Source organism: Manis javanica, chromosome 14 (genome assembly GCF_040802235.1).
Source record: "Manis javanica isolate MJ-LG chromosome 14, MJ_LKY, whole genome shotgun sequence".
In the NCBI taxonomy this organism is placed as follows: Eukaryota; Metazoa; Chordata; class Mammalia; order Pholidota; family Manidae; genus Manis; species Manis javanica.
Window position 1 is genome coordinate 31501316 of NC_133169.1, and position 70818 is coordinate 31572133.

Sequence of the window (70818 nt, forward strand, 5' to 3'; positions counted from 1 at the left end):
CATATCGAAAATTACTGAGTATCATAATTCTTCCAAGTGGTAAAGATACCTCAAGACAAATGCTGGGCATAGAATCCACAGGGCATAAATCTGCAAAGAAGTAAAAAGCTAACCTTTTCAAAGAATATTGCTTCTCTCTCACTTACCAACTTTACATTTCCCTGTATGGCCCCGGAAGACGGCTGGTTAGCCAGAGACGGGTAAGGTTCCTCAAGGGAGGAACAACCTAAGACAGGCACAGTCGCAGGGGGGCCATCAGGTGAGAAATTGGGGATCAACAGAGGTGAGGCTTAGAACCTCATCCCCCCTGTTTTGAGAGAAATCTTCTGCATCTGTGGATGTTTTGTTGCCCTCGTCTAGCTTGGATTAATACTTAGTCTATAGGCACAGACATGCTCATCTAACACTTGCCTTCTTACAGAACTAGATTATGCTTTCTATCTTTATCTTCCATCTACCTACCACTTCAGCATTTTATTTAAAAAAATAAGGGAGAAATGTGTGATTCACATATAAATCAAGTATAAATATCAAACAAATAATCATATCTGACTTGATTGTTTATAGTTCGTGATGCGTGACCAAAACTGAAAGTTTCTGTGTTATGACTGCCCTTGCACTGTTCACCGTGTAAGAACTTATTCACTATGTAAGAACTTGTTCGTTATGCTTCAGAAGATTGGAGACTGTTGAGAATTAGCCTTGGGGTTAATGATTGTGCATTGAGTCCCCTATACAGAATTTTATTGTTGTTAACAACCATTTGATCAATAAATCTCAGAGATGCCCTCTCAAAAACAAAATGCAAAAAAAAAAGTAGTGGCCCAGATTTAAGGAAGAGCTTGTAACGCCTTTGCAGAGGGGCGTTCAGTGCCCGGGGCTGGGCGTGCAACCGTCCTCAGAACCAGATCTTCCCAAAACCCTCTGTAGGAAAGACGCGCAAAAGGCCCGGGGATGACCGACGTTTCTGGAGAAGCACAGGGGCATGAAGGCTACATGGCCCCAAATTCACAGAACCCGGGGGGTCAGGGGGGTAGGAGCTGCAGCTTAAGGGGGAACGGAAGCTCAGGCCTGGAGGCGACTCGCCCTGGCCGTACTTCTCAGCGCGCGGGACCGGCTTTGCTGCGCCCGCCGAGCAATGCCAGTCGCCCCCAGCTGGCGCAGCTCCTCCCTGCGCTCCTGCGCATTAATTTCCGTCCAGGATGTACTGGGCGCTCCAGAGGCACAGCACGCTGGCCTCCTTTCTCAGGATCCCCTCGGGAAATGGTTGACTTTATAATTCCTGCACTGCCTTGCGCCCTAGAACTGGGCGGGCTGAGATTCGGGTTGATTCGGATCTCATATATCTGCGTAGCAATTTGTAAATGAACCTTCATCCCTGAGGCCTCTCCCATTCACCGGGACCCTGCGGCGCGCTTACCGCCCAGAGCCGAAGCCCAAGTTCGGGCCGGAGTGAGCCACAGGGGCCCGCGGCTGCGGAGTTACGCGTCTGCGCAGCGGGGCGGCGGCGGGCCGCTCGGAGACCCCGCGCGCACCCGCTACGAGCCTGCGCAGCGCTCCCGGACCCGAGCCGCGTGGCCCCATCCCTACTCCGCCTGCACCCCCGCGCCCCCGGCCCCAGCAGGGGGAAGGCTTTGAATTGTAACGAAGCCAGGCGGTGCCTCCTGTATGCACGTGCTGTGTACCCAGAAATTCTTGGGAGTAGTCGGTGGGTCCTTAACTTTCCCGGCCTTGGTTTCAGCTCAGTTAAGGAGCTGGATACTGGCTAATTCCTGCGGGCCCTTCAGGACATTAGCGTTGTTGGTAGAAGCAGCAATTTAAAAAAAATTAAACTACTGAGCAGCTGTGATGGTAGGTAATTGGTGGTGGAACAGATGGACTTTCTAGAAGTGATGCTAAGGATACAAGGATATTCTAACCCTCCACCAGAGAACAAGTAACATGAGAAAAGGAAATGGGACAACGCAGTGACATTCTCCGGGAAACCACCAGAGCCACCCAGGAGAGCTGCTGGGTTCCCATTGAGTTAATTCGCCATGCATCTGACCCACTGGTCAAATCCTGTTGGCCAGATCCAGGGCCCACCCTACAGGTGTAAATTCTAATTCTTGCCATTCAGGGTAAGGTTTAGAAGTCAGAACATTCTAATTTCCAAGGCCCACAATGCAGGTTTTAATCTTTCTTGGTAACCTATTCCAAACCAAGAGTTTTGGGTACTTCAACATTCTGTAGACCTGGGAGAGAATTTTTACCTGACGATGCCTTTCCACAACCTGATGGTGACTAAGACTTACAAGGGCCCCCTTCAGTGACTGCTGGATTCACTGAAGTCATGGGCAGCTATCTATCCAGCCTTCAACTCCTATATGAGCAATTGTTTATTTCCTTGTCATGCCTGCGAACCAGTGGCCCACACTTCCTCTCCTGGGCTTCCCCAAAATGCTTGCTAACTAGACTTAGACCTGTCAAGATCCCCTTAACCTGGTGAGAACCCTGCATCAACACTCCATTATATTAAAAGGCTCATTTACAGCTGGTGACAGTGTTAAAGAAGAAATTATTCAGGACACTAAAAGCTCATGGGGCAGTCTTTACTCAGAGGACTATAAGGACAGTGTGGGGATCACTGCTATGGGGTCTTGCCATGGTGGGAAGACTGGGCTCAACTCTTACTACAACAAGGAAGAATGGAGGTTTGTAGCCAAGGAATAGGGTGGGGGCCAGTGGATAGAAAATTACTAAGAGGAAATTTCAGGGGTTGGGGGCACTCTGGCTAAACCAACCTGACGTAAGAGGATTCTCAGTGAAGACAGGCCAGGGGGATGGGGGATGGCAGGGGTTGAGGAACCTCATCAGACATCTCACGGGTGATCAGGAAGGGTGGAAGCTTCTGGTTAAACTGACATACAGAAGCCCAAACTAAGGCCTAGTTGGGAGGCCTGAGACCAGTTTTGTTGAGGAGAAAATCGTTTAACAACAGCCTGGCCTTTTTCTGGCAGAATAAAATACAGCAAAAATTATCAGAGTGAGTCATGATGTGTGACCTTTCTCGGGGCCACAAACAAAAAACAGAGAGACATGGGCCTGCAGTTGGAAATCAGATTTTGTAGGCTGGCATATGAACCTCATCCCCAGGTCTGTTACATGGTTACCCTTCAAATAGCATATGTTTTTCAAGAGACCTCACCTTTGTTTTAAGCCTCCTGGATGCTCTTCCCTCCCACTCTGAATCTAATGAAACCCCCACTCCACCGCCAACCCCCAATAACCTTAAACCACATTGGAGCTGTTCACACAGACTGCAGGCCTACTTTGTTGGAGAGTCTAAAGCTCCTGGGGATCCTGCCTGCCTGCGATCTGACTTGTTAGCTCCCTTCAATATGCGCTGAGACTCTCCTTGCCCTGTGGGCCTGCCTCCTGGCTGTGAATACTTCTGTGGGGGATGAGGCTTCTGCCTACCTGTCCTCCATCAGGGCCTCACCAGGGAGGCATTTTCTCTCCCAAAAAAGTCAGTACCTTCCTCTTTGAATAATGGTCACTTGTTCACTTATGACATCATCAGTATTGTGCCTCTGTTTGCAGGTCTTCCAGAAGAAGCTCCACTTGCTAACTCTTGAGGCAAGCTGCTCTGTGCTGATACCTGTAAATGTAAATGTCAAAGAGGGAGAAACTAGGACAGCAAATTTGTTGGCATTTATCTCAATCTTCCAGGGAGATGACTCTCAACAAGAGGAAGTTGGATGGGGATACTGTCAGTTTTAACTAGTTAGATGTGCAGTTAGAAGGCAGCAAAAAGCCAAAGGAGACAAGCTTCAGGTCCCCTGAAGGGTCTCAAATCTATTTACAGGAGACTGTGAACAAGAGACTAGAAATAAGCACCAAAGAACAAGCAGCCGCATAGGGTTGCAACGTTTCCTGACACTGCAGGCTAAGTGTGTGTGGCGGGGAGCTGTTTCCAACTCTGGCAGTTTCCTGGGGCTGCTGCAGACAGGATGACTGACACAGCAGGAATTTACTCTCACAACTCTGGAGGCCAGAGTCTAAAATCAAGGCATGGGTAGGCCACACTCTCCATGAAGCCTCCAGGGAAGGCTCCCTCCTGCCTTGTCCTAGCCTCTGGGGATTGCCAGCAAACTGTGGGGTTCCTGGTCTTGTAAAAACATCATTCTAACCTCTGCCTTGGTTGTCACATGACCCTCTCCCTGTTTGCCATCACATGGCCTATTGATAAGGACACCATCATTACATTTAGGGCTCCCTGTCATTCAGTGTGACCTTGCCTTAACTTGGCTCCATCTGCACAGACCCTGTAAAGTCACATTTGCAGGAATCAAGGGTTAGGACTTAAAACATATCTGGCTGGTGGACACATTCCTACCCTTACTGCCACCCCATTGACACATAAACCAAGCTGAAGGATTGCTGGTGAAGAGAGGCTTCAAAATTGGAAGGACCAGTAGCTACAGAGTATCAGGGAATTCCTGCAATAGGTCACGGTACATTTCAAAGATTTAGGGAAAGTACCTGAGTATTTGAGGAACAAAGACCAATTCAGAAGTTTTAATTTTGGAGCAAAAATATGTAGCAGGATCCAGGTGTGTAAAAAGAGAAAGGCAAACTGAGTTACACTAAAAGAGAAGTGTCAAATGCTTAAAAGCTTAGAAGTTTCCGTGCATCAAATGGAGGAAGAAAACAAATCATGATGAAAAAGAGATGGGTTAATCAACCCTGGCTCTCTGCCGGGGCACTCACGATCCGGGAGCTGGGACTGGGATCCTAGGTCATGCATTCAGAAATGGTCCACTGCCTCCCCGCTTGTAAGTTACTTTCACAGAAAGGGGGCAGAAATAGGGTTTCCCTGTTCCTGGAACTGACTGAGAGAAAACCGTGCATATGTGACTTAAACCACACCTCTGGGACAGGGGTGGAGAAAGAGGATGCAGGCTGTGCTCTGACAGTGTTGGACCCGCATGGAGTGAGCCGCTTTCCTGCAGGACAGACTCCGTCTCTCTGTGTGGTACTCAGGGACTGCAGTGAGCAGAGTGATAAAATTTAGGGGGTGAGCCTGGCATATCTGAATGTATTCTGTGCAATGTCTGCATTCCCCATTTCCCCCAACACACGCCTGTAACTCTCTCCTTGACCACTTTCCTCTCCCTGAACCTCAGTTACCAACCTGGGACTCAACTCATTCAAGGAGCTGACAGAAAGGAAGGTCAGAAAGGATGAAACCTACGTAAATGGAAACAACCAAGGAACAGCATGACCAGGGTGTTGCCCGCCTAAAAGCCAAAACCTGTCCAGGAGCAAGTATGGAAATGGGCGAGGACTGAGAAGAGGCAGGGGGCATATGCGCAGAGCAGCCATGCTGGAGGAGCATGGCTTCCCCAGGGCCTTGCAGCAGCTGTGAGATGCCACCGTGTCCCCACCTGGGAGTGACTCTTACTTCCTTACCCTGGACACCCTGATCCACTTGTTACAGTCACTTATAACCACAGATAAGCCCCCTCACCTCCTGGCAGACCAGGGCGCTCAGTTGACCCACCTCTGCAGAGCCCAACCCCTAATGGCATCCAGCACATAAGGAACCCCCACCTTCTGATACCGGCCTGTTCCTCCACACTTCACCCAGAGCCAAGCCTAACAAAGGACTCCAGGCCTCACCCACTCTCCCCCAGGCTTCCTGCCTCAAGGAACAAACAGCTGGTTGTTCCCGATCCTCTTACAGGCTGGTACCTGGGGGTCTGGCTGAGGTGGTGTTAACACCCCAGTGCTCACAAACAGCTCTCCGAACTGACATCTGGTGTCTTGGTTTTGTTATTTTGACCACAGCACCCAATGTGTGGCTTCTAGGAAAGGGGCAGCACCTTCCAAGTGACAATGGGGCCAGTTTAGAGGTACTTTCACTGGCGCTCTGGAGCGGTGGGTCTTGCTGGCCCCAGTGTAGTGCTTAAAACCTTTTTGTGGGAAATTTACAAGCCAGGTTCTTTCACTCAACGGAGCCCCTTTCACAGGCCATGACCTCTGCCAGGTGTCAGGCGATGAGGTGGGGGCCCCGCTGGCCCTGCGTCCTGGCAGCCAGTAAGCAGCAGTAAAATTAGACACTCTGGTTCCTAGGGCTGTCTGCAAAGCTGCAGTTTCCTGAGCATCTGCCCCACCCAGAACCATATTGACCCGCTCCTAACAGCCTTTCAAACCTCACTGAGCCTGAGAGTCCCAGAGGCTGGTGAACTGGGCTGGCTGTGCTTGGGGCCCAACGGTCCTATTTCTCAGGAGCTCCAGAGGAATGCTGCTGGTCTTGGGACCAGATGGCAAGGCAGCACATCTTTATGCACTTGTATTGTCATAGGTCCCCAGCATATTTTGTGGAATGATTATCTCACCCAGGGTTGATATAATTGTCGCCCTTCTGTATGTAAACACTGGGTTTTAGGACCACTGAACATCACATCGTATTCCACTGCCCGTGCAGTGGAATTCTGCCAGGTGTGACAGGATTTACCATTTGCCTCACTCCAGCTCACTCACCTTCCCACTCTGTAAGGTGTGTCATGCCCTGTCCCCCCTGCTTCACACCTCGACCCCCACCTTCCCAGCCCTGTCAGCAGAGGACCCTGTGTGTCAGTCTGGGCTCTCCAGAGGAGGATCCACAGTGTGTGTGTGTGTGTGTGTGTGTGTGTGTGTGTGTGTGTGCGCGCACACATACACGTGCACACATGTGTGTGCACATGTGCGCAGGGACAGATTTAGAGAGATAGGGCTGGCTCAGGAGATTGGGAGGCTGGCAAATCCAACATCTGCAGTGCAGGCCAGCAAGGTGGAACACCAGGGAAGAGTTGTTGTTTGGGGTCTGAAGGCAGCTGGTCTCTGAAGGCAGCTGGCAGGCAGACTCCCTTCCTGGGGAAGCTCCATCTTTACTCTAGAGACCTTCAGCTGCTTAGATGAGGCCCACCCACACCCTGGAAGTGCATCCACCTTCCTCAAAGGCCACTGATTTAAATGCCGATCTCATCTGAAAAATAGCTTCATGGCAAATCACACTCATGTTTGATCAGATACTTGGGCACCATGGCCTAGCCAGGTTGGTACATAACATGAGCCAGTGCACCCTGCTTCCTATTTTCCTGCAGTATCTGAGCATTCAAAGGTCAGACACAGGGGAGAGAGCAGGTGCTGGAGGTGGAAGTCTGGAGTCACAGCACAGAGCAGAAGTGGAGTCCAGAAACCTGCAGTCCCGCTCCAAGGCCCAGAGGTCACCTTCCCACTCCTATCCCTTCCCCATTCCTCTCAGCCCTGGACCTGAGACCCACCCCAGACCTCTCCCTGCCCTCTACCTTGGCGGTCGCCCAGCCTCTCTCTCCTCTAAAACCAGCCTTGCAATTCCTCCTTCTAAGATGGACCCACTGTCCTCAGCCACTGCCACATTTCTCTCCAGTGTCCACAGTCTCACCTCCCTCCACTCTGCAAACTGCTCCCTCCCTGCAGCTCCAGGCCTCTGTCCTGCTCAGGGGGCTCCCACCAAATGCTACAGTCAGTGCTCTTTCCTCATCGAATTTGACTGTGCACAGCTCTTGGCTCCTTCTCCCCATTATTTCTCTTCCTTGAAGCGCATTTTTCTGCCTGGGATTCCAAGACTCAGAGCAGCCCAGACAGCCCTCCACCTCGGGGTTGCTGCTTCCCCTCCCTCATCTTACCCATGTCCTCCTTTCCCACTACCTCTTTTCCCATGCTCCCAAACTGGCCCATCTGCCCTCTTCAAGCCAGCCTCTCCATCCCAGGGTCCCAACCTCTGCTCAGTGCTGTGACTCCAGATTTCTACCGCTAACCTTGGCTCTATCCCCCAAGGGTCATCATTGGTCTTTTGAGCATTTCATACCCAGCAAGTCCCAAACCCACCTTTGTCTCCCAGCCCTTTCCCAGAAACTCTGCCATCTCCTAGATGGTCCCTCCAGTCACCTGGTTCAGCCCAGACCTCCACTATTCCCCTCTCCTTGTGACACTCCCTCCCCAGTCTCTACACTACTCAACTCCAGCTCCCCCAGCCAGAACACAACAACTCCTGCCTGCATTTCTCTGCCTCTGGTGGCCTGCTTCCTCAATCCTACTCCAAGCTGCTTTGCACAGGGTCATGGCAAAGCAGGACATGTCCCCACGCGAAACCCTCTAACTGTACAATCCAGTCTCTCTGCCTGGCCTCCCCATACTCTCGTTGTTCTTACGCTGAGGGGAGCAAGCTCCTGCTTCATGTCCTTTGCAGGGGCTGTTGCCTCTGCTGGAATGCTCTTCCCACCCACCTCTGCCCTGCTTACCCTCAACCTGGTCTCTGCTTAAATGCCACCTCCTCCAGGTGGTCCTACCTGACTGCCCCTGCAGGCTACTTACCCTGTTTTGCATCTTTCTCATGGCATCTCTCACCAGTGGCATTTTACTGCAGTCATTTATTGCCTGGTTCCCCTTCCAGCTTCCAGAAGCCAGAACCTTCTGTCCAACATGGTCACCCCAAGGATGGAAGAATCAGTGGCTCTCAGCATTTCATAAAAAATACAATCAGCATCTGTAATATAAAGAACAATTTCTCTCCACAGTGAGATCTGACAGGCCTGATGGTCCTTGAGCAAGGTCTACATGCAGGAGGCTCTTCCTGGAGCTGTAAACATCCTCAGTCAGTCCCGTTTGGTGAAAAGTGCCATCCTTGAAAGGAAAGGAGCGACACACAGCAGAAATTCACCAGAGAAATCCGCTTTATTAGGGAAAGGTGCTGGGTTATATAGGAAGGGGCATGGGGTGATTGTGGTGTTACTTCTACGGGGCTGGTGGCTATTGGCTAGGTGCTGGGATTGGGAGGGGGGCGAGAGGTGATTGGGCTTCAGGTGGTGCCAGCGGGAACCGAGGACCCAGAAGAGAAGCCGGAAGTTCGCCATCTTACTGATGGGGGCCCTTCATTCCCCCCTTTCTCCTCTATGGGGTTGTGGATGTTGCTTTCTCTCTAACTGCTTCCTGCTGAATGAGGGCGGAGAAGGGAGTGAGGGCTTGAGGATTGGGAGGAAAGGGTTGATAGGACTCCCCACCGTAAGGACGAGTAGATGTGGACTTCTTCAGGTTGGAAATCAGTGAAGGTTCCCTGTAACCATAGGTCGAGGACCTGTTGATTCCAATGGTGCCAAGAGGATATGGGTGTCAGGAGCCAGGCGTCTGTGGCCATTGTTTCCAGGAACAGTTTCCAGCGGAGAGAGGGGTCCATCTCAGCGTGTGGTGAGGAGGTTACGTGAGGGTGAGGGATCTTCTGTGGCCAGAAGCTGGTAGTTACTGAGTAAAAGCTGGTTGAAAGTTTGATTAGAGATTTTTCCGACTTGGAATTTGATGAACTTTATTATACAGGGTAAGAAGAGACAGGCAAGAAGAATAATTATTATGGGCCTGCAATGGGCCAGACCCAGGTAAGGAGGGGATTTGTTAGTATTGAAGAGAATGGGTTGGAATTGGAAGCAGAGTGGAGGCTGGAGGCAAGGTCGGTGAATTTGGTAATGTCAGTTTCTACAATGCCGGATTTGTTGATGTAATAGCAGCACTCTTCCCGGAGGAATACGCAGGTGCCGCCCTTCTTGGCTGCAGGCAGATCTAAGACCCGCCGGTTTTGAAGGGTGACCTTAGCTAGCGAAGTGACCTGTCTTTGGAGAGAGGCTAGGGAATCAGCAGTGGATGTCAGGGCTCCCTCAAGTTTGGCGTTGAGATCTCTAACTACCCATAGAGAGTGACCCATGGCTCCTCCCGAAAACACTGTCCCAATGGCTGAGGTGGTCAAAGAGATACCGACCATGATGGGAAGGAAAGCAGCCCTTTTTGTGCGCGAGGGCAAGGGAGGTTGGAGCTCAAGAAATTCTGCCATGCTGTAAAGTGTAAACCCTGGGATTAGGGTGACAAGAATGCAGGGTCTATCGGCGTTGGGAGGCAGTGAGTTGAAAAGACTGCCATTACACCAAAAGAAGTGTCCCGGTTGCGTAAAAGTCTTAGGGCCGGAGGTAGGGGTGTAGATAGAGAGGCAGTGAAGTGCGCTGGAGGGGGGTGGAGTTGGGCCTACACAGTGGTGCATGGTGAGATTATCTGCGTATTCTGGTTCCCAAAGGGGTGTGTCTGCCAGGGGGTGGAGGGGTTGTCCTTTTGCATGGACGGAGTGGTTGGAAATATTAAGGGGCACGGTGGCCAGCAGTGGGCACTGTAGTGATGCACACAAGAAACAATTGGCGGTGTTGAGGGTGTCGTTGAGAAAGATGGTGGTGTCTTGAATGAGCTGTAACCAAGAGTAGGAGGAATAAGAAGATGAAGAGGCGCCGTCAAGAGTTTGGATAATGACTTTTTTGGAATGTCTGATATCTGATGCAACTTGAGAGATCTGGGAATGAGAAGGAACATACTCTCGAGAGATATGAAGGACACCATGGGGGGGTCAAGGACCCCCCATAGTAAACTGAGGCTGTGACTCTGGCGGCCCATCAAGAGTCCCAGGGATCTGGGATTGATAAGGAGAATGAGCTGTTGGGATATTTCATGAAACGGTTGGAGGAGTAATACTGTGGGTACTGGAAGTTACCCATGTAGTGAATGGTGCAAGACCAGTAGGGACATCCCCCGTAGGTGTCTTGCCATCACCTGCAGTAGGCTTGTCTTTTGGTCATAGAGGAAGCAGAGGTAGGGAGAATAAGGGTAGCTGCTAGTGAACACTTTGGTGGAGGGAGGAAAGTGGAGGTATAAAGGCTCAGAGCAGCCTTTCAGAGGGCAGTCTGATGTGGCAATGAGGACAGTAACTTTTGTTTGATGCTGTGTGTAAGTCTGTCTGACTTTGAATCGCCATACAGAGGAGGCTGGGGTGGCGGGGAAGACAATAGGAATGAGGGAAAAAAGCGAGAGAGCGGTAAAGGAGGAAAAAGTCATGATTCGGGTATGGATGGCAAAGGGGGTGAACGGGAGATGTGGAGTTTCAAGGGATCAGAGGGATGAGGCGTGGTAGAGTAGACAGCGTCTTGGGCTGTATCCAAAGGACTCTGGATTGTGACTGATGGGTCTTGGGTGTCCAGAGAAGGTGGGTCCTGGGTATTTAGTTTCAACCTGGAGATATGAATCCAAGGGGTGACAGAGTTATCAGGCAGTGTGAGCTTGGCAGCCAAGGGGGTGCAGAGAATAACTGGGTGTGGACCTTCCCATTTCAGGGTGAGAGAGGGCCGATCCTCTGGCGGCTTATAAAACACTAGTTGTCCGGGCTGTAAGACAGAAGGATTTTGGGAGACGGATGGATCAGGAAGGAGCCAATCCTGATATTTCCACAATTCAGTGCAGAGGAGAGAGAGTAGTGGAAGGGCCATATTGGGAGGAATTTGTCCTTTGTGGGAAGGGAGCCCCGGGGGTAGAATCGGGTGGCCATACATGATCTCAAAGGGCGACAAGAAGGAAGGTTTCTTTGGGAGGGCCTGAATGCGGAGTAGAGCTAAGAGAAGTAAGCGAACCCAGTCAAGGTGTAGTTCTAGAGATAGTTTGGTCAGGATGTCCTTTAGAGTCCTATTGGCTCGTTCTACTTTTCCCAAAGCTTGTGGTCGATAAGGACAATGTAAATGCCAGGGGAGCGAGAGCGACTTGGAGAGGTTCTGGATAATTTGGGCAGTGAACTCAGGGCCGTTATCTGATTGGAGGGAAGTGGGCATCCCGAACCTAGGAAAGATCTGGGTGAGGAGGATAGAGGCAACTGCGGACGCTCATTTGTTAGTGGTGAGGAAAGCTTCGACCCATCCTGAAAATGTATATGCTAACACGAGTAGGTATCTGGTACACCGTACAGGGGGCATGTTAGTGAAGTCTATTTGCCAATCTGTGGCGGGGACATTACCCCTTGCTTGATGAGCTGGGAAGGGTCAGGCCTTGAGGGGGGTATTAGGGTTAGTGCGTTGGCAGATGGTGCACCTGCAGGTGATTTGGTTAAGTAGGGTTTTGTCTTCAGGAGAGAGAGAAAAAAAAGATTGTAAAAAATGGATCAAGGATTGGGGGCTGGGATGGAACAGATCATGTAAGAGGCAGAAGAGAGACTCTTTGTCCTGGGAACAGAGGGTGTCTTGTGATAAGGCTAAAACCACAAGGGCAGATGGATTGTTGTCTGGTATGTCTTCTTATAGGGGAACTGACCGAGATACTCTGTCGGCTTTGTTGTTACCTCTTGCAATGGGGGAGTCATCCTTTTGATGTGATTTGCAGTGGACTATGCCTAGTCGGTGTGGGAGTTGTGAAGCCTCTAGAAATTTAGTAATGAAGGCTGAATTATGGAATTTCCTTTTGTGGTGAGGAGGCCTCGTTCTTTCCATACCACTGCGTGAGACAAGAGAATGTGGAATACGTACTTGGAGTCAGTGTACAATGTGAGAGACGTGTCCCGGGCCAGAGTGCAAGCTCTGGTGGCTGCAATGAGTTCAGCCTGTTGATTGGTTGTACCAGGGGGTAGGGCTCATGCCTCAATGACATCTTCGAGGGAGACTACTGCGTATCCTGTGTAGTGGGTGCCCTCATGTTTAAAGGAGGACCCATCAGTAAACCAGATGAGGTCGGAGTGTGAGAGGGCTCCTTTGGAGATCGTGGAGTGGCATGGAAGGAAGTCGTGAAGGGCTTCTAGGCAATCATGCAAGGGAGTATGAGGAGAGTAGGGTAGAGGAAGAAGAGTGGCCGGATTCAGGGGCTGGCAGGGAGGAAAGACATGTCTGGATTTTGGAGGAAAGAGGACAGTAAGGTCAGGAGTCTGGAGGGAGGGAGAGTCTGTAAACTTTTGTAGGTTAAGAGATCTTTTAGGTGATGTGGGGGCAGAATGGTAAGGGCCGCCCCGAATGTTAGTTTATGAGCTTCTTTCTGCAAGAGCTGCCCAGCGGCTAATGCCCATAGGCAGGGGGCCCATCCCCGAACTGTGGGGTCTAATTGCTTGGAGAGATAAGCTACTGGGGCAAAGGATGGGCCATAATATTGGCCTAGGACTCCTAGAGGTTGACTGGACCTCTCATGAATGTATAATGAGAAGGGTTTCGACAAATCAGGGAGATGGAGAGCTGGAGTTTCCACAAGGGCTTGACGGAGCTTAATGAAGGAGTGTCGGGGTGAGGATGATAATGGTTCTTCAGGGGGGCTCTCGCTGAGGTCGTATAGGGGTCTTGCCAACAGGGGGAAGTTAGGGATCCATGCTCTAAAATACCCAGCCAGGCCTATAAGGAAAGGATTTCTGTCTTGGTTTTGGGAATGGGCAGGTCAGAGAGGAGTCATTTTCTGTCTAAGGTAATGGACTTTCTTTGTTGAGACAGAAGGAATCCAAGGTAAGTGACAGAAGGGGAAGAGATTTGAGCTTTGACGGGGAATACCCGGTAACCTCTGGAAGCTAGAAGGTTAAGTAGAGAGGCAGTGTCAAGTTGAGACTGTTCCCACGAGGGACTGCAGAGTAGAAGATTTTCTACATATTGTAATAAAGTGGACTCGGAGTGATCATGATGAAACTGTTTGAGGTCCTGAGCTAGGACTTGTCCAAAAATATGGGGACTATCTCGGAAGCTTTGTGGCAAAACTGTCCAAGTAAGTTGTTCAGAATGTCTCGTGCATGGGTCCGTCCAGGTGAAGGTGAAAAAATCTTGGGAGGAGGGGTCCAGAGGGATAGAAAAAAATGCGTCCGTGAGATCTAGGACTGAGAAGTGGGATGCCGAGGCAGGGATCTGCCATAAAATGGTGTATGAATTTGGAACTAAGGGATGGATAGGGACAACGGCCATCTTGATGAGGCGAAGGTCTTGGACAAGGCGGAAAGATCTGTTGGGTTTTTTTTAACAGCTAATATGGGGGTATTAAATGGGGAGTGAGTGGGTCTGAGGTAATTTTGTTTAAGAGATCTTGAATGATGGGTTGGAGGCCTATGAGGGCTGAAGTGGTTAGAGGGGTATTGGGCCTGACAGATATACTGAGAGGGGTCACGTAATTTGATAGAGGCAGGGAGACATAGGGCCACGGAGGGGCTTGTAATGTGCCAAACTTTGGGATTTACAGGGTGTATGAGGGCGGAACCGGAGTTTTCATTGGGTAGAGGGGGGTCATTGGCTATGAGGGCCATCAGAAAGGGAGTACTGGGGGCTGTGGGAGTGGATATAGTTATGGAAACATGGAGGAGAGAAAGGATGTCCTGTCCTAGTAAAGGGATGGGACACTGGGGCATAACCAGGAAGGAGTGGGAGAAAGGTATGGGATTGTCTTGGATTTTATATAAAATGGGGGGGGGGAGTTTAATGGGAAAATCTGTTTACCTCCTACCCCGACTATAGGAGTAATGGCAGGCGTGGTAGGGCCCCGGTATTCACTCAAGACTGAGAAGGTGGCTCTTGTATCTAGGAGGAAGGAGATGGGGCGACCGTCTACTGTTAAAGTAACCCTGGGCTCCTGTTTGGTGATGGAAATGGTCAGGCAAGAAGCCCCCGGGCTCCATCAGTCTTCTTCTGCCAGCCCCACTATGGCAGGCTTAGGATGGGGGTTGTTCGTCCAGCCTCCCCTTCGGGTGGCTGGGCAATCAGACCCCCAGTGGCCCATTTTGTGGCATCTGGGGCATGGGGTGGTAGGAGATCTGGGGAGGGGCATGCCCTTGACCAATGTCCCTGTTTTCCACACTTGAAACAAGCTCCTGGGGGGGGGGGCTTGTTTGTAGAGGGGCGCCCAGGTTGTGGTTTTATCAGCTGGGCCAACATTTGGAAATTGGCCTGATTAGCCTTTTGTTTACGGCATTCTTTCTCCTCCTCCCGGTTATGGAAGACTTTAAAGGCCACTGTTAGGATCTCCGTCTGTGGGGTAGTGGGGCCCTGTTCTAACTTTTTGAGTTTAGCTTTAATGTTGGGGTAGCCTTGAGCTAGGAAGTATGTCATAAGGACATGTCTTCCATCAGGCGTTTCTGGATCCAGGCTGGTATACTGTAATAGGGCTTGAGTGAGTCTGTCTAAGAACTCGGAGGGGGTTTCGTCTCTCTTTTGAATTATGTCTTGGAGCTTTTGAAAATTGACTACTTTATGAGCTGCCTTTTTCAGACCTGCTATTAAGCAGGAGGCAAAAATATCTCGAGAGTGGAGCCCCACAGTGGTGTTATAATCCCAGTGTGGGTCTTGTTCGGGGACAGCAGTGGGGCCAGGGGGATAGGTGGGGTCAGTCCCGTGGGTTTCGGTAGTGTGCATTTGGGCGAAGTCCCAAACTCGTCTACGCTCTTCAAGGGAGGAGAGTATTGGCCAGGAACATGAAAATGTCATGATGTGTGAGGCTGTAAGACTGGAGGGTCCATTGAAACTCCCTGATATATGTCATGGCATCAGTGGAAAAGGAACCTAGGCGTTTCTCTAGTTGGGCTAAATCTCCTAAGGAGAAAGGGACGTGAACGCGCACGATGCCTTTGGATCCTGCTACTTCCGGGAGAGGGGGCGATAATTTTGGGAGGTAATTGAAGAGGGACTGGGAGTGTGGGGAGGGGAGGGAGACGGCTTGCAGATGGTGCAGAGGCTGGGATTTTGAGCTAGGAGGCGAAAAGCTTTGATATAGGGAATCTCCTTCCATTTTTTCAGGCTCTGGCAGTAGTTAAAAAGATCGCGAGTGATATTAGGATAAAGAGTTCCCCTGCGGGCCATTGGTTGTTATTGTCTAGGGGGTATGTCGGCCAATCTTGGGAGCAGTATTTACGGAGAAGTTTTGCTTTTATATCAGGCGTCAGGGAGAGGGTAGCCAGATGCTTAAGCAGGCATTCAAGAGGTGAACTTTCAAGGAGGGATGAGGAGGCTCCCATGGCTAAAGGACAGAGAAGGAGATGAACAGGGGAAGATGAAAGGGAATCCTCAGACTGGGAGCAGGCCGCTCGTATATGAGTTGGAATTTCTTAGGAAGTGTGGGTCGTCATCACCCAGACTTCCCTAAGAAGGCAGAGTGCTGGAGTCACGAGGTACCTAGTACTAGGAATTTTTGGCAGACAGAATGGATTTTGGCAGAGGGAACAGAAGGAGGAGGGGGGAAAAAGGGAGCGTTCTCATCCGCAAAGGAGTCACCTCGTTTATGGCTGTTGGAGGAGGGGCCTAAGGGTCCGCCACAGCCATGAAGGCCTGCGGCGGGGAGAGTTCCCTCCTCGTCCCCGAGTGTCAGGGCCTTGCCGGATGATCACGGTCAATGGCACTGCGATAGCTCGGGGAAGAGCGGCCCACTCCAGGGGGGAAACTTACCTAAAGGCCAGAGAGGAGTAGTGAGTGTGATGAGCCAGCGCCGGAAAAAGAGGACAAGGGCAAGCTGCTGCTGGTGTTGGGGGGAAGACAGGGCCCAGTTGGGGTGTCCCGTCTCCCGGGTTTCGGCACCAATGAAAGGAAAGGAGCGACACACAGCAGCAATTCACTGGAGAAATCCGCTTTATTAGGGAAAGGTGCTGGGTTATATAGGAAGGGGCATGGGGTGATTGTGGTGTTACTTCTACGGGGCTGGTGGCTATTGGCTAGGTTCTGGGATTGAGAGGGGGGCGAGAGGTGATTGGGCTTCAGGTGGTGCCGGTGGGAACCTAGGACCCCCCCCCCCCCGAAAAGAAGCCGGAAGTTCACCATCTTACTGGTGGGGGCCCTTCAATCCTACAGCCTCCAGTGCCCTGCCAACTCTCTGACACCCATTCCCCTTGATCACTGCCCCCTTACTGTGTGCCCCCCACCCTTAGGGACTTTGCTGTCATGCTGGGCTCCACCTGGGCTGCTGATCTCACCAGGCTCGAGCTTGATCAACTTCCTCATCTGAGATGTCAACATCACAATGGAGCCCAGTACCCTGACCTCTTTTATATCCTTGACCATCTTCCCTGATGCTGCTCCACTTTTAAAGAAAATCAAATGTGTACCAGTGGTTCAACAGCCCTTCCCCTCGCCCCACTCCCATCCGCTCCCCTCCCCCTTGGTAACCACTAGTTACTTCTCAGTGTCTGTGAGTCTGCTGCTGTTTTGTTCCTTCTGTTTTGCTTTGTTTTTTTATACTCCACAAAAAGTGAAGTCATATGGTATTTGTCTTTCTCTGCCTGGCTTGTTTCACTGAGCATTAATACCCCCTAGATTCATTCATGTTGTTACAAATGGCAGGATTTCTTTTTTTATGGCTGAATATTCTATTGTATGTGTCACATGTTCTTTATCCATTTATCTACTGATGAACACTTAGGTTGCTTCCCTTTCTTGGCTCCCACTTTTCTTCTGCAGCACTGACCACACATAGCAGCTGATTTTGCTGGCTGCCCCCTGCTCCCCGGCTAGCTGTGTTCATGGGATGGTACCTAGGCTATGGGTGCCTAATAAGTGTTCGGTATGTGTTTGTTGAATGACTGAATGATCCCACATATGCACCCACTGAGACAGACACCATCAACTGTTTTCTGGGTGAGGAAACTGAGGGATGGAAAGGTTAAGTAGGCCTGAGATCACCTGGTTATGAATTGATAAGGAAGGGTTTAACTCTAGTGCTCTGACTCTTAACCCCTGTGCTGAGCAAAATGCAGAAGAGACACAGGTTAAGGGCAAATTCTGAGCTGCTAAGTTTAATGGTGTGCAGAAAGTATTGTTCAGGGTAAGGAACTGGCCAGGCAGCAGGGATTGACCTGAGGCTGTATGCTAGCATTTTATTTGCCTCAGGGCCTCACTGGGCAGGGCAGAAATCTGAGCTCAGATGCCCAACACTCAACAGCCGGCTCCCCTGCCAGTCACAGCGCTGGGAGCTAGGCAGAGGGTGTGGGACCCCCACAGCAGTGCCACCAGCTGTCTGTTTGTCTGGCTGATTCTTCGTTCTCCCTCCCCGAGCCTCTCCTTCAGGCCACAGTGCCTGGCTGCTGCCCCTGAGACTGGGATGCCCAGGTATTCAGCTGAAGCAGAGGCCAGGTAATTCCGAAGGGTGTGGCTGGTAGCCACAGGCTCCAGAAAAGATCTCTGGATGGCCCTGCCTGCATCTGCCACTTGGGGGAAGGATCACTCTTCACGAAAAGAGCTCCCCTCCTCTGCTTTGATCCATCTCCTGCTGTAGTCACAGGGTGCAGGCATTAGGAACAGGGGCGGCTCCCAGGAACTCCGCTGGTTCTGGAGTGATTATTCGCAGTTTAGAGTCTGGAACCGGAGGGGAGCCACACTCTAAGGGGTCTGGTGTCTCAGCCCATCCACTTCTCCCCACCTGCTCAGCCCCGCCACTTTGGGGACTGGTTCATTCTGCTTGCTGGTCAAACAGCAAATAGGGGAAATCTACCTGTTGCCCGGTTCCCTGTGGGATGGGAGACTTTTCCTTGCCTTCTCTTCCTGTCGCATTCCAGCTTTAGGGAGAAGCAAGACAAGGCAGAAGGCTGGTGAGAATCAGGCCTGTTCAGGAACGGACACTTGTCTCTTCCCAAACACCGCAACCTGCAATACCAGCCACAACCCCGGGAAGACCCTTCCAGGCCTTGGAGCAAATTGTCAGTCAGCATAGGGCAGTGGTACGCAGCCCGTCTAGGGATCCAGAGGCTCCAGTTCCTGCGGGCCCTTCACTGCCACTGGACTTCCTGTCAAGGTCCCGTTTTCCGCCTCTGTAGTCACATGTGGTCCCCCCTTGCACTTAAGTGAGCAGTGAGCCCCCTGACCACCCACTCTGCCGGATACACGGAGCCCGTTTTGCACTCCCCAGGGTTACCCTGATGTTCTGAAGGGCCATTAAACGGACAGCCCTTCTTGAACTGCGAAACTTCGCAAATGGGCTTCACCCCAAAAAGCGCGGGCTGACACCTTGGCGTCCCACAGTACACAAGGCGGAGAAGGGGGGCGTCTCGGTGTCTAGCCCTCCTCGCCTCTTCTGCGGTGACGGGGTGGGCGTCACCGAGGTTCTTGGGCCTGTCGGACGCGAGACGGGGTGCGCACAGAGGGACCAGAAATGGGGCGACGCACAACGCGGTGCGGGGCGCCCTCCGTGCTCCTCCCCAGTCGCTGCATTCCGCTGGGCTCCGGGATGCCCTCTCCATCCCACAGGCGCCCGCCACCTCTGGCCGACCTCCCCGCGTGGCCGCCGCCCACGCGCGAGCCCGCTGGGAGGCCGGGCGCGCGCGGGGCGGAGAGGGGCGGGGCGCGCCGGCCCGGCCGGGCCAGGGGTGTCGGATGTCAACCCCCGCGCACACCTCGGCCCGGGGGCGGAGGAGCGAACCACTGAGATGAGGAGACCTCCCCGGTCCTAGAGCGGAGCAGGAAGTGTCCCAGGGGAGGGAGCCGGAGGGCTCCGGCCTTTCCTTTCCTACGCGGGCGGCGGGCTCCGGCGGCGGCCAGGCCTGCGCGGCCCGCCAACGGGGACGCGCCGCGGCGGTTAGTGCGGCCCGCGCGCCTCCCCGCGCGCCCGGCCTCCGTCCCCGCACCCGCGTCGGGCGTCGGTGCCCCCGCGGCGGGGGTAAGGAAGCGCTGCGTTGTTTTCCAGGCGCCTCCATTTGCCCCCGCGTCTTCCGTCCCGAGCCGAGCCGGCTTCCCGCAGGAGCAGGGGACGCGGAGTCGGACGCCTGCGGAGACCGCGCCGCGGGAGGACCCCAAGGAGCGGGCCGGAAGGATGAGGAGCGGCTGCCAGGGCCTTGCGCCGCAGCGAGGGGGGGCCGAGTCGGCCGCCGGGAAGGCGCTCCAGGCGCTGAGGTGCGCAGCTGCCGGCCGAGCCGCGGGCGGGCGCGAGAGTGCGGGCAGGGTGGCGGGACCGAGGGGCGAGGGGCGCGTGCCCGCCGCCCTGCCCGGCTTGCCACCCCTCTCCCAGGCTGGCGCGGCTCGGTTCCCGCCGGACCTGCGTGAGGCCCGCCCCGCCCCCGACGGGGATCCCCCGGGGCTCGCGTTAGCTCATTCATCCGGCGCTGCCCGGGAGCCGCCTCCGTGTCAGGTGCCGGAGCGACAAAGACGAGCGCGCTGTCCGGTTGGGGGCTGATCCGCAGAGCGCGGCGCGGGCTGCTCCACGCGCTCCGCGTGCAGAGGCTGGGGCGCGGCGCCCACCGCGGGGGAGACTTCAGGAACCCTGCGGCCCCGCAGGTGTGTGACGGCCGCTCCGGGGAAGGGGGCCCGTGGGGCCGAGCGTGGGTTCCAGATGCCCGAGAAGACGCCGGAGGAACTCGGTGGTGGGGCAGGCAGCGATGTGTGCCCCAGACGCCCCCAGCTCCCGGATGCCAGTCTGTGTGCGCACGTTGGAAGGCGGAGAGGTGCACACACTGCGGCTAGGCGGCCGCTCCGGGTGGTTCTGGTGCCCCTTCGGCCTCACTTGGCTTCCTGTGAAATGGGAATGAGGCCCGCATCCCGCCTGGGGCCCGTGGGAGCACACTGTGCTGTAGATCGAGGTGTGGCCTCCTGGGGCCACTCCAACCCGCGTGTCCAGGATCTCCGAGGCCTGGGGACGAGCTGTGGGCCCCTATTGGGCCTCAGCTCCGCCCACAGTGTGGGGTGGTGTCTCCTACTCCATCGCCACGGGTGTTGTCTGGGGCGGCGGTGGCCCCCTGAGCCACACCTAGAGAGGCGGGGTTGTACCCTGAGCCCCACCTCTGACCTTCCTGAGGAAGGGCAGGAGGTGTGCGCGGTGGCCTGCCTCCTGGTTTGAAGATGACAAGGGTGGAGGCGAGGTTGAAGGTCAAGGCATACGTTTACCCGCCAGACTTTGAAGTGAGCTGGAGGCAGGTCCGAAGGCGCTGAGGATTTTGAATAGGAGTGCTCTCTGGTAAACTCAGGACGTGGCTGCCCGCTGGGACCTCCCCTGCCCCGCCTGGGGCTGGCCGCTGCTTTGTCCACTGCCTCCCCATCCCCATCCCGGCTCTCCCCCTCCAGCAAGCCCAGCACCACCAGCGGGGTGGATTGCCCGTCCTTGATCTACTTAGAAGGCTTTTCCCAGGCGTGTCTGTCTGTCTTTCCAGCTCATTTTGTAAAAATCCCAAGGCCAAGGACGGTGATTCCGGTTCAGAAGCCTCAAGATAGCGGCCTGCTGGGTGGTCCGCCTCAGGCCCTGTCCTGGAGGCCCTGCCCCGAAGGTACCACTGACAGTCCCACCCTGCATGCGGCCCTGGTGCTAACGGGAGGCGCGAAATGCCAGTGTCTTGCTAACAGGCCGCTGCTTTTCCCCGGCCCCCTTCCTCCTTCGCGCCCTAATGATGCTGTGGGCGGCCCTCCTCTCGCCTCCGGTGAGGACCAGCCCACCACCACTCTCCCGAATCCAGGGCCCAGGGCTGGTCTTCGCGGGCCTTGCCCCTCCCGCCACCCCGGGGAACCGCCGCAGGAGACCGGAGCGGTGAAACAGCGATTTCTGTTTGAAAATAGGGTCCTCTTCTGCAGCTGACCCCATCAAACCCCGTCATGCCCACAGCCCTGTGCCCCCGAGTCTTGGCTCCAAAGGAAAGCGAGGCGCCCCGGAAAATGAGGAGCCCACCGGGAGAAAACCCCAGCCCCCCAGGGGAGCTCCCCAGCCCCGAGTCCTCCCGCCGCCTGTTCCGCCGGTTCCGCTATCAGGAGGCCGCGGGCCCCCGGGAGGCCCTGCGCCGCCTGGGCGACCTGTGCCGCGGCTGGCTGAGGCCCGAGCGGCACACCAAGGAGCAGATCCTGGAGCTGCTGGTGCTGGAGCAGTTCCTGGCCATCCTGCCCCGGGAGGTCCAGGGCTGGGTGCGGGCTCAGGAGCCCGAGAACAGCGATCAGGCCGTGGCCGCCGTGGAGGCCTTGGAACGGGAGCCCGGGAGACCCTGGCAGTGGGTGAGAAGGGGCCGGAAGGGGGAGACGGGGATGGGAATGTGGCGCTGGCAGGCATGGAGAGGGGAAGGGGAGCAGGACCTGCGGGTAGGGAGGGGTTTGGGCTGGCTGGGCAGCAGGCTGAAGAGGGCCCTTGCTGGAGTCTGGTGTCCAGGAAAGCAGGCCCCATTCCCCAAGGCCCCTGTTTGGGGCACAGTTACGTCAGTCCTCACAACCCTGCCGGTGCCCCTGGCCCAGCCTTTGACGCTCAGCTGTGGAGATGGTCCGCAAGCCCAGGCAGGAGTGGAGGGTGTTTGCCAGTCCCTGGAGCAGCTGCTGGCCCTCACCTGGCCCTTAAGAGCCCCCTCTGGGATTGCAGCTCAAGCACTGTGAAGACCCCGTGGTGATAGACGATGGGGACAGCCCCCCAGACCAGGAGCAGGAGCGGCTGCTGACAGAACCCCAGGGTGACCTCGTGAAGAGCCAGGACATGCAGCCCCTGGCCCTGGGTCAGGGACTCCCAAGCCGACCACCAGGGCTGCTCGGCGGGGACCCAGGTACAAGCAGGGGAGGGGAGGGGAGGGCATGCCCGCCTGAGCTCTTGGCCAAGGCTCCAGGTGGTTTTCCTGTCTCTGCCCTAAGGGGCCCTGTTATGTCTTCTGGGCAGGGCCTGGGTTCATCCCTGGAGCAATCCAGTCTGAATCCCATCTTCCCTGAACCCAGTCTGCCCAGGGGCCTCTGCCAGAAGCAGGTGTCTTCAATATTGCATATCTTATCTGAGAGCACATCTCGGGCTTTCCGGTTTGGGGGACAGCCATCACTGCCGCTGTCCCACTAGGGCCTGTGTCAGGAGCTGAGCGTCTCTCTGAGCCTCTTTCTGGCTAAACAGCTCCTGCTTACAGGATTACAATGCTGCAAGAAAGTGTGAAAATGCTTGGAGGGAGCAGGTGCACCCAGGGTATGGGGCCTGCGTGGCCTGGGACACATTTGGCTGTTGGTACAGAGTGGCAGTGTGTGGGTGGGTGGCTGTGGCAGCAGACAAGCTTGGCTTTGAATCCTCCAGCTGTGACTGGAGCATGCTTCTCAACTCCCCAGTCACCACTACCCTATGGGGTTTTCTGAGGTTAAAGGATTACAGCCATAGAATGCTGCCCAGGGGCCAAGCTGCCCATGATATTTAGTTGAGGTAAGCATGGCGGGATGTTCTGTTAGGTTGAAGGTAGGGTCCTCCCCAGGGTTAGTTGGACCAATTTGTCACATTGCACTGTAGTTACAGAGGGAAAAGGAGTACAGGAGGCCTGGAGTGCTTTCTCATGACTCGCAGAAGTCCATTGTATTGTAGTTATCTGAAATTATTAAGATTAAACTTCTCTGCGTATGAAACTGCTGACTTCTGTACATATCAGATAAAGTCTCCAGCTTCTCCTTGGTTAAAAGTCAAGATGTGTAGGTGTTTTGTGATAACTCACTCTAGGTGGATTAGTCCACTGGGGCTTGCATAGCAAAGGGTCACGCTGGGCAGCCTGCAGAACAGAAATTTGTTTTCCCAGTTCTGGAGGCTGGGTGTCTGGGGTAAAGTGTGGGCAGGGTTGTTCTCCCAAGCCGCTCTCCTTGGAGTGAAGACACTGTCTTTGCCCTGTGGTGGCAGCTCAGAGCAGAGTTAACCCCCCACTGAACTGCTGGCATCAGACTGGGGAGGCTGCTCTTCACTCCTGGGACACCTAAGGGTCACTGCTGGCTGAGCTGGCTCCTGTCCCGTTCTCATCCCACATAGCTGCTCCTGCCCTGCCCACGTAGGTGGCTCACTGCATGCTCATGGAGTCTGGCAGGGTGTAGTTGGCAGGGTGTAGTTGCCAGACAGGAGAGAAACTGTGTTAGAATGTGGCCGAGGCCCCAGAAGCCTGGAAAGGGGAAGGTGGGGTGGTCAGGTACTGGCTCTGCAGGGCACCGCATCAGGTGCTCTTCTGGGAGCACTTCGTGGTGATCATCATCTTCCATATGGAGATTTGCAGTTTACAGACTTGTAAGTGTGTAAGGTATGTGGCACTGGGGCCCCACACTATCCTCATGGCCGGCAGCTCGTACTGACGCTTCAACCCCACAGAGCTCTCACCTTCATTTCCCCCATATTGCGGACGATGAAGCTGAGGTCCCGGGACCTGTGGGTGTCGCACAGCCCGCACAGCTCAGCCCACACAGCGCTTCCCCGCTGATGACCCGTTGTCGTGTCTGAAAGCAAAGTGGCAGAATCCTTGTGGCCTGCCGGAGCTGTAAATGTGCGTCACCCTCCCAGTCCTGCTCCTGCAGCCGAGCACACAGTCCCAGGACTTGATGAGATGCCCTCTCCCTCTCTTTCCAGTTCCAGCAGATGCATCCCTTCTTCAGGACATGAGTCTGAGGGATGCACAGCAGGTGACCGCCCTCCAGCTGCTTCCGGTGAGTGATATAGTTTTCTAAGGAAACTTAGGTCCTTTTCCAGAGCAACTTCACCATTTTACATCCCCATGAGTGACGTGTGAATGATCTTACAGGCTTGCCAGCGTTCAGTGGTGGCCCTCTTTTTATTACTGTTCCGAGCAGCGTGCCATGATCCCTTAGTATTGTGTAAATTTTCATTTCCTAACTTATCTGCCATCTGGAGACCCTCTTCTGTGAAATGTTTCTTCGTGACTTCTGCCCATGTTCTTTCCATTGGGACCACTTACATTTTTGCTGTTGCTCCTATTTTCCAGGCACTTGTCCTTTGTCTGGTTTGTGTTTTGCAAATATTGCCTCTCCCTCTGCAGCCTCTCTCCATCCCTTTAAAGAGTCATAGCAGAGCGAACAGCTTTCCTTTTAAGGAGTGTGCTTTTGGTGTAAAGCTGACCTTTGCCTAGTCTTGAATCTCAAAGATTTCCTCTTACACTTTTTTCCTAAAAGTTATATAGTCACACATTTTGTATTTAAGACTGTGGTGCCTCTAGTCCATGATCAGTGATCCACCTGCTCCCTTTGCATTTAAGTCTCTGATCTCTACGTTTTGTATAAGGTGTGCAAGAGTTAGTTCAGGGGGCTCATGTTTTCTGCCAGTGGGCACCCAGTTGCTCTGGCACCGTTTGTTGGGAAAGTCATCTTGATTCCAGCAAATTCTTGCGCTGTTCTGTCAAAATCATTGAGCTGTTTGTGTGGGTCTGTCCCTGGGTTCTCCATTCTGTTTCACTGATCTGTTTGCCTCTCTCCACTAATACTGCAGACTTGATTGCTATAACTATAGTAGATCTGGAAATTGGGTAGACTGATTCCTCTCATTGTATTTTTCTGTTTAAAATTTATGTTAGCTGTTTTAGTTCCTTGGCCTTTCTGTGTGAATTTCAGGATAGTCTTATCCATAGCTACAAAATGTCTTACTGAGGTTTTGGCAGAAATTGTGTTATGCCTGTGTTGTGTGCGTCAGCATTTGCACCGTCGACACCGCTCTGTCTGCATGTGGTGCCCCTCTGCATGCTCACTGCTCTGCTTGCTGTCGTCGGTGCTGCGTGGGTCTCAGCCTTGAGCACGTGTTCTGTTAATCACACCTAAGCACTTCAGTTTTTGAGCAGTTGTAAATGGCATTATACTTTTTTATTTGGATGACAACATACTCATTTCTGGTGTAAGAAATACAGTTGATTTTTGTATGTTTACTTTGTTTTCTGTGAGTTACTGGAGTCACACATCAGTTAAAGAAGAGATTTTTGATGTTTGTTTTTGAATAGAATCCTTTGGATTTTCTGCTCAGATGTCATGCCACCTGCAGATGAGGATAGTCTCTCTCTCTCTCTCTCTCTTTCCAGTCAGTTTGCCTTCATTTCCTCTTGCATCATTCCATTGGCGAGAACATCCCGCAGTGTTCAACATAGAGTGAAGAGAGCAGGCATCCTTGCCTTGCTCCTGATCTGGGGGGAAGCCTTCAGCTTTTCACCGTCCTGCATGGTGTCAGCTGTCAGCTTTTTAAGTTCTCTTCATCAGCCTGGGGAAGCTCCGTAAATGTTGATTAGAACTTACTGGTTGGTGGTGCTATTCAGTTCTTCTGTATCTTTGCTTGTCTATCTGTTGATGGTCCCATCCGCCATGAGAGCGACGTTGACGTGTGGCTGTAATAACTGATGTGTCTGAGTCTCCTCTCAGCTCTGTGAGGCTGTGCTGCATGTTCTGCCTCTCCTCTGCTCGGTGTGCGTGCTTCAGCAGTGCTGTGTCTTTCTGATGAACTGACCCCTTTGTTATTATGTAGTGTCTTCTCTGCTACTTTTCTTTGTTCTGGAGTCTGTGTTACTGGTACTAATGAGCTGCTCTTCTTCCTTTTGATTAATGATTATATACTGTACACCTTTCATCTTTTTACTTCTGAGCTGCCTGTATGACATGCTTGAAGTGAGTTTCTTTTCAATAGCATGTAACTCATGTTTTCTCATATGCCCTGCCAGTTGCTGTGTTTTGATTGATCTATTTAGACCGAATATTTTTATGTACTTACTGACATGTTAGGGTTCAAGTCTGTTTTTCTTCCCTCATGTATTCTGTTTTTTTTTTGTTTCTCCGTGTTTTTTCTTGCTTTCCCAGTGGGTTATTTGAACATTTTGTAGAATTCCATTTTGATTGGCCACTGTGTTGTTGAGTGTGTGTCTTTATATTGTTAAAGAAGAATATTCAGTGACCCTTGTCAGAGGTGATAAAGCAGGCTTTGTTCAAGACCATCGGTGTGGCTACAGGCACCACTGCAGTGGGATTTTACAATTTGTGGGGAGAGTGGCTCCATCTGAATACAGCCTGGAGTGGGGATTTATATGGAGCAGGTGGTGACGTGGGTGGAAAATCACAGAGGAAACATCGGGGTGAGGGGCACTCTGGGTTAACCAACCTGCCAGGGCTCTCTGGACAGGCCACAGGGTCAGGTGTCATGAGGAGCCTGATCAGACATCTGGGCGATCAGATAGGGTGAGGGGTCTGGTTAAGCTCACTTAGCAGGCTTCCTGCTAAGAGTGGATTTTACAAGGATGTTTAGACACACCTGGGAGAAGATTCAGGAGCCTGACTAAAGTTTGCCCAAGCTGATAGTCTTTGTCAATATAGCTTTTTTTAGTAATTGCTCTAGATGCTACATTATATAGTTCAGAAACCTTTATGTCCCTTCACTCTCCCCTTTTATAATAAAAGTGATATAAATGGTTCCTCTATGTACATTTAACACCATATCAGAATTGTTAAAGTTTTGATTCAACTATTAAAGTTACTTAGGGCACTTGAAAGGAGAAGGAAAGCCTATTGTATTTACTCATATTTCGGCTCATCATTATCTTCCTTTTTTACAATCCATGGTTTCTTCTTTTATTGTCTCCATCCTGTTTAGGATCTCCTTTGGCCATTCTTTGAAGGTAAGTCTGCTGGTGGCAAATGCAGTTTGACTCATCTGAGAATGTCTTGATTCCCCCCTTCCCTCCTGAAGGTATCTTTCCTGATAGAGGACCCACAGTTGACAGCTCTCTTTCAGCACCTGAGAAATACAGTGCCCCCTCCTCCTGGCCTCCATGGCTTCCGGTCAGGAATATGCTGTCTTCTGCATTTTCTTTTCCCCTGTGGGAAAGGTACCATTTTTCTCTGCCCCTTCTAAGGTTTTTCCCCCTTCTTTTGCATTTAGTGTTCAGAAGTTTAATTATGATGTGTCTCGGCGCAGACTTCTTCCTATCACCAGTTTGGGCTTTATTCCGCTTCTGGACCTGAGGGTTTTGCATCTATGGGTTATGTCTCCTTCCAGCTCCGGGAAATCTTGAGCCATTTTTTAATTCAAGTAATTTTTGGTCCCCCTCTTTCTCTCCCAGGGTTCTGATGGCAGATTTTAGGGCTTTAGTTGCAGCTCTGCAGACAGCCGAGCCTCTGCTCATGCCTTTTCAGTTTGTTTTCTCTCTGTTCAGTTGGGACAGTTTTCTTTTTCTGCCTTAGATGTGACTGATTCCTCTGCCTCCTCCATTCTGTTGCTGAGCACATCTGCGGGCTCTTCAGTATTGGAACTTCAGTTCTGCTTCCGCTTGGCTGGTCTTCGTATCTTCTCTTTTCATTAGAAGGCTCTCTGCTTCTCCTTTAAGTGCCTTGTAATTGCTCAGGGAAGCGTTTCTGTCAGGGTTCCCTCCTCCTGCAGACGGCCCCCAGGCTGGGCCTGGGGACTTGCTCTCGTTCAGCTTGAGATCTTTCTGGGTCTTGGAACAGTGCATGATATCCTGTTGAAGCCTCGATGTGGTGTGCTGTATTTGAAACTGGATGTCGCTTGAACCCTTGGCACAGCTGGTTTTCTGGACAGGGCTCCAGCGGGAGAAGACAGCAGCCACAACATTCCTGCTACATGGGGGAGGAAGCCGGGTTCCCCCTCAGTCCCCATTGGCACTGAGGGGGTTGTGTGGGTGGAGTTTCTGTTGGTCCCCATGGGGTCTCCATGGACTGGGGCCTTGGGGGGATCTGTTACCAGCCAGCAGGACCCGGAGGCCTGGCTCCCAGCTTGGCCTTCCCTGAGAACCCCCCAGCAGGGTGTAAGGACGCCTCTTTGTGGCTTGGTGTGGGCAGCACTCCAGACTCAGTCTGTGCTGGCGTGAGCGAGGCTGGGGGCCTGGCGTTTTCATGGCACCTGGTTAAAGAGCAGTGACTGTGTGACCGGGCCGCCCCTGTCCTGCTCCCCTGGGGCTGTATTTTCACCAGGAGGGTGTTCCTGAGGGTTGGTCTGTGGGGCAGGGCTCTCCCCATGGGGTCATTGCTCAGGGCTGAGGTCCCGGCTGGACTCCCCTCTCCACCTCCCAGAGTCTTGTGCATATTCTATATGTAATGGCTAGGATTTTAGTTCTTACTGGGAGGAATTAGGGAAAAGGATGCCCACTCTGTCTTCCAGAGGGCAGCGCAAGTGCCCCCTGAAAATCTCATACTAAAGACATTTATTTACCCCATCCTTTCTCTTTCCAAAAACTGGACAGATTTACAGACCAGAAGTATGTTACATGTTTCCACTTACCTGAGATCTCGGAATGTTTTGATGAGCTTCTAGGTTTTCCTGTGCCATGCTATTTGTGCCTCGCTGGGGTCCCGCTGTGGGTCATCGCGTCCTGCTTTCATGTTTCCCGCAGTAGGTGCACATTTCCCTGTGGTAGGAAAGCTCCCTGGGTATCCTGCTAAGTGGCCATGTCAGATTCTGTCAGTGATGGGGCACCCCTGAGCCATTCCCTGCCCTGGCCCTGGGGCTGGGCTTTGCTTCCATGATGCCGTCTTTACCCACTGTTTTTGTTCCTTTTTCCAGTTCTGGGTAGATTCTCAGATACCCATCCAAAGCTTGAAGGGAAGAAATTCATTCTCTTTTGATAATACATTCTGCCAAGTTTTCCTTGAGACTATGCAGAACCAGACCCCCGCACGGTGCTGTCTCAGAGCACAGATTTCTTTCATACTCCATCGATAGTGACAGTCACCATCTTTTCCTCTTTAAGAAATGGGAAACCTTTTTCTCTACTCCCTTAGGTTCAGTGGTTGGGGCCCTGCAGATTGAACTGCCAGATGTCGGAGTAACAGGAAAAAGATATTTATTTCATGTGGCTATGGGGATGCCTCGCAGAAATGCAACAAAAACCCCAAAAGACAGTCAGGCCCCAAGGCCCATAGACCATTATTTCAGCCAAGGGTGATACAGTTATGTAGAAGTGACAAGACAAAGGGAAAGGGTTGTGAGCTTCAGGGTGTGATAAACTGTGGGAAGGTAAATATATGTGGAACTAATGGAGGCAAGTAGAGTATGTAGTAGTTTGTTACACTGCTCTGGGCTGGTGCGAATGTAGGCTTCTCCTTGGTGTGAAGAGTCATTTTCCCTGCCAAGTAGGAGAGAGGTGAGGGGGACACCCTCATGGGGATGATTTTTGCCGCACCTTTAGGCAAATAATGGGGTGGAGAGAGATCTGTTTCTCAGTGGCCTTCAGCTGGCGCATCCCAGGGCGGCGTATTCTGATGCCCTTCGAGACTGACATCGGGTTCTCCCCCCAGGAGCTGTGGTCTCCTGACGCCTGTTCCATTCCTTGGTATTGTGTCAGGAGGACCCGCCCCGCCTCCCCCACGTCGGCATCTCCCAGAGCAAAACCACTTAAGGCCCTGTCCAGACACAGCCTCTCTGGCCCCACCTCCTGAGGCAGAGCATGCCTTCTTACCAAGACGCCTATGAGATTTGAATGTACGGGTTCGTTCCAGGAGCCCCCTTCCGAACTCCTGATTCAATTCTAGGTGTATTTTAAATACTCTTGAGAGTTTACTTTTTAATTTCTTTGGAATTAATTGCAAGAATAGGAGAGAGACTTCAAATACCCTTCACTTTGATTTCTCCCTCTCTCTGCCTCTGTCTCTGTCTGACTGTCTCATCTCCCAGCCCCTGAACACCATTTTTCCCTGAATCTTTAGAGAGTAGGATGCATGCATGCCCCTTTATCTCTTTATTCAGGCCACAGGGGCAATTTTCTTAAAAGCAAGGGCCTTTTGCTTCCATGACCACGGTATATCCATCACATCTGGAGCTCTGAGCTTTCTCTGAGCATCTGGGGCCACTCTTCTTCAGCTGTCTCAGCTCCAACACCTCCTTGGGTTTTCATTTTGTCATGGCAGCGACATTTTGAAGACTAAAGATGGGCCTCACCAGCTGGGGTCTGACTCGCAAAGAGCTCCAGCCTCCCTTTGGGCGGGAGTGCCAGGCTGGGCATGTCCCTGCCCAGGTGCATGTCCTGCAGCTGGAAGCATGGTGTGCCCCGCAAGGCCGCTACAGCTCCCATCTCCAGACTAAAGGTTTCAGGTGATATGATTCCTGTGGCTTGTATGTAGAACTTCCATAAAATTGTTCCATATTTATTCTTTTCTGTTAACACTGTTCTTAACCTTCACCAAAATGATGACCCAGAAGGGCCTCTGTCTTTCTACTGTTTTAAGTCTGTTCCTGAGCTACAATTTGCAAAGAATACACCTATTCAAATGTGAAGTTTAGAGACTCTTTGACAAGCGTCTACGCTCATGTAACTCTCACCCGTCGGGATAGGGAGCATCACCACTCCCCAGAAGCCCCCTGGTCCTTCTGCAGGTGGCTATGCTCTCACGCCTAGGCCCTGGCCTCCTTTGGGTCAGGGTAGACCAGCTCGGCTCCTCTTAGGCCTTTATGAAAGGAGTCACGTGGCGTGTGGCCTCTGGTCACACTTCACTTGCTCAGGCCTGGTGGTTGGAGTGTCACTGGGTGTGTATCAGCTCATTACTCGTCGCAACCACTCGTGCTCCCCTCTTAGGACTGCGCCACACCGGATTTGTCCATCAACCTGTTGGTGGGTACGTGGGTCACTTCCATTTTTGGCTGTTAGGAGCAAAGCATCTGTGATCATTCCTGTACACGTCTTTTTATGGGTGTGTGCTTCCTTCTCTTGGGGAGGGATTTGGGAGTGACAGTATTATAGGGTAAGTGTGTGCTTGATTGTGTGAGAAATGGTGGTTTTCTGTAGTGATTTACCAGTCACACCCCTTCCCACAGTGAGAGCTCATTTGCCCCACCTGTTCATCACCTCCTTGTATTGTCATTAAAAAATACATACATATGTAATGTGTATATATATATATGTGAAATATTATATAAATACATATAGAAAATAGGAAATACATATATAGGTCATTAAAGTAGGTATTTCATTGTGGCTTTAATTTGTATTTCCCTTTTTACTGATGAAGCTGAGCAAGTTTTCATGTGCTTATGAATTATTTGTACGTTTTTGTGAAATGTCCAAATATTTTCCCTATATTTTGGGTTGTTTGTCTTCCTGTGTTTAGAGAAATTTTTAAAGATATGTATTCTGGGTAAAAGACCTTTGTCAGATACACAAATTGAGGCTGTTTTCTACCAGTTTATGGTTTCCCTTTTCATTACTTTGATGATGTCTTTCCAAGATTGGACACCTTTAATTTGGTAAGCTCTGATTTATTGATTTTTTTGCTTTTGTTTGTTTTTTGTGTTCTAACAAATCTTTGTCTACCGCAAGGTCACAAAGAATTTTCTTCTGCACATTTTATAGTTGTAGGTTTTATGTTTAGGTAAAATTTCTTTGATTCATTTCAAGTTGTTCTTTGTGTATGGTTTAAAGTTTTTTTTAATGTTGATTTTTTTTTTAATGTTGATATTTAGTTGCTTATTCCGGTTGCTGAGAATATCTTCCTTTCTGCCTGTTGAATCGCCTTCGCTTTGGCACCCTTGTTAGAAACCAGCTGTCCGCATGCATCTGAGTGCCTGGCTTCTGCCCCCACTGTGCTCGGGCAGTGTGAGTCCTCCAAGTTGCTTCTTGGTTGTCGAGATTCTCACGGCTGCTCTAAGTGCTTCGCACATCCATATGGATTTTTAGAATCAGCACATCGGTATCTAAAAGAAATGCTGGAGTGTTTGTGTGGAATTGCAGTGACTCTGGATCATTGTAGGGCAAATTGGCATCTTCATGGTGTAGATTCTTGCAGTCCAGGGACATGTTAAGTCCTTCCAGTCACTTGGTGCTTCAGTGTTCAGGTGGGCACACACTTTGTAAACATCTTTCTTAAGAATTTCATAGTTTTTGATGCTCTTGTAAGTCTGGTCTTTTTATATTTCCTCTTCCAGTTGCTTTTCATGTTTAGAAATACAGAGAGAGTTGATTTTCGTAGATTGTCCTTTCCAGCAACTTTGTTAACTGTAGTTACTAGTTGAAGTGTTTCTGAAGGTTCCGGAGTGTCCTGTGATTGGGCTGTGGGAATTTCAGCCTCCAGGCGAAGGAGGTGATGAATGCATTTCGAACACATTTCCATGTATAGTGACCAGGTAGTTGATGAAATTTTGTCACCTTTTTGACTCTTTGTCAAAATGATGATTGATAAATGTTTTATAAACATTTTTTCTTGTACTAGTGAAGATGAGTTTTTTTTTTTTATTATGTTTTAAAAAATATTTACTTTCTTGGTTCCCTCTTTTTTTCTTGTGGGAGGAAAGGCTTCTCCTGTTGTGCTGTAGGGCTCTGTATGTTTAAGTAATGTTTGCCTTCCATAAATGCTGTGTATTTGCTCCTAGTTTGTCTTTTAATTTCACTCATGCTGTTTCATTGCTGTAGACATTTATAATTTTTATGTGAACACCTGCCTATTATTTTTCCATATGGACTGTTTCTATTTATGTTATCTGGAAGCCATTTTTACCCCTTTGGTAATTTAAGGTTTTAAATTTTATATTACTTACGATCAAGGATAAGAATCTAGTTTTATTTCTATATAGTTAACCAACTATATCAGACATATTGGATAATAATCATCTTTCTCAATCAAATCCATTGGTTAGGTTTTCTTTCATGATTAAATTTTTATGAGTACTAAATTTTGTTTCTGGACTTTTTCTCCTCTTATGTTGGTCTGTTTTTGTTCCAAAACCACATTTCTGGCTTCAAAGCTTTTATCTTCATCCTGTGCCACTATATGACTTATTATTTTATATCACCATAAAGTGATTGCAACACACTTTTAAATTTTAAAATTGAAATAAGGTTATCCTTTAAAAAAAAATATTGAAGTATATCCACCACTTAAAACAAGTTGATTTTAAAAAATAGCAACATTATCCCCTTAGAAAATAGACACATAGGCAAATAAGATAAGCATCTCAAAGTAGGCAAAACTCCACTGGCCAATATGCCCACGAAGAGATGCTTCTCAAGGAAACGGCAGCCCATCACTGTGATGGCTGCACACCCCCAGCCTCGCCAGAGCTGTGCATGTTTGGTGATACAGCCTGGGGTAAGCAAAGGTGTGGCAGGAGCACACTGCCTGGCAGTTCACTGGAGTCGAGGCACCCCACTTGGGGAACCATGTGGGAGTATTTAATATGGGTGGTATGTGTTCTTGACTATCCAGTAATTCTCCCTCTCCACACCTACTCTGGAGACACTCTTCCACGCAGAGGGGCAGACGGACATGGTCGTTCATTGCACTGTAGCTTATAACAGCAAAATGCTGGGAAAAACCTGAATATTGACAGAAGAATAGGTAAAATCAACTGTAGTCTGTGAAATTATACACATTAGTTTGTCAATGAACTAGACTTACATATATGGATTTGAATAGATCATAAACAAATTGAGGCAAGCTGTGACCTCATTTCAAGCTGTTTTCAGATGTAGTGGGAGTTTAAAAGGCACACACTGAAAAATAAACAACCCTGGAGTGCAGCCTCCCTCTGGAAAAGCTGGGGTGCTACTGGAGCCGGAGTTCAGGGGTGACCACAGTCTTATCTTTCAAAGAAACCTGCAGCAGAGTCTGTTACCTGTTAATAGTTGTGATATCTATGTGCTGGGTATATGGGCATTTGCTTCAGTTTTTCATAATAACATATAAATGGTACATGCTCAGGATTAATCTTCAGACATTACAGAAGGGGGTAAATAAGAAAAACATCACATGAGATTCTGCCAAACGTTGTATTCTGCATTCAGCGCACATCTTTGCATGCATCCCGCATTTTCCTTAGGAAGACTACCTAGACGTAGAATTACTGGACTGCAGGGTCTGCCTCTGTTCCATACTCCCGTGTGCGTTCCCGCCAAGCGTGTATGAGGGCCTGCTTCCTACATCCTCTATAGCCCAGCGCATAATTACACTTCTGATTTGATGGGCTTGTGCAGAAAGAACAAAAACAAAACAAAGAGAAACAGACAAGTAATTGTAAATGTATGGTTGTTGGATTTCATTTGCATTACTGATGACTGGCGTTTGAAGATACAGTTTGTATTTAGCAAGATCCTAGGGGCCCACCAGTGAGTCCCCATCCCGGCTGCTTGTCACAGCCACCTGTGGCTTTAATTTGTGTTTTTCCTTGAAAAGGAAACTGTTTTATAATTCTAAAGAAGTTCAGTTTCTCGGTGTTGTAGAGTAGTTTCTCAGTTGTGGTATGTGTGACGCTTTGGTCAGATAATTCTTTGTCATGTGGGCCCATGTGGGCACATAGGGTGTCGAGCGGCCTTCTGTTAGTGCCAGTAGTGCTCACCTTGCAGTGGGACAAATAGAAATGTCTTCAGGTATCCCTGGAGTATTGCATCGGCCCCCCTTGGTTGAGAACCACTGTGTGTAAAGAATCATGCTGGTTCAGAAGAACCTTCTTGGGGAATCTGTGCTGGCACATGTTGGGGGACTGCATCATGCCCCAGAGATCTGGGGAACAAGTACCCTCCCAGCACAGGAGGAGAGGGGGAAATGGGACAAAATGAGCAGTGTTAACTTGGTGAGTGCAGTTGAAGAGTTGTACGCCCTTCATGCTCATTGTATCACTCTATTTTCTCTAGGTTTAACTTTAAAAATTAGAAGTGTGTATGTGGGTGAGGGAGAGTCTCTGAGAACCCTCCTTCCCCAGCCCTGTCCCCCAACCCAAACACACACACCTGGCCCCTGCTCCCCAGGGGCAACCACATGGCTGTAACATGGTGAGCCTCTGGAGGTCTAGGTGGATGCAAAGACATATGTTCAAAATACTATGGATTCTTTTCCATTTAAAAAAACAGATGTTAGTATATTATACAAAAGCACTGTGGCTTGCATTTTTTTCCCCTAAATTTCATTTTGAAGTCCTTTCCAATTAACTGTATAAAAGACTTATTTTTTTAACCAAAAATGGAATTTTATTTCAAATGCTTTATGATTGAAACCCTTTGTAGAAAATATGTGCCTTGTTAAGCCAATACTCAGTGAATGCTACATGCAGACAGTTACTACAAATGTATATATACGTAGTGGCATGCTTAGTAGAAAGAATACATTTATGTATTTCTGTTCTGGGGATTAGAAAGTACAAACAGAAATGTCCCCTAGACTGGTAGTTCTTCTCACACACTTCACCTCTGCCAGATATGCTGTGAAATACTCAAGGTTCTAGGTCATTACAAACAAAAGAAGTAATTTTTCAGTCAGGTATTGTTATCATCCACCTGTTTGTCATACTAGTACCTACAGGGACCTTGAGACTGACTTTGTGCTTTGACTGGCAAAGACCTCTATCTCCATTTTGCAAAGGCTTTCTTGATTTTTCTGATCTCCCATATGGATATGCAGTCATTTTGTAAATTCAAGTCACTTTTTGACACCTTCCCATACATGACACAAAGTGTTAGGAAAGCCCTGCTCCCCGATACCAGTGCCCCTGCAGAAGCAGCTGTGCAGTCTTCTGGACACCGGGCATGGGGCAGAGGCTCCTCTACACAGCCACTTCTCACAAGCCGCACAAGACACACAGGCGGCAGTCGTGCTTCTTAAGGGTATGCGATCCTGCCTTCCGGGATGTCTGTAGTTTACTCAGTTCTCCAGTGATGGGCATGCAGGTAGTTTCCAGTTCTTACTAGCTTGTCCAACACCATGAGTGCTGCAGGGAAGCCTGTACAGACCTCGCTGCTGTGGTGGGCAGAATGAGCTCTAGAGATGGAGTCCATGTGGCAGGCTGGGCATACTGGTAGTTTGAGGGATGTTCCCCATTGGGCCACCTGGGGGCTGAGGGTGGGCAGGAGGGCCTGGGGCTGGAGATGGGCAGGAGGATCTGAGGCTGGGGGTGGGCAGGAGGGCCTGGGACTGGGGATAGGCAGGAGGATCTGAGGCTTGGGGTTGGCAGGAGGGCCTGGGGCTGGGGATAGGCAGGAGGATCTGAGGCTGGGTGTGGGCAGAAGGGCCTGGGGCTGGGGATAGGCAGGAGGATCTGAGGCTTGGGGTTGGCAGGAGGGCCTGGGGCTGGGGATAGGCAGGAGGATCTGAGGCTGAGGGTGGGCAGCAGGGCCTGGGGCTGGGGTGGGCAGGAGGGCCTGGGGCTGGGGGTGGGCAGGAGGGCTTGGGGCTGGGGATAGGCAGGAGGATCTGAGGTTGGGGGTGGGCAGGAGGGCCTGGGGCTGGGGATAGGCAGGAGGGTCTGAGACTGGGGGGGTGGGCAGGAGGGACTGGGGACTGGGGACTGGGGGTGGGCAGGCTCCTGCAGGAGCAAAAGGCCTCTCTGCATCCTTGGCTGCCCCGGGAGGCGCCCACATCTGCTCTGGGCGGTAGGTCTTGGGACAGTATGGTACAGCAGGTGTGTGTGCTTTTCTCCCTCCTGTCTGCACGGGTTGCCGGGCTCTGCTTCCACCCCAGCACAGCCCCCCTGGTTGGTTGGATCCTCCCCTTGGTGGGCCCTGGACTGAGGCAACCCTGTTGTTCCCCTGTGATTTCAGAACCGGGCTTCTCCTTTCAAGGACATGATCTTCTGCTTCTCAGAAGAGGACTGGTCCCTTCTAGACCCTGCCCAGACTGGCTTCTATGGAGAGTTCATCATTGGGGAGGACTACGGGGTCTCCTTGCCCTCGAGTAAGACAGCTGTCCCTGCCTCTTGAGGCCCAGGAGCTGGGGTCTGTGTCTGATCTTGCGGTTTGCCCCTGGCCCTGATGAGAGGCCCCCTGTACCAGTGGCCCTGTGGACGCTTTGCAGCTTGACCACCACCTGCCACTCGTTGCTGTGGTCAGGCTTACCTGGCTGTTTGCATGCAGGACCAAGTGGGACATGTTCCCCGTGCATCTGCTTCTCTTCTGCTGTTCCTACCGTATGGCTCTTCATTTCTGCTGTTCTAACTGATAGGCCTGAAGGAGACGCCCAGGCCCGCCACTGGCCCTCACTCTGCTTCCTTCCCACCTGCTCCCTACTCACTGTGGCCTGTCCCCTGCTCTGTGACCCTGCACCACCCCTGTTGGAGCCACAGCCCAGCTTCTTTCTTCTGGACCTTTCCTGGTTCCCCTCCCTGTGCTCCGTGTCTTGCGGGACCAGATCACAGACCAGGCGTATACTCTGCTCTGCACACAGATGATGTAGCCGCCCCACTGGCTCTCTGCCAGGGCGAGGAGAATGAGCCCCAGGCTCCGGAACTGCAGGACCTCCAGGGGAAGGAAGCACCCCAGGTCTCCTACTTGGGTGAGTAATGATTCCGAAACTGGGGCTGGAGGCCAGCCCCCTGCACTCTGTCTTGCTGGAATATGTCCTGCCTCATCCCAGAAAGGAGGTGGGTTTTTTATTTTGCCCAGTGCAGGGACTGCCTCCCTCAACTTCAGAGTAGGATATCATAGGCCTGTCTTTCTCCTCTGTAACTGGTACCTGGTTTGTGCTGGTAACCCAGTGGCCTCCCAAGAGTGAGGTCAGGTCCTCCAGAAGTCTGGTGGGACAGGAGGAGGGCATGCCCCTGTTAGCCGGGCACTGGATGCAGCATCTCCGAGTGCCTAATTGGCTCTTCCATCTACACACTGCAGGTGGTTCGAGGAGACAGGCACAGGGAGGAGCCGTGGCCTCCTGAGCTTCTGTGTCACCAGAATCCATGTTTGTAATCTCTATGCCAAAAATAACGCTTGGCAAGGCCTGCTCCTTCAGGGGCGCTCTGCGCTATCAGCAGCAGCTGTGCGCCCCCGCCCCTTTGGGGCTCAAAGCTGGCACAGTGCAGACCGGCTGTTGGTCCCCATCCCCACCTGGACCAAGCATCCAGAGTGTCCAGTGTGGCAGCTCCCCCTCCCACCTCTGCCTCTGCAGCCTCTCCTCTGCGTGGGGGCCCAGCCCTGTAGAGATCCCACCACACAAAACGGAAGCCCCCACAGGGATGGCAGTTACTTGTTCACGGTCCACTGGATAGGGCAGAGCTGGGCCCATGTGGGGGTGGCCTGTTTTGCCTGCTGATTTGTTTACAAACTCTGAGCAGCTGGCCCGAGGTCGAGCCCAGGGCTGGCCCCAGACCATAGCTGGTGTCTTTTAAGATGCCTCCCCAGGTCTCGCTGCAGCTTTAGGATGAATTGATTTTTCCATTTTCTTCTATGTAAAGACATTCCAAGTCTCCAGGCATTCCCAGGAGAAGAAAAAAGAAAACGGGATGAGATGCAGGTGCCAGAGTTCCAGGCCTGCCCACAGACAGTGCTCACTCAGAGCACCTACCCCGGTGAGGAGGGCCTGGGGCCTGGGATAGGGTGTGCACCAGTGTGTGGATGAGTGTGTCTGCGTACTGTGTCTTGTGCGTGGCATGCATGCCCTCATGAGAGTCCCACCCTTAGTCCCTGAGTCACTTGGTTAGAGTCACCACCTCCAAGCAAAAGCTGACACAGACCATTGTTAGTGTCGGTATCCAGGTGTCCTTCCAGGCCTCCAGGCCTTACTGAACCCACGATGTTACGCAGGTTCTCTGCAGCTGTGGGGGCTGTTTGCCACTGGTACCTTTTGGAGGCAGGATTTGCGTGGTATTGGGGCATTTCCATCTAGCTCCTCGCAGGGCTCACAGCTATTTGTGTTGCCCAGGTTGTGTGTAGACAAAGGGATTTTACATTTAAGTAAATCTGTGACAGACCTAGAGGGACAGGACTTTCTCCCTGCATGCTGCCGCTCCCCTGTGGTTTCCTGGGGGGCCTGTTTCTGCATGGTGGATGTGCAGTGCCTCTTGAACCCTCTGGCTGCTGCCTGCCCACAGCGGGCCTGTTTTACATCAGCGTACTTTCAAAAGGTGGATGCTTTTGAAAGTACGCTGGGAGAGTTTGCAATGCCTTCCCTTGGCTCCTACCCAGAACCTGCTCGAAAAGAAGTGGAGGGCTGCTATCTGAGAATTAATAGGGAGAGAAACTGCATTTCCAGGATGGGCACCATTTTGATCTTGGTGGCTCGCCCACGCCCTCTGCTCAAAGACCCATATCCCCACATCCCCTGGGCCCATAGGGGACGCGCCCAGCTCCACCCATGTAGGCCAGTCCCGCCAGCGCCTTATGCTGCCCTGAGACAGAGTCTTTGTGGTTTATTGTGTTTTCTCTGAGTTGCTTAGTGGGTATCCGCTGGTCCTTCTTTCTTTTTGCCTTTGCCCCTTCACATTTGGAAGCCCTGTTTCTGTCGCAGGCACAGCGCCCGTGAGGTCTGCTCGGTTCTGTGCACTATATCGTCACAGCACCTTCTAGACGGTGCTCAGCACATTGATGATGGTGAAACACTACAGACTGAGTGGCTTCCACCAGAATGTTATGCTCACTGCTGGGCGGCGGCGACGCCTGAGCCCCTGGCAGTCGTGGGTCTGGTGCATGGTGAGGGCTCTCGGCCGGCTCATGGAGGCAGAGAGACTGCACTTCTGCCTCTGGCTCTTACAAGGGCACTGACCCCAGCAAGAGCGTCCCACCTTTAAGATGTGATACAACCTTACCTTCCTCCCAGTAGCTGCACCTCCTCCTGCCTCCACACTGAGGACTTTAGCATTCAGAGTACATTCACCCTACCCCCAAATGCCTTAGTCTATCCAGCGTCAGATCTGTGTCCATAATCTTGTCCAAATAGGCTTTAAATCAGGTATGGATGAGCCCTAAGGTATATTCCTTTCCAGCTGTGGGCCTGTGAAACCAGACATCATATTACTGCTTCCAAAATGCAGGAACAGACCTCAAGTAGACATTCTCACTCCAAAGGGAGAAATCAGAAGGAGGCTGGTGGCCCCCATGCAATTCTGCGGGGCAAATTCCATCAGGTCCAGGTCTGATGTTGCTCTCTGGCTCAGTGCTCTCCCCCAGGGCCTGGGCCTCTGGGCCGTGGACACAGTGCAGCCCTGTGGGCCCCTGACCTGCCTCTTCCTTCCTAGGCAGTACAAGCTTGCAGCAACAGCTCTGTTGGCTGGTTCTGTGGAGTCCCAGATGTCTGACAGCCTGCTTTTAGTTACTGCCTCTTGCTTTTTTAGTCTAAGCTGGCAGTGTCTGCTCATACAAATGTCTCAAAAATATTTGAATGCAGTTCACAGGGTCCAGACCACCAGACAGGAGGGTTCTCTGCAGATGGTCCTACATTAACTCATGTTTCCTTGCTTCTGAACTGGTTGATGGTCCAGGGATTGCACCCATAATCGCTAGCAAATGGCTGTCCAACCACTCCCTGGGTGTTCTCTCCCTAATGCACTCTTTTTTTCCTCACATGGATAGATGGAATTTTCCAAATCTTCTGTTTCTTCCTGCTGCCCAGTTTCATTCTCCCTGACATCCCCCCTTGCCTCCTGAATGATGAATTCAGGTCCCCATGGGTTATGCTGAGCCTTCTGGGTCTCCCAGCCCTGCTCTTGTTTGTCCAGCTCCACCTGCTCTTGGGTTCCCTACCCAAGCAGTTATGCTCCAAACTGCCTTACTCCTGCTAATGTCTCAAAGGAGCTGGCACCACTATTCCCCGATCTAGATCTCAGTCCCACATTTCACCAAAGTGAGGAGACAGGCCCAAGGGTTGTGTGACAGGCCCAGCCTGCAGGCCAGGACGTCACTCCAGGCACTCGCTGCCTGCCTACCTCTTCCCTGTGGTCCTGCTTTCCAAAATCCCAGCCTCAGGGTCCACAGGACTAGCTTCAGTCTCCTTTACTGTTAGAAAACAAAATTCAGCCAATTAAATTTGCAGATCTGATTGGCTTTGTTAAGCAATTCATGAATCGAGTAGCATCCTTTCCAGCAAGGAAGGGGTGCTCCAGAGGGCAACAGGAAGGGAAAGGATTTTAAAGGCAGGACAAAAGGTCATAAGCAGAGTATTTTGGTGAGATTACCTCCATCTGGGGACTGAAGGGTCTTAACAGGTAGATCACCTGCCTTCCTTGGAGAGGGTCCATGTGACATCACATGGATGCTGCCCGGAAATCCCTGACTGCCACAGTGCTGACGGAGGTGGTGGTTGGGTTAACTTGGCCCAGCAGTGACTCCGTGTTGAACCTGTGGTTTTCCTTAAACCTTATGAACTACAGAACATCTCTACCATCATCACTCGTGGTCACTGGCAGCCCTCAGATGTGACACTGAGAGGGTGCGGTGACCATTGGGCAGACCGTGGGAAGCTACAGGACCTGTCAGGTGCACCCTGAACCTTGGGGCACCTCGCCAGAGTTTGCTTATGTGTGTGATGTGGGGGATGGGAAAGGACAGGGAAGGGAAGACAGAGGAGGTCCCAGGATAGTGCCTGCTGAGGGCTTGTTGACTCGGGCCTCACCAGGGGTCCTCAGGGCAGGAAGGTGTGCTGCCCAAATGCGTGCTCTGCGTAGGGCCCGCAGGTCGGTATCCCTGACCCACCAAGTTGCTTCCCTACAGCCGGAGGCACCAAGCCAGCCCCGGGAGACAGCCTGGACGAGGAGGTGACCATCGAGATCGTGCTGTCCAGCTCTGGGGATGAGGACTCCCAGCTCGGCCCCTACTGTGCCAACGAGGCAGGCGGGCACCCCGCCCTGCGCCGGGGAGCTGAGGCAGGAGGCGATGGGCAGGCCACGTCCAAGAAGTACGTGTGCCCGAACTGCGGCAAGATCTTCCGCTGGAGGGTCAACTTCGTGCGGCACCTGCGGAGCCGCCGTGAGCAGAAGCACGAGTGCTCGGTGTGCGGCGAGCTGTTCAGCGACAGTGAGGACCTGGACGGGCACCTGGAGACGCACGAGGCTGCGAAGCCTCACCGGTGCGGCGCCTGTGGGCGGAGCTTCCGCCTGCACGCGCACCTGCTGTCCCATCGGCGGATGCACCTGCCATCCGACGCGCGTGAGCAGCTGCCGCGCAGGGAGTCCACCGCCGAGCCGCGAGGCGGGGGCCCCGGGATGCGGGCCAAAGGCAAGGCCGCCCTGCGCCTGCAATGCTGTGACTGCGGGAAGGCCTTTCAGCGGCCCTACCACCTAGCGCGGCATCGCAGCAGCCTGCACTCCAAGGGCAAGGCCCGTCCCTTCCAGTGCCGCTACTGCGCCAAGAGCTTTCTACAGAACTACGACCTCCTCCGCCATGAGCGCCTGCACATGAAGCGCCGCTCCAAGCAGGCCCTCAACTCCTACTGAGCCGGGCCTGGGGCACAGGTGCAGCCCAGCCACGGCCCAGGACAGACTGGACTGCACCTCCTGCCCCTGGATCTCAGGTAGTGAGAGGGTGGCCACCTGAGTGTTCTGTCTGCTGTGCCAAAAAACGGCGGTGTGTCACCACCAGCGTGGAACCTCCCACACACCACGTCTCCGGGACTTAGGAACCCAGCCCAGTGCTTCCCAAGCGAGCGGTGCTGGGCCACCCCCACTGCAGTGACCATGGAGGTCTGTCCCTTACTGACCGACCTTGGATACACCCCCATCCCGCCCTGTCTGACCCCCCAGCCATCCTAAGGTTCTGGGCCTTTGTATCTGACAACAGGAAGCTACAGGTGGTGCCAGGCTAGGAGGGGACAGTGAGACAGGGCTGTGGGCATCACGGAGCTGGGCCGAGCCCACCAAGCCATGTATGTCATCACAAGCTTGAGTCCCCAGCCCTGGCCCCCAGGGGCATCCTGCAGTTACCGGGCAGCCTGTTCACGCTCAGAAGCCTTGAGGGGGAGCTTTCCAGCTCCTCCTTGCAGAAGAGAAACTAGTACCCTTTTGTTTGTGATGGCAGCTGGTTATTAGGGAATATGGGCCAACCAGGGCAAAGCCCCCTTTTAAACCTGGTTGCACACCATCCCCAAGCATCATGTCTTTGACCCTGAGGGTCACTGGTAAATGGTTGTGGGGGCAGTGAAGTCATCGGCACTTGAAAGGCACTTAACGTTCCCCTTCCTGTTCTGTGGTGCCCAGGAATGGGGAGATTAGCCCCCAAGGGGACGTCCCTTGTCCAGAATAGCTGAGCAGGGGAAATGGGACCTTTCGGGAAGTCATGCTCTATGTAGGTGGCATTAAAGTAGCCTGCTGGGTGTATTCCTTTGCTAAGGCTGCTGTAAGAGCTGGGAGGCCTAGAGCAGAAATTTAGGTCAGTTCTGGAGTCCAGAGGGCCAGGATGAGTTGTGAGCAGGGTTGGTTCCTCAGGAGGCAGACTCTGTCCCAGGCCCCAGCTTCTGTGTCTGGTGGCAGTCAGGGATATTTCTTGGTTTGTAGAGGCGTCTCCCCAGCTGCCTTCATCTTCACGAGATGTTCTCCCTATGTGCTTGTCTGCTTCCTTTTATAAGGGCAGTAGTCACACTGGGTTAAGGGCTACCTTTGTTTCCATCTGAATTATGTCCACAGGGACCCTGTTTTCAAAGGTCATATGCTACTGTATGTGGGGTTGGCCTTAAACTGTGGGGGAGTGGGGAGACACAAGTCAGCCACCAGCATGACAGCCCCATGGCGCTGTGTTCACTGCCTGGCCACAGGCAAGCCGACACAAATGAGGTGGCTTGCCCTCAACCCTGTGGGAAGTGCTGTTCAGACCCAAGCTGCTTGCAGGGTGGGCGTCCTCTGCACCGTAGCCTCAAGGCCGTAGCCTGGGACTCTGGCCAGGGTCGACCCTTGGTGAGACCTCAGTTGATGGAAGCCGTGATGTCGTTCTGGGAAGACCGGCAATGACCACTGGGCCTGGTGGAGGGACGGCAGGTGCTGTAAGTGGCTGAGTGTGTCAGGCACTGTTTGTGTGTGGGTCCCACCAGCAGCCAGTAGGTTGGGTAAGTGAACACAGGGCCTGTTGCCCCTTGTCATCCACTTCACTGTCACACTGACGCCCCTGCCCCACGCCCAGTGAAAGTTACAACCCGTAGTCACAATTGATGTCTGTGGATGTGTGACACACCCGGGAACAGAAAATGCGGGAAAACCACTGGGCCATACCCAGAACAAGCAATAAACTACTGGGGCTGCTCATTTTTTAAATAGTTTGCCTCTTGTACTGATCTGCCAGGAAGAGGGGGAAATTAAATCTGTAAGGCCAAGATGGGAAAATTCCAAATAGAAGCCAGACTGTGTGCTCTTGTCGGGGACCCATTAGCAGTGAGGTTATTAACTCATCTGCCAGACAGTTGTCTTCAAGAATGTCACTCTACTTACTGGCGTATTTTATGTGTAAAATCAGATTATGAGAAAGGTGCAAAGGGAATGTGGCGAGCTGAAACCCACAGGTGGGCTGTGCGCCTCGGTGCTGTGCGGGAGCTGCCGTCGTCCCTGGATCAGGAGCCCCCTGGGTGATGTGGCTCAAATCCCAGGCCCCTCTCCTGCAGGAGAAGCCAGTGGGGGTACCTGCCCTGGGGAAAGTTTAGGTAACTAGAGAGCTGGTCCCTCCCTGGGGACTGGGCAGGCGGGTGAGTGGGGTTTCTGCCTCACTGAGGAGGCTCAGGAATCCCACATCTGAGAGGTGCCTGTCCCCCGTTTCTCTGAACCCTGGACGTTGTTCCCACAAACTCACAGGTGCATAATAAAAATTCACTTGCTGAATTAATATACGTGCCAGACTTCTCATTTTACTTCAGTAAAACAGTAACACATAAAGCGCAGCTGACATGTGATCAGTCAGCCTGACAGCCTGGGGCGCAAGGATGCTGGGAACAGCCCTTAAGACACCCAGCATCGCCCCGTGAGGCAGGGCTCAGGTGTCTAGTCCTCGTAGCCTGACCTGACCCCCTCCAGAGGGGAGGCCATAACTGCTCTCCACCAGCAGTAGGTTTTACCCAGCATTCGCAGTGTTCGTCTCTCTGTCTCCCAAGCTCTCTCCACAGCTGGGGCAGACAAAGACGAGGCCAGTGGTAGGAAGGCCCCTTTTGCTTCCTAAGTCAAACCCGTAGCCAGATGGCAGAGCGCATGGACCTTGGACATTGATTGGCCCAAGTGGCTCTTCTCCCACGAGCTGATTTCCCTTCTCTGCCAGAAGTGGTTTGGACCATGCACACCCCGCTTCTGCCTGCAGCGTAATGAGGGGGATTTGAGGACCCCCGTCCGTCAAACAAGCCTGAGCACATTTTGTATTAGCAACAAAAGTCGATACATTACATCTCAAAAGTGATGGCCAGTGCCCACCAGTGCTCCAGGCAAACAAGGTGAGAAATGTGCAGAGGAGCCGGCTGGCCAGGAAAGGAGCACTAGGAGGAACGCTGGCCAGGCCCTCCTGCTGCCCAGCTTGTGCGGGGCACCCGCATCCACAGGTTGGTTAAAAGGGATCAAAGGCAAAGCCCTGGGGTCCTACCATACCTGCCTTGACTATCTAATCCCCACTGGGAGCTTTATACTCTCTGGAAACCATAGCCTACAACCAGGCAGCAGGATTACTGGACATATAATCATCAAGGTACATTGAAGCCACAGAAATTCCCTATGAGAAGATGCAAAACTCTTACAGGAAAGCAGATTCCTCAGGAATATACACAAGTGGAAAGGGCTGGTGCACTTCTCGGCTATAGCCAAGATTATCTTGGGCAGCAACCTCTGCGAGACGGGGCTGTCCCCTCATACACAGCCAAGTGGAAGGAGGTCAACTTACTTTCATCACCCTAAAAAACAATTCAGTGTAGTCATGTCTACACTGGCCTCTTGTAATCAGGTCTTTCTACATCTTGGCACAAGATGGAAGGGCTGGGAAGTCTGCCCTGCAAACATTGTGGGTCAAGAAAGGTGCAGCTCATAGCTGGGGTAAATCAGTCCCATCCAAATTCAGCTGGATTCCCTTCAAATGTGTGTGCTCTGTGAAGAGATGGGACCTGCCTCCAGCCTACTCTGAAGGTAAGTTAAGAGAGAGATTTCTGGATAGTTTTAAGCATTTCTCCTGAATGTTCTTCCAGAGGAAGTCTGGAGTGGGAAATGTGTAAGCTTGCATGGAAATCATACCAGCTCCTTGCATCTTCAGCAAACACTGAAATCCAGTTGCCGGCAGAGTGGTGGGTTTGGAGGGGTGGCGGGAACAAATCTATCTTGGTCTCCCTTTTGGCTATTGGTATCCTACTAGACTGGCTTGGCTGATGGCAGGATAACACTGGTCATGATCTGAAACCATCAGTAGCAACTTAACTTCAGCATCTACGCTCTGGAAGCCACAGGGCTGCCCAGAGGTGCATTCACCAGGCTCATAGAGCAGAACCAGATGCTCAAGTGGGAGGGCAGGAATCCCGGCATCCTAAGGCGGCTCTGTCCCTGAGGCACTTTTTGCACAGCTGCTTTGGTGACAGCGGGGAGCTCTGGCTTGTGCACCCTCTCCAGAGAAACTGTTCAGTGTGCCATCTTGGGGATCCAAGAGGGTGAGCACAGACCCACAGGCAGGTTGGGAAGAAGAGGACAGGCCTATCACCATGCTCTCCACCGCCAATGTCCAGTGTCAGACACTGTTCACCTGCTCACACCGTCAGCCCTGCCTTTGGTACAAACAAGGACTCGGTCAGTGCTGTACAAGGCTGCCCCCCTCCACCTCCTGAGAGATGGGAGCAGGGGCTTGGACAAGGCGGAGAGGACAGCCCTCCACTGTCCAGATGCCAATCCTCTGGCACCATATGGGAGTCCCACAGGTTAGGGGTGCTTCCAGCACAGACTACCCCCACCTCAGATGTCAGCCTCGAGTCTCAGGGGCCACTTGCTTCTGCTGGGCTGGCTAACAGGGGCTACAAGACCCCATGGGCTTGGTTACTCACCAGATGAACTAGAGGAATGCACTAAAAGTGCTGTCCTTAGAATTAGTTTTATTATAAAGCAAACAGCCTTAAACTTGGGATCGGCCAAGTGGAAGGGATGCATGGGGAGACACAGAGTCCCCATGCCCCATCTATGTGGAGGGCGGCCCCTCTGGGCCCCATGCTGCTCACAGCCAGGAAGCTGCCCTGGGCTGGGCTGGATCTGGAAGCGTGAAGGACTCCACCCCCACCCAGCCTTCTCGTCTCTCCTCCTCTCAGAGGATCTCAGTCTGGTACTCAGGTGCTTGATCTTTCGGTGATGTGACAAGCCCCATTCGGAAGCTATCTACCCCTTCTTCATTTCATTAGCATAACAAAGACACTCCTATTGCTCAGGAAATTTCAAGGGATTTTGAAGTTATGAGCTGGACAAAAGGCCACATACATTCTTTATCATGCCACATTCCTCAAGGAGGGCCCTTACAGAGCCTCCTGCAGAGAGGACTCCTCAGGGTGTGGGCTCACTCTGCCCACGTGGTCAAAGCTACAAGCCCAGCCGTCTGTCCCCACTGCCCCATCACCTGTGCTGGCTGCAGGCCATCAGGACTTGTTCAGTGAAAGGTGCCAGCTTGCTGGTTTCAAGAAATGCTGCTGTTCCCAGAAGCCGGTGGAGCCAGAAGCCCAAAAGCTGCACCCTGGAAGGAAGTTTCCTCAGTACTTTTGACCTGCTGCAAGTTGGGAGAGCTAAGAAAATAGCAGTTATAGCCTAGGAGAACAAAATATCTTATTCAAAGACAGTGGACTCCTCCCTAATGACGCATGGCTTCTTTTCAGCAGGTGCCACTACCCCCCCCCACCCCCGGGCATCAAGTGCGCACCAAGGTGGCGGGCACTGGGGGGTAGTGGGTCATCCCCAAGAGGCCAGTCTCCAGATGAAAACTGAGTTGTAAGCTGGCAAGGAAACTATGCAGGTGAACATTCTCCTGTATTGGACCTTCAAATCCTATCCGAAAAGATATACCTGGGAGAAATGTTTTCTCATACTCAGGGAGTTTAGCCTGGCTCTGCACCAGCTTCCCGCATCCGAATGAGAAGGAATGTCCATCTCCTCTCCTGGTCTTAGGAGACATTTAGAAGACATAAAGGAGAGGCAGCAAAGCAAATGGCTGGTGAAGCAGACAAGTCCAAGCTGGCTTCACTAGCGGGACACGGGTTCAATGGCCTGAGACTGCTGAAATGGGCTGGAACTAGATCAGACCAAGGTGGTGGCCAATTTGAACAGGAACAGACCTCTAATTTCATTAAAATCTCAGTCACATGGTAAAAATCACACACATCAGCGCCATGACAGTTTGCAGTTGTCATGGCAACTCCCAGAAAAGACCCCTCTGTTCTGAGACTCTCCCCAGAGAAATCACAAGTATTCCACCTCTGCTTACATACTTGTACTTCCAATAAAGAGCGGAGGAGCCACGGGGTGGGGCTGGGGGTTGCTCTGCCCACGGGGTGCCTGGCTTCGCTTCCCTAGGTAATCTGACCTTCCCCTCTTACAAACACTGCCTCGTGCTGTACAGCTTGTGTGTGATTTCTATCCCACATGTAGCCAAGAACCCTCCACTGCGACGGAGGCCCCAGTGCAGTGTGAGGAGTGGTGTTCAACACTAGACAAGGAGCACTGAGCTGTCTGTTGCTCTGGCTGCACACCTCCTGGGGCCACAGGAGGCCAGGCATGTGCTGCATGCTAACGGCCGGGGTTGTGGTAAACTTGGGATTCTGATTGTGAGGAGTGGGAGCTGGAAGTAGACATGACATAGACAGCAGTGCCTTAATCATACTGCCCCTCTTCTGCAGCTGTGGGAACACCGACATAATTGGGTTTCAGAAACGTCATCCCTTCCAGCCTTTTGTGGATGGCTTATAGCCCAGGTACTTGTGTGCAAATTCTTCATTGGCCTGAAGAGACATCTAGGGCAAGCACGCGTATTCACCTGGCCGCACTCTCTTAGGAGTGCCTGGGATCGAAAGGCCACTCCTTGGTCAAGTGGAATCGTCCAGCAGCTGCATTGCTCACAGGTCTCAGTGCAGTAAAGGCAGGAGCCTGCGCCCCAAAGAGATGAGAGGAAGCCTCCTCTAGCCCCTCATTTTGAATCAGATCAGCTGCAGAGGCTTGTAAGACAAGGAAAAATTTAGGTCAAGGTGTGTCTACCTGACCCAATTTCCCACTCCTAGGTACAGGGCCTCCCATACACTGCCAATCACTTCATTGTTTATCCACAAAACCCGTGGAAATGGGAGACATTCTCCTAGCTCCCAGCATAGGTGCACGTTATTAAAATTGTCAAGGGATGGAAGTAGAAAGAGATTTGAAAAGGAATGTGCATCATGGAGAGTCAGAAAGCACTAGAACATGAGGCTTGTGAGCACCTGGGTTGGGGCCCTGACATGGAACACCTGCCATCCAGTTGGCTGATCCATGCAGGACCACTCAGCCCAGTGCCCGCATCCCCCAGATGCCCTTCCTGGGACTCCCTGCACCTTGAAGAGCCACAAAGACCCAACAAAACTCCAGAGGCCTCACTCCTAGAAGTGAGACCCCAAGTGGAAGCAGACACTCTTGGGAGAGGCAACATTCATCCAGGGTTTCCCACAATCTGGTCTAAGCAGGGCAGTGATAACTATAACAACACAACGATTTTAGCCCCCAGTGTGTGGCAGCGTGTTATAGGGACCTGAGGACATACCAGCGTCTGGTGGCTGCAGGCATACACGGCTTGTGGCCACTTCACTCGAGCTCTGCCTCTGCCTCCCGACGGCCCCCTCTTCTCCATGTCTTCTCTTCTGTCTCTTACAAGCACTTACCATTGCAATTAGGGCCAGCCATGTAATACTTACTGATCTCATCTCAAAGTCCTTGCTTACATCTGCAGGGATCCTTTCTCTAAGTAAGTACAATCCATTCACAGGTCCCAGGTAACATATCAAAAATTGTAGGGACCAAGAGATCTCTGAAATAAAAGGGTTTATTGAGCCTTTACAGGTCCTCCCAGAAAAAGGACTGGGTCCTGGGATGGGATGTTTCTGCTTCACCAGCAGCAAGGCTAGTTAACAGAAACAGCTTGTTCACCAGATTCAAGAAACAAGGCATATTTATGAGGGGTCAAGGAAAGAAAGTTCTGTAAATGTACATTGGCTACAGATAAGGAAGGTGGGCTAATGTGAAGTGGGGAAAGCCCAGGATAGGGGTTAGTCCTTAGAGGGGGCTTGTGGACTGGGTACTGATGATGCTCAGTGTGGATAAAGTGAAGGTTCCTGTGGCCAGGATTCTCACCTGGCCCTGGTTGGGTGGCTTACTACACACGTGTGGGCAATGCATCGTTATTGACTCTATATAAAGAGCTCCGCCCAGTGCTCTGGGCGACATGGTGGCATGGCTGCAAGGCTGCAGGAGAGCAGAGGACAGAGACTGGGACAGCTGTGTGGACAGAGAGGCCCAGAGGCAGAAACCTATTAGCAAGACAATTGGTGAAGTCAGCAGGATTCATTGGTGACCAAGGAAAAAGAACAGGCTGCCCTTACGGAAGGAGCTTTTCAGCAGGCTGCACCTCAGCAGGGAGACATTCGAGTGTCCACCCTGTGGACATGTGGTACTGTGAAGGGGTGGAGGACTGCTGTCCACCCCAAGAGAAAGAAAATTTGTTGCTGACTGAAATGGCGTCACTACAAAGTGTTGTGGAAATAGTAAAGGATGTTGTGGTGGCCTGAGAGGGAGCAGTAGCCGGAGAAGGGGTGGCACAAGAAGCAGCAGCACAAGAGTGCAGGCTGCCAGGTACCATGGGGCAGGTGGAGGATGTAGTAGAGCCCTGTCTTGCCAACGGGTTTCAGCCCCAGACAAGTCCACTATGGATTCAATGAGACCAAAGTAGAATGTTCTTGGGGTGAAAGGGTTTATACCTAACTTTATTCCCACAGTGGCAGGTCAATCACTAGAATCCTGTCCACTCAGAGCAAGTCTGCAGGCAGCAAGCCTGTCTCTGCCTCTGGGCCCCTCTGTCTGCACAGCCATCCTCTGGACCTCTCTGCACAGTCATCCCACACAGCCATCCTCTGGGCCTCTGTCCTCAGTGCTGCCACTGCTCCAGCCTCTGCTCTGCTCTTCTGCAGCCTTGCAGCCCTGCCACCGTGTTGCACCCAGAGCACTGGGTGGAGCTCTTTATATAGAGTCAACAGCCATGTATTGCCCACAGGTGTGAAGTGAGCTAGTCAACCAGGGCCAGGTGAGAATCCTGGCCACAGAAACTCTCATTTTATCCACAAGCCATCAGCCCCAGAAATGGAGGAGCCGAGGTTTGATGAACAGGTGGGGTTGGAGGCCCTCCTGGTGCCAGAGGCACTGGCTCCTCCTCAGTTGAGACCCCCCCCTGGTTGAAAGCTGGTGGAAAAGCCGGAAGGACTCAGCAACCACAGGTTTTTTCAGGAGAGGTGCAGCCCCCTCCCCAAGCTGTGAAGCACTCCATGCTCTGCTTCTATCGTCAGGCTCAAGCACAAAAGGAAATACAGTCTGCTTCTCGAAGGAAGAATTTAAAAGGCCCCGTGAAGGTCACAAATACCCAGATGTGGGTTAGTTTGGAAAGGCAGGAGCAGACAGAAAGAAATTGGATGACTGGAGTTGTGGCAACAACTGAGACCAGAGCAGCAGTCCAGCTGCTGAGGATGAAGCAGAGGCAGGGATAAAACAGCAAGATCGGCCTGTGTGTCTGCAGGACTTTTTGCTGAAGAGGCTGGAGAAGATGGGTATTGTTAAGGACCCCCCACCCCCACCCCATGTTCCTTTTGGTTAGCTCATCTGAGTACCACTTGGTGGCAATGGATCTCCTCAGGCTTGAGGGTTATTATAATTCATTGTAATTTTTGTTATTTGTATATTGTGTTAGATTATGGAATTTGGTTACAATGCTCCAGCTTCCTTGCACAGGGACCATTACAGAGGATTGAGGGCATATAGATTGAGAGGCAAGAATCCTGGAGGAGTGGAGTGTGGATAAAATGAAGGTTCCTGTGGCCAGGATTCTCACCTGGCCCTGGTTGGGTGGCTCACTACACACGTGTGGGCAATGCATCGTTATTGACTCTATATAAAGAGCTCCACCCTGTGCTCTGGGTGACATGGTGGCAAGGCTGCAGGAGAGCAGAGCAGGGGCTGGAGTGGTGGCAGTGCTGAGGACAGAGACTGGGATGGCTGTGCAGATGAGAGGCCCAGAGACAGAAATCCATTAGCCAGACATTCAGGTAATGGTCATGCACAGGCGGGTGTGGTGGACCTGGGAGCCTTCTAGATGGGCCGGTAGAGACTGTTTGGTTAGAGTTTTAAGATCATAGACAATTGGAGGAAAGAACCTGGAGTTTTGCTGGTGGGCTGGGATCCCAGGCTCGGCAGCATAAAGTGTCAGGGAGAGAGGATTGTTAAAAAGACATGGTGGACCCAAAATGGAGTCACTTGTGCTACGACATGTCAGAAATGTGATGTCTAACCTGCAGTTTCAACCTATTCACAAGGGGAATTATAACGTCACCTGGAATGTCCTCACCAACACTGGTGAGGTGATCTGGAGAGACCCTGCCCCCCCTCAGAGGAAAGTGGCCTTTCCTCGGCAACCTCACTTCTGGGTCCCCGCCCCCTTCACCCACCCAAGCCCCCCACCTGGTACAGCTCCTCCCTTCTGTTTGCTGGGTGGGATGCTGCCTGATCCACGAATCATCTAATAAAACCAATTAAATCTTCAAAGCTACTTAGGTGAACTTTGTTTTGTAACAGTATTTTTCAGAATTCTCCTGAGAAATGGCACCAATAGGATGTGATGTGTGTGCATGTTTTGTATGAGATTTAAGGAATGTTTTCACATAACTGGGGGAGCTGGCGGGTGTAACATCTGTAGGGAGACCCAGGGAGGGGGTGTGGCTCTGGTCTAAAGACCGTCTGCTTGAAGAACTACTTTCTTGAGGAAGATAGGTCTTTGTTTTACCTGGATATTTATCCTGGTCAGTTTGGGCTGCTATAATGAAAATACCATAGGCTGGGCAGCGAAACAGTGTTTCTTAAAAGAAACACTTCCCACAGTTACAGAGGCTGCAAAGTCTTAGATCAAGGTGCTGTTGAGAACCCACTTTCTAATTCGTAGCTTGTTTCTCACCATGTTGCTGTATGCAGGAAGGGGTAAGGGCACTCTCCGGACAGGGCACAGATCCTGTCATGAGGCTTGACCTAATCACAAAGCTACAAACTACAACATGGGGGATTAGGTTTCAACATGTGAATTTTGGGGGGACACAAAGCAGCCTTCAGCTGCTTGGATGAGACCCACCCACACTATGGAGGGCAATCTGCTTTACTCAGCAGCTACTGATTTAAGTGATAACCTTATCCAAGAAAACACCTTCCCGGAGACATCCAAGGACATTTTGACCAAATATGTGGGCACCATGGACCAGCCGAGTTGCCACATAAAATCAGCCATCACACTCAGATTCCCACTTCTTCAGGTGAATAACCCTGTGCCCACTTTCTCAGGTATCCAGTGAGCAGAAGTCTTGAGTGAGTGAAAAACTAGGTTCCAAATATGTCCCATGCTCAGTTTAACAGCTGCCCAGGCCAAGAGTGGGCTTGTGTTATGAAGTAAATGTTGATATGAACAAGACAGAGCTCCATTTCGAGACACTAGATTTGCCTTGTCCTGAGATTCTCAGAGTCCACTGAGTCTTCTGGCTGCTCTCCTGAAGGGGACGGCCAGACCAACCTAAGGCACTGCCAGGAAGATCCAAGGTCAGCCGCTTTGGCCAGGGGAGAGGGAGCCTGCTGGCCCCTCGCCAGCCCCACCCTGGGCCAGGGCCCTGCCACCCCCTTCCCTGCTGCTGTGCCCACCAGCCGGGGAAGGCAGCAGGCGGGGAGGACCGCTCCTTGTTACCTCTACAGTCTGTGAAGGAAATACTCAAGCTGTGATTTTTCAGAGTGACAACCTCATTAGGGTAAATAATTGGGAGCCAGGAAGATGAACTTCGAGGTGAGTTGAACCTTCACTGAGATGCTGCCCTGCTGAAGCTCCTGCTCCGGCTGGCAGAGGGGCTGCCTCTGCTTTGGGGGAAATGCTGGGCCCTCCTTGGTGTCTTTCAGATGAGTTTTGGGTGTGCCCAGAGAGTCCCTGCCTCCTGATTGCTCCCAGGCCACACTCAGCGCAGGGCTCAAGGTACATGAAGTGGGCCGGTGGGCGTGGCATCTCCCTGTGGGAGCCAGAGGGCGCCAGAGGCCACACACCCGGCTGGCCCACACCTCCTGGATGTCTTCCCAGAGGCCCAAACACCTGCCTCTTCTCCCTCAGGCCCCCAACTGAACCCACTGCTTTGAGTTGACCAGCAGAGAACAGAGGCCCCATTAACCCTCATTTCTCCCTCTCATTCCTCCCCAGTCCCCTGCCAGGCCTCGTCCTGTACCCACCACCAGTCACTCCCCCAGCCTGACCCTTCCTTCTACTTACCCTGTCCTTCTGCCCAAGAGCTCCCTCACGCCCACTTACTGGAGAAGCAGGAAGGCAGGCAGAAGAATGTTGTGGTGTTCTGCCTTTCTCCTCAGATCCTTCTCTGCTCCAAATCAGGGATCTCCCTCCAACTCTTGGCTCAGCTGTTGTCTCCTTTCCTACTGATGAAATAAAAACTCCACACCTTCCACCCTCCCCTCCTCTCTTACTTGTGACCCTGAGGTTAAAGCTCCTTGTGTATGAATGTGCCTCTCTTAAGCTGAAAAAAGTGTAGGAGTGGGGACCCCTCATTTATACACCCTGGTTTTAAAGGCCCTTCATACTATCCCCTCACCGAGAATCGAATAAGAGGGGCAAGAGACAAAATATTAACACAGCACAGAATTCCCCAGAATGAATTCACCAGCTCCTCATAAGGGGGAAATAGCTCACCACTCTATGGGAACTTACATGTGGTGGGGTGGCATCCACACCCTTGGGAGTGGAGACTGGCTGAAAAGGACTGGCTTGGCCCATTCATTCTGTTCCTGAGGAAGCTGAAGCCCAACAGGTCTAAGCTGAATGTCCAGAGTCTGCCAGTGAGTAGTGGGACTAAGCCCATGCCCTATGCCTGGACCCGCAGCTCTGCAGTGCTTCATAGCTTGCAGCTGGAGTGCCCTTCCTTGAAGCTCACCCAGGCTGGCACCTGCCTCAAGGATCATGGCCCTCTGTCCCACCCTGCTCTGTCTAGTCTCATGTTTCCAGCTGCATCTCAGCCCTTCAAAGACTGGTTCTGTGCATGGTCTCACCTTGTATTCACTGATCAGTGTGAGGAGAAAAAAACTTTTACTCCACTCTCTTTTATTCAGTGACTGGGGGCCTGCAAATTAAATTGACAAAACAGGTAAGCAAGAGAAAAAGAGTTTTATTCACTTGTATGCAGGAATTCACAGAAACTATTGACTCAAGTGGGTGCCTAGAATTTGGGGCTTGTGTAGTAGTTTCCCCTCATCTGTGATTTCACTTCGCTTGGTTTCAGCTGCTATGCAGAGGTGGACCATCCACCTTCTGCTGTGTTTCAGGTTACTAGTAGCTTGTGCCTTGTGTAATCTCATCATGTAGGCATTTTATCATCTCACATCATTACAAGAAGAAGGGTGAGTCCAGTACAAGAAAAGATTTTGAGAGAAAGACCACATTCACATACCTTTATTACAGTATATTGTTATAATTTGCTATTTTATTATCAGTTATTATACCTATCTTCCTGTGCCTAATTTACAAATTAACCTTTATCATGTGTGCACGTATAGGAAGAAGCTGGCATGAGATTCAGGGCTGCTCGCACTTACAGGCATTGGCGGAGGGTGTGAGGATGCAACCCCTGTGGATAAGGGGGACTACATCTTGCTAGGGGGCAGGGTGAGGCCAAGGGCCACTTCAGGGAGAACAAAAGACTTCCCAATGGCAGAGGAGAAAGGGTATTTATGGAAACACAAAGGACTTTTTTTTTTTTTTTAAAGATAAATGGGCCCCTAGGACAAAAGATGGGAGGCTTGATAGTTTAGAGGAGTCTGGCTGGGTGTGCTGCTGACTTCTAATCTTCTCTGGTAAGAGTCAGTCTTCCCTGGGGAGGGCATTTAGGAATACTGAGTTGTTTTGGAAGCCTGCTTTTAGGCAAATAAGGCATTTCAGGAACTCCAATGCCTTCAGCTCAAAGTACCTCTTAGGCCACAGCGGCTCAGTTTAGGATGTCAAGTCCTGATGCCCTTCAGCCTCTCTGAACCAGGGCTGGGCTAACTTTCTGCCACGGACTAATTTCAGTGTCCTGCTGATGCCAGGGTTCACGAAGCCAAAGAATGAGCTTCACAAACAGTCAAGGTAGGAGAGCAAGGTACAGGCTTCTATTTAGAGATAAAGTGAAAGAACAGAGCGCCCGGCTCACGCCAGGAGGGGACAAGAGAGTCCATGGTGGTGCATTGTGTAGGGGTTTTATAAGCAGTTGAAGATTTTTCGAGAACATGGAAAAAAACTTAGGGGTGTGGACTTGTTAAGTGGTCCCTGAATATTAAAGATTAACTTAATGTAATGAATTTCCTGCCTTGATTTCTCTCTGGGACACTGGTGTCTTGGTCTGGGAGCACATCAAAAGGCTGTCTGCCCAGTCCCCAAGGTGGGCTGAGGTATTGTCTATTTGTTAAAGAATCCTGCCTCTTGAACTTTCTGGGTGTTAAAATGCAATCTTATCTTTAAGATGGAATTCTTCCTGCCTTTTACCATGCTGTCTACAGCTGGGTCTGCAGCTAAGTTAGTTGCTCAGTTTGCAAAATCACCTGTCAGATCTGAAGGAGGAAAGACAGCACAAAGGCCTGGGCCTTTTAGTATGCTTAAGTGAATATTACACATGGCTACAAATGATTAGCATAACTGGACACGTGCCACTCTTCCCCATCTGGGGAATATTAACTGACCTCACTGAAGAATGGTTTCGGAACTTAATGTTTAACATAGAGTTTCAATAGGGACTTCTTTGCCCATTGTCACATTGTTCTGACCATAAATATTCCACCCTGCTTTTCCCGGAGGCCCTCACCCTACTCTGACTACACCCATGGTCCCTGTCTCATTTCCCCCTCTACAGATGGAGACCCTAGCTGCTGCTAGGGAAAGGGGGTGATGACAGCTCTGGCTGCTTCATGCTGAGAAGGGATGCAGTAAGGGGTGCAGTTAGGTCTCCATCAGTGGTCCGTCAAGAGGGCCTCGGAAGATGGGCATTTCCATCCTGGGTTCCATTTTCATCACCGTTTGCAGTCTAAGCGAGACAGAACAAATCATGTTATTAGGTTTAAGTATACAGGGACCAAATATTAGTATCAGGATGAGGATGAGCCTGATGAGTAAAATGGATTTCCACCAAAAGGACATAGAAAGCCAGTTTCTTATTGTAGTAGTCCACGGGATTTCTGAGTCTGACAATAGCTTGGATTTGCTTATGGAGGTCCTGGAGTGAATCAGAGACATTTTGTGAATAATTTGGAATATGCACACAACACTCAACTTTGATTATGACACAGGTCCCTCCTTGCGCTGCTGTTAAGATGTCTAATGCCATTCTATTTTGTATAACTGCCTGGCTCATTAGTTTAACTTCCATATTTAGGAGAGCTATTCCTTGAATAGTATCATTTAAGGCCTTTTGAGTAAAATTGGTTAAGGACTCAATATGCCAAATTACATCTTCTAAACCAAGAGATGGTATAAAAATGGAGGCTAGGTGATCATACCAATGAAAAACACTCCTTGTCCAGCAATGTTGGAGGTTTGGGAAGTTTGCAGGGTGTGGCATATTTTCTACCCACCATCCTTGCAGCTAGGGAAATCCCATAGTGCACCTCCCTATCCACCCTGGAGGAAGTCATGGCCAGAGATTAGTTCCACACAGCCAGTGAGTGCCGTTTGGGGCTGGCCAATGGATTCCAGGGTACCTTAACCAATCGGTGGCAAACCAATCTGTAGCTCGTAAAGCTACTGTATGTGAACAGTGGTCTTTGGGAAGCCAACCTAAATATCGGGTGAGGCTTGGGTGATGGTCATTAGAATGGTTTCTTTGCTCCCAATAGAGGGGGGCCTTTTAATTTAAGCGTCTTGCCACTGGAGTAACCCAAATGTACTCATCTCAGATTTGAAAAAAAAAACATTTTCATATCTGTGATTATTTACACGGAGAACTGGCATATTAGATGCATTTTCTAGTTGTGGTAGAGCTATAATGGTGGATAAATTCTTTGTGACATTATATGAGAAGGGAAATTTATTCCCTTTGTCCTTTAAGGTATTATTAATGGGCCAGAATTTTACATTCCAATTAGTTATTCCAACACTAAGTGTGCTTTGGGCAGTGCATTCATCATTATAAGAATTTTTAATTGCAACCAATCATGTCCCTGAAGAGGAGACACCCACCAAGGGATTCCTGAGGTACTTGAAACAGGAAGTAATCCACATATCCAACAGGATGAACTTCCGTTTATCTTAGCTATGTCTTCAGCCCAATTTAAGAAGGAATTAGATTCATTTATTATGAAGGGAGCATTTATAGAGTAGCAAATAAAAAAGTAATGTAGACTTCATATTGATTACTTAAAAGAGTGTTAGGGTCCGGGCTTCCGAGGCTTCTCCAGAGAACAAACTACACAGGCATAGAGATGTAAATTCAAGCAAAGTCTTTATTCAGCCAGCTAGCTGGGGTCCAAGTCAGCCCAACGCAGCGGGTCTCAACAAGGACCCCGAGCACTCAGAGCCAAGGGTTTATATAGCATTTTCAAAGCACTTAACTCATAGTAATTTTTCACAACTATACATTATTCTTGCAAGACATACATCCAGGGGTTAAGCAAGGGCAGGATAAGACTACTCCTCAATGGTTAGGGAGGTTCTGCACGATAAGCTTGGTATGTAAGATTAACTGACCAAGGTTAGCTGACCAAGGGTCACAGCTGCCCACTACCCGGTGCTCATGATTAACTTGTTTTTCAAGGCCTTACCCAGGCCCAGGTTTTTTGTTTTTTTTTTTAAGTCACATACTCAGAAAATGGCTTCTAGGCCTTTAAGATGACTATGCTTATGCTAACCTATTTCTATTCTTACATTCCCCTCTTCTTCTTGTATCTATTTCAATCATGAAATTAGGGGTCATCTGTTTGGTTAACACTCTGATAGTTCTGTCTCAACACTATGATTTGCATGGTGCTAATGTGTTCTTTGATAAAGGTAACACATGGAGTGACTCTGGTTTGGCAGGCCTACTACTTGTTAGAATAAGCTGGGGTGGTGCTGATTACTTCTGTCCTGTTGCAGAGGGAGGTGTAAGTTTTAGGAACTCTCTCAATGCAGGTTCTTTGCCTACTTGCAGAGGATAAAGTGAGTCTCGGTCTTTGTCTCATTCTCTCTTCTACAGATAGGGACTCTAGCTGCTGCTAGGGAAAAGGGGCGATGACTGCTCTGGCTGCTTCGTGCTGAGAAGGGGGCGCAGTAAAGGGTGCAGCTAGGTCTCCATCACTGGTCAGTTGAGAGGGCCTCAGAAGGCTGGCGCTTCTATTCTGGGTTTCATTTCTATTACTATTTGCAGTTTTGTGGCTTCTAGGCAAGATAAAACAAATTGTGTTATTAGGTTATGTAGCAACATCTGGAGTTGGATTTTCCATTCTGGAAGGAGGCTGCCGTTATTGAAACAATACTTTTCTCTAAAATCACCCTCATTTTTATTAGAAGTAACTAGGTTAAGAAAATAATTAACAGCTGGCTTGATCATTTGCACAAGTGCAGCAAGAAGAGCAATTGATTACACAGGCTCTTTTAAATATGCTTTGCTGGAACTTTTTGTAAGGAATTTCAGATTGAACTTTTAAAGGCCTCTTGAGGCCAGACAGCCAAGCTAGACTTGCCATCAGGCTTTGCCTGCAGTACCTGTAGATTTGGATGAATTTTTCTCTTCTCGAGGTCTCTGCACCTGCCAGGAAGTGACCTTCTTTACTCACCTGGTAAGGCTGCTGGGAACTCTGTAAGCAAGGTACCAGGCCAGTTCTTCCAAGGGGCTTTGTTGGCTTTATAAAGTCAATCTTAGTTCCTTAAAGTTGTTCACATCTGAGTCCATGCACATGTCTCTCAGGTATGACATTCCAGTCAAAGCCCTGGCAGTATAACTAGTGTTCTTAAGTAGTCTTATCACAAGGAAAGCAGATTCTTATTGAACTCGTGCAAATAAACATACTGCCATGGAATACAAAAACAATCACTGAAAATTTTTAAACTCTGGAGGGATCAGGTAGAGAGAAGGATGTTTCAATTCTGCTCATAAAGATAGTCATTTACTAAACTGTTGTCAGTTTAAGAGAACAAGGTTAAAACACTTTATCAGCAACATTTGAAACAAAAAGACACAAAATCATTTTCTTTAGTTTATGTAATCTTATGTAACTAATACCTGTTCTGCTGAAATCCAGTTCTTTACCAGTTTAGGGATAAAACTATAAATGACAAAAGACTTACAAATGACAATGGTTAAAGATATGATGAGAGCTTACTGTAAGACAGTTGACATAAGGAAATTCTGATATTTCTGTAATACAAAACATTCAGTAATAAGGTTTAGCATCATTCTCTTTGACAGTGCTTTCTTGGTAAATATATATATATATATATATATCAGATAAATAAGCCAAATTAGTCAAATACTTTCTCTAATGAGAAAAAATTCTTCTGACATGTTCTAGGGGCCCTCTGGAAAATATCAGAGTTAACTAGAGGTAAAAGCAATTTTTTTTGAAATTAGCATAAGTGTCCAAGACCAGATACAAAAAAAAACAGAGAAAGTGCTTAAGTCTACAGGTCTTCCCTGAAAGCTTCAAGAATGTTTTACTCTTTAATAGTAGATATAAGCTGCTATGCAAATTCTATTAAAAGCTCTAAGATCATCTGCATTAAAAAATATGGAGAGTCCCCTGAAGGACCATCACCAGTAAGATGGCAAACTTCTGGCTTCTCTTCGGGGTCCTTGGTTCCCGCCGGCACCACCTGAAGCCCAATCACCTCTCGCTCCCCTCCCAATCCCAGCACCTAGCCAAAAGCCACCAGCCCCGTAGAAGTGACACCTCAATCAATTCATGCCCCTTCCTATATAACCCAGCACCTTTCCCTAATAAAGCGGAACTCTCCGGTTAATTGCTGCTATGTGTCGCTCCTTTCTTTTCATCCCCCATGTTTTTCTAAAACATACAGCATATAAATTAAACAAGAAGACCTGGCGGTTGTCAAAAAAATCTATTACAACTTTTCTCAAAAGTGGTCACACGCTTGTCCATTTAAACTTTTACAGTGAAACCTGTTTTTCTGGGAGAAACATAATCTTGTCCAGATTCTAGTTTAATTTTTAAGAACAAATTTTGGTTTGTTAACTAAGTGCATTTAATCAGCTGAAAAAAGCTTTGTTACCATTCTGCTTAGGAGGATAAATTAAGAAAACAAATAATCAGTAACTTTAATCATTAGTTGGTTAGAGATTTTTCTACTTATAAAAATATATGGGGAGGCGGAGCCAGGATGGCGGCATGAGTAGAGCAGTGGAAATCTCCTCCCCAAAACACATAGAGCTATGAAAATATAACAAAGAAAAATCTTCCTAAAATAGAGACCACAGGACACAGGACAACATCCAGACAACATCCACACCTGCAAGAACCCAGCGCCTTGCGAAGGGGGTAAGATATAAGCCCCAGCCCGGCGGGACCCGAGCGCCCCTCCCCCCAGCTCCCGGCGGGTGGAAAGAAACCAGAGCGGTTTTTTTTTTTTGGCGAGCGCTTTTTGGAAGCCTTAAAGGGACGGGCCCCCGTTGCTAGGGAGGCAGGGTGGCGGGACCGGTGAGCAGGTGCCTGGGACTGGCGCCTGAGGACAAAGAATATCCCGCGTTTCTCCCTGCGGGACCGGCGGGCGGGTGCCTGAGACCGGTGCCTGAGGACAGAGGAAATCGCGCGTTTTTCCCCCTTTTTTTTTTTCTCTTTTCTGCGAGTGCTTTTTGGAAGCCTGAAAGGGACAGGGACCCCGGTGCTAGGGAGGCAGGGCGGCGGGACTGGTGAGCAGGTGCCTGGGACTAGTGCCTGAGGACAAAGAATATCGAGTGTTCCTTCCCTGCGGGACCGGTGGGTGGGTGCTTTTTGGAAGCCTTGAAAGGACAGGGACCCTGGTGCTAGGGAGACAGGGCAGCAGGACCAGTGAGCGGGTGCCTGGGACCGGCAACTGAGGACAAAAAAAGAAAAAAAAAAATCGCTTGTTTTTTCCTTTTTTTTTTCTTCTTTCTTTCTGTTCCCTCTCTCATTGTTGCTGTTGTTGTTTTGGTTTGGAGAGTGCTTTTTGGAAGTCTTAATGGGCAGGACAGGTCACTTAGACCAGAGGCAGGGAATCTGGGGATCTCTGGGCACTCTAACCCCCTGGGCAGCAGGGAGCACAGAGACCCCTTACGGAGATAAATAGCCTCCTGGCCGCTCCCCCTCCAATGGGGCTCCACCATTTTGGAGGAACAGCCCCAGCCAGGCCAAGCCCACAGCAACAGCGGAGATAAACCCCAAAGCAACTGGGCAGGAAGCAGAAGCCCTGTCTGCACACAGCTGCCCAGCACAAGCCACTAGAGGTCGCTATTCTCCCAGGAAAAGGCTACAAACCAACAAGAAGGGAAGCTCTTCCAGCGGTCACTTGTACCAGCTCTGCAAACTATATCTATCACCATGAAAAGGCAAAACTACAGGCAGACAAAGATCACAGAGACAACACCTGAGAAGGAGACAGACCTAACTAGTCCTCCTGAAAAAGAATTCAAAATAAAAATCATGAACATGCTGACAGAGATGCAGAGAAAAATGCAAGAGCAATGGGATGAGATGCAGAGAAAAATGCAAGAGCAGTGGGATGAGATGCAGAGAAAAATGCAAGAGCAGTGGGATGAAGTCCGGAAGGAGATCACAGATGTCAGGAAAGAGATCACAGAAGTGAAACAATCCCTGGAAGGATTTATAGGCAGAATGGATAAGATGCAAGAGGCCATTGAAGGAATAGAAGCCAGAGAACAGGAATGTATAGAAGCTGACATAGAGAGAGATAAAAGGATCTCCAGGAATGAAACAACACTAAGAGAAATATGTGACCAATACAAAAGGAATAACATTCGTATTATAGGGATACCAGAAGAGGAAGAAAGAGGAAAAGGGATAGAAAGTGTCTTTGAAGAAATAATTGCTGAAAACTTCCCCAAACTGTGGGAGGAAATAATCAAACAGACCATGGAATTATACAGAACCCCCAACAGAAAGGATCCAAGGAGGACAACACCAAGACACATAGTAATTAAAATGGCAAGGATCAAGGACAAGGAAAGAGTTTTAAAGGCAGCTAGAGAGAAAAAGGTCACCTATAAAGGAAAACCAATCAGGCTAACATCAGACTTCTCAACAGAAACCCTACATGCCAGAAGAGAATGGCATGATATACTTAATGCAATGAAACAGAAGGGCCTTGAACCAAGGATACTGTATCCAGCACGACTATCATTTAAATATGATGGTGGGATTAAACAATTCCCAGACAAGCAAAAGCTGAGGGAATTTGCTTCCCACAAACCACCTCTACAGGGCATCCTATGGGGACTGCTCTAGATGGGAGCACCCCTAAAAAGAGCAGAGAACAAAACACACAACATATGAAGAATGGAGGAGGAGGAATAAGAAGGGAGAGAAGAAAAGAATCCCCAGACAGTGTATATAACAGCTCAATAAGCGAGCTAAGTTAGGCAGTAAGATACTAAAGAAGCTAACCTTGAACCTTTGGTAACCACGAATCTAAAGCCTGAAATGGCAATAAGTACATATCTCTCAATAGTCACCCTAAATGTAAATGGACTTAATGCACCAATCAAAAGACACAGAGTAATAGAATGGATAAAAAAGCAAGACCCATCTATATGCTGCTTACAAGAAACTCACCTTAAACCCAAAGATAAGCATAGACTAAAAGTCAAGGGATGGAAAAACATATTTCAGGCAAACAACAGTGAGAAGAAAGCAGGGGTTGCAGTAGTAATATCAGACAAAATAGACTTCAAAACAAATAAAGTAACAAGAGATAAAGAAGGCCACTACATAATGATAAAGGGCTCAGTCCAACAAGAGGATATAACCATTCTAAATATATATGCACCCAATACAGGAGCACCAGCATATGTGAAGCAAATACTAACAGAACTAAAGAGGGAAATAGACTGTAATGCATTCATTGTAGGAGACTTCAACACACCACTCACCCCAAAGGATAGATCCACTGGGCAGAAAATAAATAAAGACACACAGGCACTGAACAACACACTAGAACAGATGGACCTAATAGACATCTATAGAACTCTACATCCAAAAGCAACAGGATATACATTCTTCTCAAGTGCACATGGAACATTCTCCAGAATAGACCACATACTAGCTCACAAAAAGAGCCTCAGTAAATTCCAAAATATTGAAATTCTACCAACCAATTTTTCAGACCACAAAGGTATGAAAGTAGAAATAAATTCTACAAAGAAAACAAAAAGGCTCACAAACACATGGAGGCTTAACAACATGCTACTAAATAATCAATGGATCAATGAACAAATCAAAATAGAGATCAAGGAATATATAGAAACAAATGACAACAACAACACTAAGCCCCAACTTCTGTGGGATGCAGCGAAAGCAGTCTTAAGAGGAAAGTATATAGCAATCCAGGCACACTTGAAGAAGGAAGAACAATCCCAAATGAATAGTCTAACATCACAATTATTAAAACTGGAAAAAGAAGAACAAAGGAGGCCTAAAGTCAGCAGAAGGAGGGACATAATAAAGATCAGAGAAGAAATAAACAAAATTGAGAAGAATAAAACAATAGCAAAAATCAACGAAACCAAGAGCTCGTTCTTTGAGAAATAAACAAAATAGATAAGCCTCTAGCCCAACTCATTAAGAGAAAAAGAGAGTCAACACAAATCAACATAATCAGAAATGAGAATGGAAAAATCACGACAGACTCCACAGAAATACAAAGAATTATTAAAGACTACTATGAAAACCTATATGCCAACAAGCTGGAAAACCTACAAGAAATGGACAACTTCCTAGAAAAATACAACCTCCCAAGACTGACCAAGGAAGAAACACAAAAGTTAAACAAACCAATTACAAGCAAAGAAATTGAAACAGTAATCAAAAAACTACCCAAGAAAAAAACCCCGGGGCCGGACGGATTTACCTCGGAATTTTATCAGACACACAGAGAAGACATAATACCCATTCTCCTTAAAGTGTTCCACAAAATAGAAGAAGAGGGAATACTCCCACACTCATTCTATGAGGCCAACATCACCCTAATACCAAAACCAGGCAAAGACCCCACCAAAAAAGAAAATTACAGACTAATATCCCTGAAGAATGTAGATGCAAAAATACTCAACAAAATATTAGCAAACAGAATTCAACAGTATATCAAAAGGATCATACACCATGACCAAGTGGGGTTCATCCCAGGGATGCAAGGATGGTACAACATTCGAAAATCCGTCAACATCATCCACCACATCAACAAAAAGAAAGACAAAAACCACATGATCATCTCCATAGATGCTGAAAAAGCATTTGACAAAATTCAACATCCATTCATGATAAAAACTCTCAGCAAAATGGGAATAGAGGGCAAGTACCTCAACATAATAAAGGCCATATATGATAAACCCACAGCCAGCATTATACTGAACAGCGAGAAGCTGAAAGCATTTCCTCTGAGATCGGGAACCAGACAGGGATACCCTCTCTCCCCACTGTTATTTAACATATTACTGGAGGTCCTAGCCATGGCAATCAGACAAAACAAAGAAATACAAGGAATCCAGATTGGTAAAGAAGAAGTTAAACTGTCACTATTTGCAGATGATATGATACTGTACATAAAAAACCCTAAAGACTCCACTCCAAAACTACTAGAACTGATATCGGAATACAGCAAAGTTGCAGGATACAAAATTAACACACAGAAATCTGTAGCTTTCCTATACACTAACAACGAATCAATAGAAAGAGAAATCAGGAAAACAATTCCATTCACCATTGCATCAAAAAGAATAAAATACCTAGGAATAAACCTAACCAAAGAAGTGAAAGACTTATACTCTGAAAACTACAAGTCACTCTTAAGAGAAATTAAAGGGGACACTAATAAATGGAAACTCATCCCATGCTCATGGCTAGGAAGAATTAATATCGTCAAAATGGCCATCCTGCCCAAAGCAATATACAGATTTGATGCAATCCCTCTCAAATTACCAGCAACATTCTTCAATGAATTGGAACAAATAATTCAAAAATTCATATGGAAACACCAAAGACCCCGAATAGCCAAAGCAATCCTGAAAAGGAAGAATAAAGTAGGGGGGATCTCACTCCCCAACTTCAAGCTCTACTACAAAGCCATAGTAATCAAGACAATTTGGTACTGGCACAAGAACAGAGCCACAGACCAGTGGAACAGATTAGAGACCCCAGAAATTAACCCAAACATATATGGTCAATTAATATTTGATAAAGGAGCCATGGACATACAATGGCAAAATGACAGTCTCTTCAACAGATGGTGCTGGCAAAACTGGACAGCTACATGTAGGAGAATGAAACTGGACCATTGTCTAACCCCATATACAAAGGTAAACTCAAAATGGATCAAAGACCTGAATGTAAGTCACGAAACCATTAAACTCTTGGAAAAAAACATAGGCAAAAACCTCTTAGACATAAACATGAGTGATCTCTTCTTGAACATATCTCCCCGGGCAAGGAAAACAACAGCAAAAATGAGGAAGTGGGACTACATTAAGCTGAAAAGCTTCTGTACAGCGAAAGACAACATCAATAGAACAAAAAGGAACCCTGCAGTATGGGAGAATATATTTGAAAATGACAGATCTGATAAAGGCTTGACGTCCAGAATATATAAAGAGCTCACACGCCTCAACAAACAAAAAACAAATAACCCAATTAAAAAATGGGCAGAGGAACTGAACAGACAGTTCTCCAAAAAAGAAATACAGATGGCCAAGAGACACATGAAAAGATGCTCCACATCGCTAATTATCAGAGAAATGCAAATTAAAACTACAATGAGGTATCACCTCACACCAGTAAGGATAGCTGCCATCCAAAAGACAAACAACAACAAATGTTGGCGAGGCTGTGGAGAAAGGAGAACCCTCCTACACTGCTGGTGGGAATATAAATTAGTTCAACCATTGTGGAAAGCAGTATGGAGGTGCATCAAAATGCTCAAAACAGACCTACCATTTGACCCAGGAATTCCACTCCTAGGAATTTACCCTAAGAACGCAGCAATCAAGTTTGAGAAAGACAGATGCACTCCTATGTTTATCGCAGCACTATTTACAATAGCCAAGAATTGGAAGCAACCTAAATGTCCATCGGTAGATGAATGGATAAAGAAGATGTGGTACATATACACAATGGAATACTACTCAGCCATAAGAAGTGGAAAAATCCAACCATTTGCAGCAACATGGATGTAGCTGGAGAGTATTATGCTCAGTGAAATAAGCCAAGTGGAGAAAGAGAAATACCAAATGATTTCACTCATCTGAGGAGTATAGGAACAAAGGAAAAACTGAAGGAACAAAACAGCAGAGGAATTACAGAACCCAAAAATGGACTAACAAGTACCAAAGGGAAAGGAACTGGGGAGGATGGGTGGGCAGGGAGGGATAAGGGGGGGGGGAGAAGAAGGGGGGTATTAAGATTAGCATGCATCGGGGGAGGGAGAAAGGGGAGGGTGGGCTGCACAGCACAGGGAGGACAAGTAGTGACTCTACAACATTTTGCTAAGCTGATGGACAGTAACCGTAATGTGGTTGTTACGGGGGACCTGATATAGGGGAGAGCATAGTAAACATAGTATTCTTCATGTAAGTGTAGATTAAAAATTAAAAAAAAAAAAAAAAAGAAAGAAAGAAAGAAAAGGGGGATTACTCCTTAACAGGATAAAACTATTGGTAAATCAAAGATCAACGCATGCTTTAAATATCCTTAATGTTGATCACTTAAAGGGTGTCAGATGATCAGCTATGGAGGTACTCTTTTCTGATAATATTCCTTTCTCTTAATTAAAAAAAAAAAAAAAAAAGCAGTTACTGTGTGCTGACCTCCAATGAGTTCTGCACAGTGGTAGAGAGGGCATGTCAAAGTGTGGGCAAAGGGTCTGTTTGTTTCTATGCAGAAGATCAAGGCCTAGCTTGGATACCCAGAAAATGAACTAAGATACGATATGGGGAGGAGCTTCCGGCATCAGCACTCTCTGGAGGACTCGTGCCGGGGGATGATCATCAAAAAGCCTCTACAGGGATCCGGACGATGCTGCGGTTGTGGCTGCATCCAGCCCACCGTCTCCTGGACTTGCCATAGGAATGAGGAGGGAGATGTCTAGGCTGGCATGTGCCTACAGTGAGACAACGAATTTGACCGGATCTGTACTGTTGGAACTCAACCAGGAGTTGGGAGGGGTGCAAGTTGTAGCACTCCAAAATCTCATGACTATAGACTATCTATGGTTAAAAGAACATATGGGATGTGAACAGATCCCAGAAATGGGCTGCTTTAATTTGTGTGATGGTTCAAGTACAGTTGGACAATATCCATCATATCATAGAGAAATTTTCACCAATGCCTAGGGTGCCTAAATGGTTTTCTTGGCTTCACTGGAGATGGATGGTAATTATAGATTCTCTTTGTTTATGTCACTGTATTCCTATTATGTTAATATGTGTGTGCAAATTAGTAGTTTAAAACCTATACATACTTAAGGTACTATACAAGAAGATATGTCAAAGAAATAATCAATCCTCCCATGTTTCCTTCATATGCTACATGTATAGCTTTTCTTCTTCCTTCCTAATTACAACCCTTAAATAGAATTCGTGCCTCATATCGAATTTACCGAGTATCATAATTCCTCCAGTTGGTAAAGATACCTCGAGACAAGTGCTGGGCATAGAAGCCACAAGGCATAAATCTGCAAAGAAGTAAAAAAGCTAACCTTTGCAAACAATATGGCTTCTCTCTCACTTACCAACTTTACATTTCCCTGTATGGCCCCGGAAGATGACTGGTTAGCCAGAGACGGGTAATATTCCTCAAGGGAGGAACAACAGGCACAGTCGCAGGGGGGCCATCAGGTGGAATTTGGGGATCAACAGAGGTGAGGCTCAGAACCTCACCCCCCCTGCTTTGAGATAAATCTTCTGCATCCGTGGATGTCTTGCTGCCCTTGTCTAGCCTGGATTAATACTTAGTCCATAGGCACACACCTGATCATCTGATCATCTACATTTGCCTTCTTACAGCACTAAACTATGTTTTCTACCTTTATCTTGCATCTACCTACCACTTCAGCATTTTATTAAAAATAAAAATAATAATAACAATAGGAGAAATGTGGGATCAACATATAAATCAAGTACAAAAATCAAACGAATATTCATATTTGACCTGATTGTTTATAGGTCATATTGCATGATCAAAATCGAAAATTTCTGTGATGAATGCCCTTGTACTGTTCACCATGTAAGAATTTATTCACTATGTAAGAATTCGTTCACCATGTAAGAACTTGTTCGTTATGCTTCAGAAGATTGGAGACTGACGAGAATTAGGCTTGAGATGGATTTATGATTGTACATTGAGCGTTGACCCCCCTATACTGAATTTTATTGTTGTTAACAACCATTTGATCAATAAATATGAGAGATGCCCTCTCAAAAAAATAAATAAATAAATAAATAAATATATATATATATATATATATATATATATATATATATATATATATATATGGAATAAATAATTCAATTTCTCAGGCCATGCAATCGTTTTCAGTAACAAAATATTTCAAAGGCAAATAAAGGTTATACAGTTGTTAACGAACTTTAGCTTTTAGTCTTTTTAATATTACGATTTCATTTTTTTTTTAAATATTCTGGCAACTCACTGAGACTTTAAGCATGAGAAACTGCTTTGATCTTTCAACATTAAGAGCAGACTAACAGTTAAAGAAAACTGTTTAACTAGAAACGAGATTCTAATTTTGCTGTGCACTTGATATCAAGACTCACTTGCTTTAATTTCACTAGGCACGACTATATCTGTAAGAATATAGTAATTTATTCTTCATTTGCCCCATGGTCCCAAGCACATAAGCCGGTGAGAATTATGCCTGGGCTTGCCTGCGGCTTGACTGGGTTTATCTCACCTTATCTCTAAACATCTTGACCCTCCCCCCAAGCAACAGGCTGAGCGGATCTTCTACAACAAAAGGCACCACGCTGTTTTCTCTCTTTAAATAAATAGCTGTACTTTAGAACAAAGTTAATTTCTTTTATCACAAAACACATTCTTTAGCATGCAGAAGAGTTTTCATTCTTTATACTTTTTCTTATTAAAACATACATCTTTTAGCCTAGAGAAATGTTTTCTTTATTACTTTAAGTAGTTTTAATTAGAACTTAAACCCATTAGAAACTTTAATTTCCCGTGAACACTGAGAAGTAGGCTATTGTAAATTGTTAAACTAACATTCTTTAGATTGACAAATTTATGAACACATTTTAT

General features: G+C 49.5%; 1 protein-coding gene across 6 annotated transcripts; it reads left to right on the top strand.

Moving 5' to 3' along the window:
- Window positions 1-19214: 19214 nt before the first annotated feature.
- On the top strand, window positions 19215-44932 carry ZNF496 (zinc finger protein 496). 6 transcript variants are annotated; one of them, XM_037008820.2, is made up of 10 exons: window positions 19215-19358; window positions 19468-20730; window positions 20924-21037; window positions 21324-21749; window positions 22105-22282; window positions 24085-24161; window positions 36971-37103; window positions 37593-37700; window positions 38593-38706; window positions 41843-44932. In XM_037008820.2, exons 4-10 carry the CDS (start codon window positions 21360-21362, stop codon window positions 42562-42564), a joined length of 1722 nt encoding a protein of 573 aa, XP_036864715.1. In that variant the 5' UTR covers window positions 19215-19358; window positions 19468-20730; window positions 20924-21037; window positions 21324-21359; the 3' UTR covers window positions 42565-44932. The 6 variants fall into 6 exon arrangements, with proteins under 6 accessions (XP_036864715.1, XP_036864716.1, XP_036864718.1 ...); XM_037008821.2 differs by having other exon boundaries at window positions 19468-20221; XM_037008823.2 differs by having other exon boundaries at window positions 19468-20054.
- The last annotated feature ends 25886 nt before the right edge of the window (window positions 44933-70818 follow it).

Coding starts and splice junctions, on each gene's coding strand:
- ZNF496 (XM_037008820.2), top strand. CDS start 21,360: ATGCCCACAGCCCTGTGCCCCCGAGTCTTGGCTCCAAAGGAAAGCGAG. Junction 21,750..22,104: donor CCGGGAGACCCTGGCAGTGG/GTGAGAAGGGGC, acceptor CTGGGATTGCAG/CTCAAGCACTGTGAAGACCC. Junction 37,701..38,592: donor ACCCCAGGTCTCCTACTTGG/GTGAGTAATGAT, acceptor TTCTATGTAAAG/ACATTCCAAGTCTCCAGGCA.